We start from the raw sequence: 71,587 nt of genomic DNA on the forward strand, positions 1-71,587 counted from the left end.
CAGACCTGATGGATTCGAGATTGTTTTGACAAAAGTGGCCCATTTTGGATATATACCATCGACTAGATAATAGCCTTTGGTATATTCGTGGCCATTGATCTCATAGTTGCATGGTGGAACATGCCCTTCCACTAGTCTGCTGAACACCGGAGACTGCTGCAACACGTTGATGTCATTGTGTGATCCTGCCATGCCAAAGAAAGAATGCCAAATCCACAGGTCATAATCTGCCACAGCTTCAAGCACCACACTGCAATATCCATGACGCCCTTTGTATAAACCTTGCCAAGCAAACGGGCAGTTCTTCCATGCCCAGTGCATGCAATCGATGCTTCCAAGCATTCCAGGGAATCCTCTGGCAGCATTTTGTGCCATGATCCTTGCAGTCTCTTCCTCAGTTGGCCCTCTCAAATAGTATTTGCCAAACTTTCCCACCACAGCTCGGCAAAACTTGTACATGCACTCAATGGCAGTAGACTCACTCATGCGAAGGTAGTCGTCCTGTGTATCGGTAGGTGCTCCGTATGCAAGCATCCTCATGGCGGCGGTGCACTTCTGAATGGACGAGAACCCGACAACGCCTACAGCGTCGAGCTTGATCTTGAAGTAGGGGTCGAACTCTCGAACGCCGTGGAGGATATTCATGAACGGCCCCTTGCTCATCCTGTACCGGCGCCGAAAATTGTCGGCATGTGTTGCATCATCGGCGAAGTAGTCGTTGTGCAGCATGGCATGCCCCTCTATCCTCTGCCGGGGCTTCGACTTCCTTCTTCCCGGCCTTGATCCTCCGCGGCGCGGCCTCTTCCTCTTCTCCGCCTCAGTGTCAACCATGTCCTGGAGGGACGCGATGATCAGCAAATGCTCCCGCAGGTCATCGTCGAAGGCTTGCTCGTCCTCCAGCAGCAGGGCAAGCATCTCATCATCGCTGTCCATAGCTAAAGCAAAATCAATGGTTAAAATAGCGCCGAGGTAGACGACGCAACAAACAGCGGCCAATCGCGCCTACCTGGCAAGTCGTCGAGCACCTTCTGTGCGTGGAGGTGGGGCGGATTTGACGGCGCGTTCTGGGACGCGCTGGCGAAGCGGCGGCGGCGGCACGACCGGCGGGAGCCCCAGCCGCGACAACGGTGCCGACTCTCAGCAGAGATCAGACGCCCAAACGGCCGGGAAATCCAGCGGCGGCGGTGGGGTGGGAGGGGCGGGAATGAAGGAGCGACGAGAAAAGAGGCACGAACCAACGGTTTATGCAAATAGTCGCCGACATGTGGGAGCCCGTCTCGCTTTTCGGTGTGTCCGGCGTCCCCGGAGCGTCCCCTGTGGGACGGGGACGTGCTCGCGGCGCCGGACACCGTATGGGACCGCGCCGGACAAAAATGGACTTTGGGGGACGCGGCTGGACGGTTTTTTGGTCCGGCGCGCCCCAAATCCCTTTGGGGGACGCTTTGGGGGACGCGGCTGGAGATGCTCTAGGTTCGTATAGTAATCAAGACAAACATTGCTTGCTACAAGCCCACAAAGATTGTTTGCAGATTCAGATTCTTCATGAAGCGAAGTGCATTGGATGTTTTGAAGGCCATGAACTGTAACTCTTGAATATTCATTTTTTAATAAAAGATTGTGTGCATCAACCGATGCAGAGGCTGGAATACACTCATTTTGAAAAAATATGTACTAGTTAGAAGCTATTAAGTACTAACACATACTCCCTCCGTTCATGAAAGGATGTTACCTAAATTTGCATGTCTCTAGGCACTAAAAACATCTTAGATACATGCGGAAAATCAAATCTGATCCAAGGTGCCGTAAAAAATTGAGTAATTTTTTTAGCATGTAAAGTTTCACATAAAACTGACAGTTTTTGTACCCAGTGTAAAAAAGACAAATAATGCCTTGAGAAATAGACTATTTTAACACCAAATACTTGTCTTTTTTGCACAAGGCACAAAACATATCGGTTTTTGCTAAATCAACTTTGTGAGCATGTCATGTCAAGGTATACACGTAGCATTTTTATTTGTATTTTTTGACATTTATAAATATGTTTAATATGTATTTCAAATAAAGGATGCATAAACACCCTATCAGATACATGCATGTATATATTAAATAGGGTTGAGACGTGCTTTTGTCGACGGAGTGAGTACATTAAATTGATCCTAAACAAAGCAGCAACGTTAGTAGCTTGAAATACTTACGGATTACATACATTTTAGAATATGGATTTACTAAGTTTCAGTAGATTGAGAATTAGCTTAGGGCTCAGTAAATTCCTTAAACATTAAATTTACATCGTGATTCGTGCACTTGAGTTGCAAGTTGAGTTGCAACTAAAACGTTTACAAACAACTAAGAAAATGCATCCAAACTGTTAGATTTGCTTTGTGATCCGTGTTAATGATGAGTTGCAACTGAGATTTGATAACATCGTTCTAAGAACAAAGTTAGTTCTCAGAACTAGTCACACCCTTCAGAATATTGTCATGTGTAGACCAAACTATTACTAGCTAAATCCAACGGTTGACCGTGCATAATTTAACCCTGTGAGCTTGTGACCCTGGCCATGCATGCACGAAGAATTGACCGAAACGAAAATGCTTCTGGCATGATGGATTGAACGAGAACTCGAGAACGACGACTTGTCTTCAGGAAAAGAAAAATGAGAACAAAGACTAGGACCATATATCACGTCTTTTGTATTTATTTTCTTGGCAAGGCTAGCAATCAGTTGATCATCGTGAATAAAACGGCAAAATTCCAGTCATGAAAACAGTGTACCTGTACTTCGCTCTGTTCGAAATGTGGCAGATTCCTTTTCTTTTTTTGGGAAAAGGAATGGAGCAGAGCAGATTCTTAACCCGATCAAGGGACATCAAGCTGAGATCGAGACACGGTACAATCAGGTAGGCATCGATGCAAAGGCGCCTAAATAAAATTAACCACAGCACCAGCAGCAACAAGCTACCTGAAGGAAGTTGCTACGACACGCAATGCCAACAAAAGCCGACCCTCTCGATTCGTTGCTCAACCAAATCTCGAGAAATGACTGAAATTAAACGATCGAGAACGTACGCAAGCGGAGCATTTCTACGTCCTCAATCACAATGATCACGCATTCTATGCCCTTTTTCGTTCTTTTACTACTGTAGATGATAACAGTAGATCATAGCAAACGCTAAGCGATTCAACGATTCGTCAAGAGATTCTCATACAGACTACAGAGAGTTCAGATAGACGGAGGAACACATGTTTACGAGTACGAGCAACAACGCGTCAAAAGCTAGTGCCTCTAGTTTCTACGTCCTCAATCACAATGATCAAGCATCTCTATGCCCTTTCAGTTCGTTTACTACTGTAGTAGATTATAATCGGAGATTCATCAAGAGATTTAGTCATACAGACTACGGAGAGTTCAGATAGACAGAGGAACACATGTTTACAAGTACCAGCAACAACGCGTCAAAAGCTAGTGCCTCTAGTTTCTCAATCAAATCTACATGAACTTCTGAGAACGAAACAACTGGAAAATTAGGAAAAGGGAAAGGATACGTCGAAAGTACCCACCACGACTTACTATGTCCAAAAAGCATGGGTTCCTCGCCAGGACGGTCGCCTCGGGGGCCGTGCAGGCGTCACCGGCACGCACCCGGACGCGAATCGCCTACCTCGGGCAATGCGCGCCGCCGCCATCACTCCTTAATCCGGAGCCAGCGGCCGAGCTGCGTCGGGTTGACGACGCCGGGGACGCGGGGCCCTCCCGCCATCATCAGCAGCGTGGACGCCTCGGCGTACCTCCTCGCGGGGTCTGGCGCGGGCGCGGCGGAGTACCCCTTCCGGGCCGGCGCGGGCGGGCGCTCGCCGAGGAGCGTGCCGAACCTGAGGAACTCGTGCGCCAGGTACCCGGCGAGGAGCTTGCTGTTTGCGCCCTGGGGAGGCGGCGGCGGCGGCATGGTGGTGGGCTTGGTGGCGAACCGCGAGAGCTGAAGCGGCTTGTTGCGCTGCTCGGGCTTCCTAGGCAGCGGCGGGAGCGGCGCCTTCTGCTGCTCCGACGAAGGCGGCGGCGGCGGCGAGAAGTAGTCCCGCTCCTTCCGCTTCCCGAGCGCGCCGCCGCGTGGCGCGTCCATCCTGGCGCAGATCGACATCGCGAGAGAGAGAGCAGCGGCGGGGCGGGATCGCCGATAGCGGCAGGGGAAGGAGGAAATTATGAGGAGGAAAAGGAAACTGGTTTAAAAAGCTACAGCGGAGGGGAGTCGTGGGGTGCGGCGGGACCCACAGCACAGCAAATCCGTAGAATCGCAGAGAGAGAGACGAGGACGGAAGGAGCAGGGCATGAGAGAGAAGGTTCTCCCCGGAATGAAGTGGAGGTCGGGGAGGTGGGGTGGGTCGGGGCCTATTTATAGCGGTGCCGCTCGCTAATTGCCACCAGCTAAGCTGTAAATAACGAGAATGCCATCAGCTGGCTCGCTTCATGGAGCAGAGAATGAGGGCGTAATTTTTATTTAAAAAAATCAAGTGAGTGTGTAATTGCCATTATAGTATCTTGCAGCCTGTCAGCCCGTGTGACGAACGATGATTCACGCCTTGCAAAAACTTTCTCTTTTTTGCGAATAGGACGCTGGCATTAAAAGAAACAGCAAACAGTAGAAAACATCTCAAGAAAAATGAAAATTACAATGAAATCCTTGAAAAGCCCTTCATCTTCAACCTCCAGACCGTGTCGATGGCGCGCCGCCGCTGTCGCTCCTCCCTGAGTCGGCTTGACGTTGTTGATTGCGGATGGGAAGTCGCCGAACGAGTCAAGATGACCACATCCGTTCCGAAGACGAAGAAGAAGGATGAATTGTCGCTGAAGCTCCTTGACGATCCTAAGATCCCCACAGCCAGATGAAAACCTCGAAGACAACACCACTCCCACAAGCCTCTCGACGTTGCATCCGAGGTGGGATTGAAGCCGGGGAGACCTTATTGCACGAGACAGCGCCACCACCACCTGAGCGCCACCCCTACAAACTTTGACCCTAAAAACGTAGAACGAAGCCCACAAAACAGAGGGTGGAGCCCTCCCGCCGACGAGGGCCGTGATCCACCGCACCCCCATGGCCCGAAGGCCACAGAGGCGGGGCAGATCGGCGGCGGCGGCGGCAGGAGGCGAGAAGACCTAGATCGCTTGAGAGCCTCACGTACCCGTTCAGAACTTGCAAAAAAAGTATTTCCACTAATATGGCCACAAACGTTCTTATTGTATAAATAAAATCTTTATTAGAAGAAACCGCACATATTGCACACGATGTGTCACGGTATTTCCACTAATTGATCTGTGTTATGCTTTTTTCTTGTCTAATAAAGCTACAAGATGTATGCCTAACGCGAAGACAAATCAGACCAACTTCAGTGCTGGTTTTGAACTATTATGACAGGCACAATGGGATGATGTCACCTTTCGCTTAGAGATGTCACGTCAGATTTTTGTTTAGTTGGAGGAGAGAGAATGAAGAAAGAGAAGATTGTCTTTCTTTAGCAAATAGATCATCTCTTAGAAAATAAGGGAATGCTATTTTCTCCATTGTACGACATGTTTTTCCTTAGAAACATAATTTCTAACAAATTTAATTGATTATCATTAATTGCTAGGGATGGCTATAAGAGATAACGCATTGTAGAAATTATACCAATTATCTTCTCTAGATGATGTGGCGAGATAAGGAAAGGTATGCCTTCTCTACTATCGTACATGCTCTTAATGTTTTTCTATAAAGAGAATATATATTTCTTAACTGAAATAGAACTGAGAATAACTTTACTTGGTGCATTTAAGAGGGCATTTTAGTCTTTTTTCTCCCAAATCCATTTCTGATCTAGCAATGGTGGATTTGTTAACCGCCTTTCTTCGTAAACACCCGCGAGTGGTTGATTTCTCTCCGAAATTGCTCGGTCTAGCATGTTGGCTCCGTGTCAAATACAAAATCAAGTGGAGGAAGTAATCTAACACACCATGGGGGATTAGACGGCCTAAAATGTCAGGATGTAGGTGATGCTCATTGGTTTGCACAAAGTTTTCTTCGTAAACATCCGCGAGTGGTCGATTTCCAAAATTGCTCGGCTTAGCATGTTGTCTCCGTGTCAAACAGAAAATCAAGTGGAGGAAGTAATCTAACACACCATGGGGGATTAGGCTGCCCAAAATGCCAGGATGGAGGTGATGCTCATTGGTTTGCATAAAGTTTTCTTCGTAAACATCCGCGAGTGGTCGATTTCGCTCCGAAATTGCTCGGCTTAGCATGTTGGCTCCGTGTCAAACACAAAATCAAGTGGAGGAAGTAATCTAACACACCATTGGGGATTAGACTGCCCAAAATGTCAGGATCAAGGTGATGCTCGTTGGTTTGCACAAAGTTTCTTCGTAAACACAAGCGAGTGGTCGATTTCGCTCCGAAATTGCTCGGATTAGCATGTTGGCTCTGTGTCGAACACAAAATCAAGTGGAGGAAGTAATCTAACATACCATGGGGGATTAGACCGTCCAAAATATCAGGATGGAGGTGATGCTCATTTGTTTGCGTAAGTTTTCTTCGTAAACATCCGTGAGTGGTTGATTTTGCTCCGAAATTGCTCGTCTTAGCATGTTGGCTCCGTGTCAAACAAAAAATCAAGTAGAGGAAGTAATCTAACACACCATGGGGGATTAGACTGCCCAAAATGTCAGGATGGAGGTGATGCTCATTGGTTTGCACAAAGTTTTATTCGCAACTATCCGCGAGTGGTCGATTTCGCTCCAAAATTGCTCGGCTTAGCATGTTGGCTCCGTGTCAAACAAAAAATCAAGTGGAGGAAGTAATCTAACACACCATGGGGGATTAGACTGCCCAAAATGTCAGGATGGAGGTGATGCTCATTGGTTTGCACAAAGTTTTATTCGCAACTATCCGCGAGTGGTCGATTTCGCTCCAAAATTGCTCGGCTTAGCATGTTGGCTCCGTGTCAAACAAAAAATCAAGTGGAGGAAGTAATCTAACACACCATCGGGGATTAGACTGCCCAAAATGTCAGGATCGAGTGATGCTCATGCAGGTGATAAACCGGATGTCTTCCATGGATATCAAGGTCGATGGGCTTTAGGAGAAGCTCGCCTCCGACGCGAAGCGTGCTAATCTATAGTACGCGTGCATGGAGTACGTTGTGTCGCCACTCCACGCGGCGTGCAATGGGCCTTGGAGGATCCAGATCAGGCGTGGTCGACTGCACCACATTTTAACTTGAAGCCACCTCCATCTCGTGAAGTTGCGTTGGCGCACCCAACTGCATGTTGACTGGGCTTCGAATCATTCGACCACAGTGACACTCATCTACGCTGCGCACAGTCTCCTCAGGAACCCGCTGCGTCCATCGGGAGCATGCAAGTACCGCTAGTAGTTACCGCCCATTGATTCATGTTTCAGGTGACCCTAGGAGTCTGTTTGGAGTGGATGATTATCATCATCGATCTAGTTCGCTTGCTACATTAAAGATGGATTTCCCAAATATGGATTTCCCAAATTTGATGGAGAAAATCGTAAAGTTTGTCAACAGGAGTTTGAACATACTTTGATTTATACCATGTACTAGTGCTTACTCTTCGTCCACATTATGCCTTGATTAATTTCAAAAGCACTACAGCTATGTGGCTTCGTAATGTTGAAGCAAAAGGGAGGGTAGAAGAATGGGATGAGTTATGTAGGTTAGTTCATGATAAATTTGGTAAGAACAAACATGTGCAACATCGCTGTCAATCGTGTTAGTTAAAACAAGTAGGGATTGTCTCTAAATATGTGGAGCACTTTGAAGAGGTGGGAAACCAATTGCCTTTCTATAATCCAACTTTAGATGAGCAAATATTTGTGGATGAATTTGTTGAGGGTTCAGAAACAGAATAGCATACTACTATTGGATTACATTAGCCAAACAACCTCGATAGTGCTATTATATTTGTATTATTACAGGAAGAGGAGCTAGAATTCGTGCCCAAGACACTCTCCAAAACCACATACGAAGTGTATCATTGTTTTAATGCCTGTAAGTGGTGTCATGACATATCACATATGTAGCTAATTTCGAAAAGTAAGAGTATCGAAACGTGGTGGACTTGTTTGGTAACGGTTTTATTGCCCTTGTTACTTTCACAGATGCGTCTGCTAGTTACTCTCGGGATGTTTGGTTCACAATCACATTTTGCCAAGACAAAATTTGGCAGCCACAGTTTAGTTGGCATGTGATTGGTTTTTACCACACCTTGGCCTGCCACACCTTATTGCATTTGTCATAGAGTTATTTTTTTGTCAACTTTTTCCAAATTTTGGTTCAATATTTTAAGTCACACTTTTGTGGCTAACCATACGTTAGCTTAGCAAATTGTGTCTAGGAATCAAACATGCCCTAAATCCAAAGCAAATTGTGTCTAGCTATTTTTCGAGCCCAATAGAATCGCCGGCAACTCCGTGCCGGCCCCTTCGCCAAGGGCGCGAATCGGGCGCGCCGGCGCCTCGCGGAACGACGGTTTTCGCGGGTGGGGGCGCCTTGTTAGCGAGGGGACGCGGCGGTTCGCATCGGAAACGACGCGGGGAGGTTGGTCATCGGCGGTAATAGGCTCCCGTGCGGAAACCCAAACGGCGAGGGCGGCGACTGGCCACGCGACGTCCGCCTACCTTACCCACGCGCCTTCAATGCGCGTCCGCTGCCTCCCTTAAAACCCCACCGGCGCGCACTTCTCGCTTTTCCCCGCCGTCCAACCCTAGCCGCCGTCGTCCAACCTCCGTGCGAACCTCCCACGCACCCCGCCGACGATGGCGCACAACGACCAGGCCGGCGGCAGCGGCGGTGGCGTGCTCCGCTCGACGCAGCTGACCTTCGACGAGGCCGATGTAATGTACTGGCACCACATCCCCGTGCCAGTACAGTAGAAGTTGCCGCATGGCTGGCACGTCTCCAACAGCGGCTTCGCCGTGCTGCCGCCGCCACCGCCAGGACCATAGACGCGGGCCCTCGCCAGGGAACGGTGGGGCCAGATGACGCCGGAGGAGAGGAGCCTGCCGAGCAACGCCCTTGACATCCCTACCTGGGCACAGCGTTTCGAAGATGAGCGCGCCGTCGAGCTCGCGCGGACGAACAATCGCTCGAGCGGCCGCTTCAACAACGTCGGCCGCCATGCCTGGTGGTACGACCGCGACGTCGACGACACGCTCCGCCAGTACGGCTTGCGTCCGCGCGTCCGCGGGCAACGGGAGCCGGTGTACTTCCCGCAGGCGGCGAACATGGCGCCGGCGCGACCCTGCAAAGGGTGCCGGAAAGGACCGCGGCGTCCGGAAGCTCGCGCACCGGATCGTCGTCTGCTGTCGCGCGCACGCGCATGCGCTCGGCCGCGCCCCCGCCTCCTTCCAGAGGCGTCATCATCCGCGACGAGGCGAGGCGCGCGTCCTCTACTCCGGCTCGTCGGACGACGGGGTCGGGCCGCCGCTCCCGCGTCAAGGAGGAGGACTCCTCGCCACCACTTCCGTCGGCGAAGAAGCAATGGTGGGAGAAGGAGCCGAGGCGTAGGCGGCCCTCCGTGGCGACGGCGACGAGGAGGAGTTCCCCGCCCTACAGTACATTGTTGGCCGCTCCGTCGACGAAGACTACCGGCATATCGCGATCGACCCGCGGCAGGTGACGGTGTGGTCCGCTAGGGACCACGACGCCAACTACGTCGACCTCGCCCGACCATCCGAGCTGCCGACGCCAAAGGAGGAGAAGGTCGACGAGGAGGAGGCCGACGACGTCGACAGCTGGTCCTTCGGGTCATCCAGCGGCGACGACCTCAGTGCCTTCAATTCCCAGCGCCGCTAGATGTTTTTTTTAGTTTTTTAGTTTAAATTTGCATTAAATTTGTATAAATTTCATTTGAACTTTGTATGAATATCATTTTCAAAATTTTAATTTAATTTTCTAAATCTATCGGGGTCGCCGGTTTGGAGCCGTCGGTGTGGGAGCAGCATCCCCAAATAGAGAATGTTGTGTCGGCGTCCCCGTGCTGGCGCCTATTTGAGAACTGCCGATGTAGATGATCTTACCACTGCTGTAATCCCTACTGAAATTTTTTGCCGACTGTGCCGTCCGACACCTGCCCTGTGTCTGGCGACCTCTCACGACACCAAACGCCACAGGGAAAATTAGTTTCGTACCATTAAAAGATCCTGACTTTAGAAAACTACCACCCAAACATTGGGCTTTAGAAAAATACCACTCAAACCTCTGTTATTGATCTCTAGCATCACCGTGAAGGCTTCCTCTCCCCCTGCTACAGTAACCGCAAGCGATTCTGAGAAGACCGGCCCGATCCCGAGCCCCTCCGGCGGCGATGCCGGCCGGAGGTGCCGGAGGTGAGGTGCCGGAGTAGTTAGCCTAGGTTAGGCGTAGTTCCCGGCGGTTTGCCGGTTAGGTTTTGGAGCTGAAGCCTGGTTTCTCGGCCAGATCCAGTGCAAGCCGTGGCTGGTGGTGCTCCTCGCTGCTCCGGCGGTCGGAGCTCAAGGCGCCTCCACCTCGACGAGTCTCCGTAATAAGGCCTTCGTCGTCTCCATCAAGCTCCTCCTGCCGCCTCTTCTCCTGCTCCTGGCCAGCCTTGGTGGCGAGGGGGATTGGTTGAAGATGCTGGCAAGAGCTTGATCTGGAGGTGGCAAGAGCAGTTTGCCGACCTGGTGTTGTGGCGCGACATCAGGCGGCTGGTCGCCGGCAGCCTCCCTCCAGATCCATGGAGGATCTTGGACTGGAGCTTGTTGGCGTCCTTGCTCTTCGATAAGGCGCCTAGGAGTCTTCAGCAGGGGAAAAGGTTGTCTCCTTGCTTCCTTGGCCGGCCATGGTGGCGGGGGAGGCGTGCAAGGAGGTAAACTGTTTGGTTCTCTTCTGGCCTGGCCGGCCGTGGAGGTGAGGGGGCCGGAGATGCTTTGCAGTTGTTCTTCTCCCTTTTGTTGCTGACGCTGTTCTCCTCGCCGACGACTCTTGTTCTTGCTGTCACAAGCCCCGTGGTGGTGGTTGAGTAGCGGGAGCTGATTGTTGCCGGCGGCGGTTTTCGTTCTGGAGCTCCTCTCCGATGTGCTCTTCGCGCGTCGGACCAAACGGCAGTAGGGTTGTCGCTCTGATGCTGCTTTGCTCCACCAATGGTTCTTCCTGCGCTACGTCGCCAAGTGGCTAGTTCCCCGGCGGCGAAGTTGCAGTCTGCTGGCCGGAGCTTGATCTGGAGGAGGATGCTGGAGGACTGGATTGCGTTTCTTAGTTTCCTCTAGGGTCCTCTTTGTAATTTTCTTGGACTTATCTGTAATTGTCTCCAGATTATTAATAGCAGCTTGTGTCGGGTGTTCTCACCCGACGATCCTTGTTAAAAAAAAAAAGCATCACCGTGAAGTCCACGTGAGTTGGGCCAAATTGACTGAACCAGATCCACGCATCCAACTCAGGCAGCATCATCTGAAGAAAAAAAAACAACTCAGGTAACAGAGCTAGGACGGGATTTCGAAGACCACCTGCACTTGCGGGGTACCTCCCGGCGGCCCGCTTCCCCGGAGGCGGCTCCTCCGGCAGTCCGGCCTCTCCTCCATGCACCCTCTCTTTCTCTCGTTCCCTCTTGTTTTTCTTGTTGTTCCATCTTTCAGGGCCGTACCTGAGAAAATGGAGGCCCTGTGCCAAAAAAAAGATATCGGGGCCCCTTACATAACCATTGACAACCAGATTTTTTTTTATCAGAATATACATATATCATATTGGGAGGTCAAGCATCGAAGCTCCAATTTTCAGAAGAAAAGTTTGATTCCTTCGCTCAAAACTTATCAAGAGCATCTTTTTGAGATTGAGTAAATTCTTGTCTTTTGCTTTTATTTACGTTTTCAGATCCTGGCGCATATTTCCTAATTCTAGAAGACATTGCAGAAAATAAAACTAGGAGGCAAAATATCATGTATTAAAATCTGAACATGGAGACAATATGGGATGAAACTACCTTTGATTGACTTTGGAAGCAGACCACTGGGGCGGCCGTGCATATGGCTCTGGCAGTCCATTTCCTCGACGATTTACACAAAAATAACCTAAAAGTGAAAGAAAAGCACAGAATGACCCTCCGGCGAAACTATTTCACCAATCTAACCCTTTTGTGTGGCGCCCCCCACACGGGCGCCACACATGCCCATGTGGCTCCCCTCCTGCCGGCGCCACTGACCCAGCCGACGTGGCCCCCCGCCGCTGAGCTGGTGCGCCCGTCCGACGTGGCAGCATGTGTGGCGCCCGTCCCAACGGCGCCACACATGCACTTGTAATCCCCCAAAACATACTGTGAGACAATTCCTCTGGGACTTAGCCGTTTTGCGAGGCTCGATGTGTGGCGCCGATGCCACGGGCGCCACACTAGCCTGTGTGGCGCCGTTGGATGTGTGGCGCCCGCGCCCGCGCCCAGCCCGACCCTCTCTTTCTTCTTTCTCTTCTCTCTGCTTCTCCCCCAACCGCCGCCGCCGCCCGCCTCCCCTTCGGCCCCCCCACCAAATCGACCAAGGAATCGTCAGATCCGGCCGGCCAAGTCCTTCCTCCTCCATTCCTCAAGGTATTCCCCTTCGATTCCCTCTGATTCGTCCACTATTGTTGGTGGATTTGGTAGATTTGGGTATGAACCCTAGACATGGAAATTGATGTTGGTGGATTTAGATATGAACCATTGATATGTTAGTGCAAGATTTGGATATGTTGGTGGATTTGGATATGAACCCTAGATTTGGTGGAACCCTAGATATGAAATTTTACATGTATGTGTTGAAATGGCTATGTATGTGTTGAAATGGCTATGTAAGTGTTGAATGTGTATGTGTAGGAACCCTAGATATGTTAGTGGATTTGGATATGAACCCTAGATTTGGATATGTTGGTGGATTTGGATATGAACCCTAGATTTGGCTATGTAGATATAAAATGGTTATGTATGTGTTCAAATTATATGTATGTATGTATTGAAATGTCTATTATTTGTGATGGAATAACTCATATTTGAACCAAATATTTGTTGGAACCCTAGATATGAATGTATGTGTGTATGTATGGAACTCTCATGGATTTGGATCAGGACTAACTTTGCACAATGCCCGGACGGGGCCAGCAAATCCAAAGGAGAGAGTTCCCGCCGGCGCGTCTTTCTCTTGGATCAGGACTAACTTTGCACAATGCCCGGACGGGGCCAACGAGGACACTCGGAGGACGTACGCCCGCGTGTACTTATGGTACATGATTTCGAGGACTCTCTTTCCTGACAGTGGGGGGAAGCTGGCCCATTGGTGTTGGCTGAAGGCGCTTACTGTGTTGGACAACCGGTGGAGTTGGGGAACAGCGGCACTTGCCTACCTCTACCGGCAGGTGATGACTTGTTCTATGTACTATATTTTCCTATAGTAGTGTGCTAGACAAAGTAGTAACCAAATGTCTTATGTACGCAGTTGGACGAAGCTTGTCGTAGGACTGGGAGCAGGACTGGGAGCGGCGGTATTGGTGGATGCTTGCTCCTACTTTCCGTATGGAGCTGGGACCGCCTATCAGTTGGGCGGCCTAGGACACTCACCGAGAGGCAATGGCCTCATCACCCTCACAACCCTGATCGGGAGCCCACTTGGGCATACCTTTGGGACAATGTCTCGGAGATGACGAGCGATCCAATGGTCATGTACAGGCAGTACACTGCGGAGTTGGACACTCTTACCGCTGAGCAGGTAACCGATCACTCTTTTGCAATCCTAATTTTCATTGATTCTACGGTCATGTTCTAAATTCTGAGATATTTGTATGCTGCAGGTGGAATGGGAGCCATATGGTAGCTACTACCATATTGGCTCGGGGATGGCTGACCTCAACCACAAGTGCACGGAGGAGGCGCGGTTCTGGCGTATGTGCTGCCCACTCATATGCATGTGGCTTGTTGAACACCACCAGCCGCAAAGAGTGATGAGACAGTTTGGGCTGTATCAGGAGTGCCCACCTCAGTGGCAAGACACGGACAAGGCGCTTCATAGGTAAACTTCTGGAATCATGCGATGGAAGATTCTTCATAGAAGAGGTACACACTAACTTGTTGATTCTTGCAGGCTTGATAGGCAGCGGCAGAGGAAGATCACAAATTGGCCAGTTCATCATAGTGGCCACGTCGCAGCGTTCCTACACTGTTTGGAAGCGACACGGAATGCTGGCCCTGAGCAGATTGTGCCTCACGACTTCGCCGCTTTCAACAACTACCTCGAGTGGTTCCATGAGAACACGCGTATCGAGTTAGTGAAGCACGCGTATGCTGAGGACATCTTGGACGACCCCATCCAGTTCGATGAGGTTGGGCAAAGCCAGCACGACACCTTTGCTCGCAGAGGGAGATCGACTTCTATTGCTTCCGAGCTGAACTTCGTGGTAATGGATTCTCTCACTAACTAGTACATCATCTAGATTGCCATGTGCTCGCTTCAATTGTGTATGCTATGTTTGTCACAGCGGGAGGAGATCCAAAAAATAGCTCACGAGTGCGAGATTATGTGGGAGCAGAGCCATAGAGATGAAAAGCCTGTCGGACCGTTGCGGTATTTCATTAAGGTATGATCACCAACTTTGAATGTATGCTATTATGTTGTGCTGGATTTGTAACCATGAGTTTCATGACGCAGAACACTGCAAGAAAGATGCGGCGGTTAACCAGCTTGCTAGGTTGCCGCGAAGGCGAAATCGCTACATCTTCCTCTTCAGAAGAGCGGGAGGTATGGACTATTTTGTTGCTATCAAACATGTTCTTACTAATTTCAACTTTTGTAATCTCATGTGTTCATGTTTGTGAAGATTCCTGAGGACGAGCTAATTCTGAGTCAAGGCATACTTCCAAAGCGTACCTCCAAGCAAGCCCCACGGTCAGCTTACCAGTTGAAGCCAAGGGGCAAGGGTCCAAACCGGTACACTCCGGAAGATTATGTCAACCGAGGAAAGAAGGTTGTCACTGAGGAGGATGAGGGGCCGCCGCGGAGATCAGCTTTGTCGAGGATGAGGAACGACGAGCTGTTCTCTTCAGAGGAGGAGGAGCAGGAGGAGCAGGAGGAGCAGCAGGAGCAGCAGCAGGAGCAGCCACGGCAGCGGACGAAGAGGATGGCCATCCGGAAGCAGCCCGCGAGGACGGCACGTCGAGGACGATACTAGGATGTGCTACGTGTTGTTCTGAACTCTATCTTCATAAGTATCGATTTGTGAACCCTATGTCATTTCGAACCATGGTCTGTAATGCTACTTGTTGTTTCAATCTACGTGCTACAATGTGACCTATGAAGTGTTATATGTGTACGTCATGAAATTGCTACTTGTTGTGTCCAATGTTGTACTCATAACTGTTGGAGTTTGGTAGGATTTTTCATGTTTTTAACACAAGTCAAAGTGTGGCGCCCTTCACACTGGCGCCACACTGCACTGTGTGGCGCCCGCGGCATCGGCGCCACACATGTCAACTTATATAAACTTCTGGGTCGAAAACATCCAGGGGCTCCGGACGATAAGTCCTTAGCCGTTTTCGCGAGCCTCTATGTGTGGCGCCCGTGGCATCGGCGCCACACATGCTAGTGTGGCGCCCGTGGCGTCGGCGCCACACATCGAGCCTCGCAAAACGGCTAAGTCCCAGACGAATTGTCTCACAGTATGTTTGGGGCAATTACAAGTGCATGTGTGGCGCCGTTGGGAGGGGCGCCATACATGCTGCCACGTCGGATCGGCAGACCAGCTTAGCGGCGAGGGGGCCACGTCGGCTGGGCCAGTGGCGCCGGCAGGAGGGGCGCCACATAGGCATGTGTGGCGCCCGTGGGAGGGACGCCACACAAAAGGGTTAGATTGGTGAAATAGTTTCGCCAGAGGGTCAGTCTGTGCTTTTCTTTCACTTTTGGGTTATTTTTGTGCAAATCGTCCAATTCCTCCTCCAATCCTTTTGATCAATCAACGACTAAACAATTCAGGCAATCGAGATACGCCAGATCGCAGGGGCAACAACAAGCAACAAGGGGTTCGGAAGAACCTGATGAGAGAGTGGGAGAGATGAGAAATTTGGAGAAAAATATCATACAAATAGATGGAGTTTGAGACATGTTCACTGCAAAAATCGGATATATTCTGGGGGAAATCACCAAGGATATTTTCTTTTGAAGGAAAATCACCACGGAGCTAATCGCGACTGGAAGATAAACAGACCCGGCCACTCGTCGCTGGAAGAGAAAATCAAGATAGAGAGAAGAAAGAGGCGTGGGAGACTTGTGGAGGCCTTTGGATTAATGCGGTGGTAGATTTCCTCATCATACTAGTACTGCCTTTTTTTGGAATCAGTGGCATGGCTCAGTGAATCGAAGGCCCGACTACTAAACTTCCCGTTGATTAACACTAGATTTGGAGGCCCCATGAATTGGGAGGCCCTGTGCGGTCGCAGAGATGGCATCTTCCATAGTGTAAATTTAGTCTTGGAGATTCTGTAGTTCATACGGGCAGAGATTCCATGAGCAGAGATTTGAAAGGGGGTGAATGTTGTTGAAGTTTCATACGGGCAATCTCCACTAATTCTCTTATATTCTTCCGGTTCGAATGAATTTTTCTTCCCTTTATGCGTGGATAGAACTCTTATATTTTCCCTTAATAATCCCCTAATACTCTCCCTGATTCATTTGTTTTTAGCTCCAATTCACGTGGAGTTAACGGTGATGGTACAAATCAATAACGGAGTAAGCTTTTAGTGGTATTTTTCTGCAGCCCAATCTTTCGGTGGTACTTTTCTAAAGTCGGGATACAAAACTATTTTTTTCCCAACACCAAACGTAGGTGCCCAGCATCCGGCAACGTCCCTAGGCAGGCATGTGAAGTTCAAAGAAAAATTGGTTCAGCTCACTCCATCCTCCCAGTCCAACAGTCTGCCGTACAATCGAGTTGACCCCACCAGCCAGTTGAAGAATCAGCCCCGATGCAGCCCGCCGCCTCCCATGTGACCTCGAGTCTCCGCCGTCGCCTCCTCTCCGCGTCCCGGCGAGCGCCGACCTCCCAGGCCGTCTCTTCCTTCCCCACCTCCGGTGGAGTCGTGAGGGAGAGGGAGCCATGGGGCTCACCGGCGACGCGCTCGACGCCGTCGAGCTGCTTCCCCACCGCCCCGCCACCGGCTACTCCTGTCCCCTGCCCCCTCCCCCGTTCATCCTCGTTTTTGCCTCGTCCACAGCTGCTGCTACCACAAGTTCGCGGCCTCTCCTCTGCTCGCCCCCTCCGCTTCGCCGGCGAGGTGCTTCGCCGAGGTCTAATTGGGGACAGCTTTCGTTCTCCGGTGAGCAATTCCGAGTTCATCATAGCTTTTCTTCTTTTGTACTAACATCTTACTAGCATGTAGTAGTATTGTTCGGGATTTAATACTAACGGTTGTTGGAGTATTGGTTGCAATAGCTAGTATGTAGCAAATTCATTCTGTATCCCGGCACAGAACTCGTACTGAGATTAGCTTTTCTTTAACAGCGACGCAGTGTAGCAGCTTTTGGATATGATTTTTCAATTTTCTCTTTCTATATCAGTTTTTGTGTGCCCATATAACAGTTCACCATATTTTGCAGTTTGATACCATGAGCGTAGGACTGCAAAGTTTGACCAGGACTCCCTCTTCAACTTATAGCCGTGGTTGCTCCAGTACATATGCGACTTCTTGTGCTACCAAGCCAGAGGCTCTACCAGTGGAAATACCGACGTCAGATATGCTTATCGATTCATTTGGGAGGTTTCACAATTACTTAAGAATCTCCTTGACTGAGCGCTGTAACCTGAGATGTCAATACTGTATGCCCGCTGAAGGAGTCGAGCTCACTCCGAAGTCAGACCTTCTGTCACATGATGAGCTAATTCGAGTTGCCAGTCTTTTTGTTACTTCTGGTGTGGACAAGATCCGATTAACTGGTGGAGAACCAACAGTTAGAAAAGATCTCGAAGACATTTGTTTACATCTTTCTGGCCTGAAGGGACTGAAAACTCTTGCAATTACCACAAACGGGATCGTTCTCTCCAAGAAGCTTCCAAGACTGAAAGAATGTGGTCTTAATGCTTTAAATATTAGCTTGGACACATTGGTCCCTGCAAAGTTTGAATTCATGACGAGGCGTAAAGGGCACTCAAAGGTCATGGAATCAATAGATACTGCCATAGAACTTGGATATAACCCTGTGAAGGTATGCAGTTTTGCATGCTAATTTTTCCCAGTCCTTTCTTTTCGAATATTATTTACAAAGTAGAGATATATATTCAGTTAGTACAGTACATAGTTTGTTGAGATATTTGACGTTGTCCTTTTTTCTGTTGCCAGATTAATTGCGTTGTCATGCGTGGAATGAATGATGATGAAATCTGTGATTTTGTTGAATTGACCAGACACAAACCTATTAATGTTAGATTTATCGAGTTCATGCCATTTGATGGTAATGTTTGGAATGTCAAGAAGCTGGTCCCTTATGCGGAAATAATGGATAAAGTGGTAAGTACCACATCTGAAGTTAACTTTGTTTGACACCATTGTATTCATCCTCCCAACATGTAGCTTTGACATATTTCTGTTGTATATTTATTATGTAAGCTAAAAATAATTTACTTACGTGCTCTTTAATATCAGCGTCAACATTTTGAAGGCGTAGAGAGACTTAAAGACCACCCTTCAGACACTGCAAAGAATTTCAAGATTGATGGGCATGTTGGAACAATTTCATTTATTACATCAATGACAGAGCATTTTTGTGCTGGCTGCAATAGATTGCGACTACTGGCGGATGGCAACTTCAAAGTATGCTTATTTGGGCCCTCAGAGGTATGTTGATCTGCTTGCTTTGTCAATGTTTTGATTTTTATTGTCATGTGCATGTTCTCCATGGATGTGTTTTTCTTATAATTTTCACTCTAGAAATTTGCTAATAGCACTACTGTGTCAGGGTTTAATGAACAAACTCAGTAATTAATTAAGAGGTCAGTAAACCAAATAGTTCCTGGTCCCAGTAATTTTCCTGAATTGTACTGGTTTCTGCATCAAATGGAAGTAATATTAATGCCATCCAAATGTACAGTTGCGATGAAAATTTGCCTTCCTTTTTCTGAGCCATCTGCATATTAGAAAATAACATGTTCAGTTCAGATGTTAAAATTTCTGGTGTACTGTATTTCTTATTCTGTAAGCAGTCAACATTTAACTACTGATTTTGGGTCAAAATATGCATAAGCTAATCACTGTCAATATGTGAGCATCCAATTTCATATAGGTACTACAGTTTTCCTTTTTATGTAAATAAAACAGAAATGAATGCAAGTGTCATGACTTCTACAGGTGAGCCTGAGAGAGCCTATTCATTCTGGTATTGATGATGCTGGACTGAAGGAAATAATTAGTGCTGCGGTACGTGGAGAGATACTTGGTTGCCATCTCTTATATGAAAGAGTTATACATTTTGTTGTTCTGTTTGTCAAATATTGAACTTGCATTGACAATTTTCACCACTCATTTCATTGAAGTAGAATACCAAAAGTTCTTTTTAGTACTGTTTCTTTGTTACATGTACCATTCCTTTGCACATAAAGATAATTGAGTCCCCCACCCCTCCCCAACCTACCACATGCGCAAAAGCAGACAGTAAAATGTTCACTTTGACTTCCATTTCATGTTCCAAACATCGCATATGTTCGTTGGCATTATGTTCTTTGTTCGGGAAATCCTCATATGTTTCTTTACTAACCGAATGATCTGAATCTCAATAGCCACCTCCATTTGGCAGGTTAAAAGGAAAAAAGCTAAACATGCTGGGATGTTTGATATTGCCAAGACAGCAAATAGACCAATGATACATATTGGTGGCTAAGGTATCCTCTAGGAACTTTCTCTACCCTTGATGAAAGGATTAGCGGTAACTTTAACTGTTCTTTTTCTTGGAGTTCAAACAAAAATAATTCACGGCTGCTTCTTAGACTATCTAGGACTAGCAAAAATACCCGTGCGTTGCTAGGGCTGACCTAAATAGAACTTCATCTCGCGCACATCAAATGGTTCTGAACCTGCTCACATAAGAACATGTAAATTTCATGTGGAAATTTGTGTACTCATAATATTGTAAGTTGGCATATTTAAAAGGCTTCTAAACCTTCTCACATAAGAACATTTAAATTTCGTGTTGAAAATTTTCTACTCATAATACTGTAACTTGGTATATTTAAAATTATAACAATGTTGAAAATGACCGACTTTGCATGATGCCTATACAATGGAAGAAACAAAAAAAAAAGTGCATGGCTGGCTATGCATAAAAAACCCATATATAGCGCTTTTAAATAAAATATAAGTCACTGCATTATGAGAAATATTTTAATGCCCATGCGTTGCTATGGCATAAATATACACAAATACCATAAACTGTAAGATTAGAATAATTAAATTCAAAGATATAGATATGTTTTATAAACTGAACAATACATTGAGAATGAATTTTGCACACACACATAGGTGTGGGTGTTTCCGCCACCGTTGATTTTTATCGAGATTCACGCTCGCCTTGGTTGATGGAAAAGTAGCTTTCTCTTTTCTCGTTTTATTCAAATCTCAACGCAAAATGAATGGTGTCAAAAACACTCATGCGTGTGTGTATGCACGCATAAGACGCATGGGTGTGTGTGTTTCCGTCACCGTTGATTTTAATAAATTGATAACTTTTTTAAGAAATGAACTAAAGCACGTACATGCAGCTTGTTGCCCGCTAGAATGCCTAGTTTCTTCCTTGACAAATGGTAGCTCCCAATTGATGCCCATCCTAACATACGCAATTGCAAATTCTGGTTGAGGAATAAGGTTCAGCTACGCCAGAACTGAAAAACACGACGCCGCACACATTGGTACTAACAATAAGTGACAAACAAGAATTTTACTGCCTGATGATACTCCGATCAGGAGACGCTGCTAAGTTGTGAACTTGGTGAAGGTTTCGCCAACGGTCAAATCAATAAAGCAATTAAAACCATGCTGAACACTTACCTAAATACATGCCGTAATTTGCAAAACTCAAAGGCTGCTGAGGGTTGATCTCACGAACCCTTCCGACCGTTGCAAGGGCACAAGAATGATCATCGTGGGTTCCGGCGCTTGGTTCTACACGGTTGAACTAACTTTCTCTGATAACAGCGATGCCGAGATTCGATCCAGTCCTTATACTACACGGACAGCTGGGCCACGATCGATCCGACTTTCACGGGAGCGTTTGCCAGGATCGCCTGAAGCCCACAGCTAGCACGACTTGGTAAGAATAGATTAACGTGCTGGACTCCAACACGGGCACATATCCTTTGACGTACGATAACCGGTTTTTTAGCGATAAGTGCTACTGGTTTTTTTAGCGATTATGGTCTTTTTGACGTACGATGGTTTTATCACGTACGACCACAACCGATCCAAAACTAATAGTAAAGATATTCTAAATTCTATTCTGTTTCTTTAACTTGTGGTACAGAACTGGAGCTGCATTTCTTTTTACTCCAACACCACCAAAATGCTACTTCCCTGTTAATCATGAACTAGAGTTGTTGTGATTTTTTCTTCTTTATTAGGAACCTAGGGAAGCCCGCAAGTGAATCATTTTGACTCATGGTCTTGTAGTATTGCTAGCTCACGAAGGAACATACCATGAATTCTTCCCAGTGCTTTTATAAAAGTATGGTTTCAAAACCTTGCTATTACTTATTTGGCACTTATTGCTCACAAAGGTTATTAGATGCAGTATGCAAAACTGAAACTGGCAATATTGTATGACTGTATAGAGACCCATCGGTACTCGCCCTTACCTTTCCCTTTCTCTTACCAGGATCAGCGCCCGAGTTCCTTCTCACCTGCGTGCGACTAAGAAAAAATGTTATTGCTGTTGTTTCCGGACAAATGTTACACATTTAGCTCCGGAAACAGGAAACCCAGAAGTCAGCATTTAAATACTTAGAAAATGCAGTCCCTTACTTGCGAAACAGCATTTCGGAACCTCACACCGATCAGTCTTGACATGTTTGTACTTTTGACAACACATACCACAGACTGAACTGTTTATGTTGTACAATGTATCCTTCTCAAATTCAGCTGTTGCTAAGTTGTATAATATTCATGTTGTAATGTATTAGTATTATGGAATGAAGAAATTGATTGTATGCCACCATAGACCAGTGTTTTTTGAGCTGCCACTTCCCAGAACGTAGGCAACTATTTGTCACTCAGTTTCATGCATGAATGAAAGGGAGAGCAATAGACAGAGAGCAAGAAAATATCTATCAGCTGAGACCAGATTAACCTTTTTTTTTTTCAGTGTGGATTAGCTCAAGCAAGCAGTCAACTAAAGAATCTGTACTTTGTAACTCCTAAAACTTTGAGAATCCGAACATGCGACAAATCCTGAAACGCAAGAGGAAAATTACCGAAATTTCCTTTTGACATTTTTAAGCAGAAGAGAAAAGCTGACTCCTGCTTATATGACAGAAAAATTATGGCGGTCAGACTTTGTGGATTGCATTCTCCTGGTAGAAAATCAACTTGTTTAACATGCATGCCTGCCAAGTAGAAATGGCAATGGTTTCCAGTATACATTTTGATGCGCAAGTAATCAACATGTTTACTGTATCTATCTTTTCAGGGGATGTATGTATGTCTTTTGCCCCTTGTTTGCACATTGATCTCCCGTAAGAACAACGGGGATGATAGAACAATTCCCTCATGGATTCCCCCCCTGAAGAAAGAATCGTACAATATTCACACGTAAACGTTTCCCTCATACAGTGAAGCGTACTAAAACAAACATGAAGTCCTTTTCTGGTAACGAACACCACGGAGTCCTTTTTGTTTTTTGACAACTACTAAAAGATGAAGTCGTTGACGAGTTGAGCTAGTCTGATTTAAGTCTGAAGATTAATGTTTTTCTAGACTAGATAGATGCTGAAGATTAAAGTTGGGAACACATGAAGAATTGGGGATGGGCGATGACCAGACATCTTATTTCGCCGGCCCATGGTACATACTGCCCGACGAACTGGGCTGGTTGGCCCATTCAACAGTCGAAACAGAGCAACGCCTTTTCATTTTCACCCTAGAAAAAGCACACTAATTTTGTCCCAGGCAAATGACATGTGAGCCCCACAAACCCTGGACCCACACGTCAGTCAACCATCCGCGATCCTAAATCAGCGCTCCGTCCTACGCGAACTAGTCCATCTGCCCGGCGCAGCCGCACCCTTCCGCAAGAAAGAAAAGAAAAGCCTAAAAATCGAAACCGAACCGCAAAGAGGAAGAGCGAAAAGAGCGTCCGTGCCTTCCTCCCCCACGCACGCCTGTAGGGTTTCCGGATCGGAGCCGCCCAATCCGCCGCCGCAGCAGCCATGGTTCGCGGATCGCTCGGGAGGCTGGCGTCCCGCGCCCTCTCCGTCGGCGGCAAATGGCAGCACCAGCAGCTCCGCCGCCTCAACATCCACGAGTACCAGGTGCAGATCCCGCCCCCTCCATTTTCGCATCTGTTGCGGATTCGCTTGATTCTCGACCGGTCTGACACGAGCTAGGGTTCCTCTGCGCGTGTGTGTCGCAGGGCGCGGACTTGATGGGGAAGTTCGGGATCAACGTGCCCAAGGGCGCGGTGGTGGGGTCCGTGCAGGAGGTCAAGGAGGTTCTGAAGAACGTCTTCCCCAGTGAGAAGGAGGTGATGCTACCTTTTAGGCTACTAATCTGTTTTTTTTCTGTGCCTTTTGTTATGTTTCACCTGTGCAAATGCGAGGCTTGTGCCGTGACACGCGTATCATGTTATTGAAACGTGTTAGCGAATCTAGTCTACCGCGAATTCCTGTTGAATCAGGATTGGGTTGGTAGAAATGTAGGTTTGTTAATGACGCTGTAATGTGGGATATATTGTAAAGGGGAGGCTATTGGTTCCCATAGTGTCTGTGCGTTCCGATTGCTTCATTCGGGCAATTCATGCTATGATCGTATTATATTCTCTGTTGCCAAAAATTCTATAACGTACGGGAGTAAAGCCACTTCACGGCCCTGAAAATAGAGCCACGAGTCGTGTCACGGGCTCCCAGCTATATTTCCTCATGTAATTATAACGCTGTTTGGACACTCGAATTCTTGCAACCTTTATGACTTCTAATAATAACCTCTATTTTCTTCAAGAACTGTGTTATTAGCTGAGACAAGGGCGCACTTTCTTCTCAGTATTTAAATGCTTGCGTAGCTTTGTTTAATATCGTGTCAGCAGATGGTTTAGTCCGTGCAGTGCTCTCCAAATATTAAATATAGCGGATTCTCGTCCCCAATATATTTCGGGCGCTGTATGTATCGTAGCTTGTCCGTAGTTCAGCCGTCTCTAAAAGATGGCATTGTTGCAGATCGTTGTGAAAAGCCAAATCCTTGCTGGTGGCCGTGGATTGGGAACTTTCAAAAGTGGACTGCAGGGCGGCGTTCATATTGTTAAGGCTGAGGAGGCTGAAAGCCTAGCAGGTTAGTCTTTGAGAGAGATGGTTTACATTATACTAGATGCAGGTTCATGTTGCCAGTTTTTGAAGCTATTGTGTTCCAAGTATCTATTACTCTTGCCTGGACTAAACTAGAAATTTGACCCACCAGGCCAATTTTATGGTACACAACACATGAAAAAATTGAAAATACGTTCATTTTGTTGGTTGTGTCTAACTGTTGGCATCAAATTTATCAGTTGCCACAGCGAAAATTGCAACTTAAACTCACTACTGGTATGAGGTGACATGATAATCACATTCAGATTTAGTTAAACTGATCTGTTGTAGGCGTTTTTTCTTGGATAGATAGGTTCTGTCCACACCTTTGTTGGCAGCTCCGAGTGGTTCGTTATTTAATGTTCTGGTTCAGAATGAATGTGCTTTTCCAATTGAACTTGCATCCATTGGATTTCTAGTGGCATGTAGTGCTGTCATTTATGATGCATCCATTGGATTTGTAGTGGCATATAGTCCTGTCATTTAACATTTTCTTCAGAGTCAGTTAACTAAATTGTAGCTACGTCGAGTTGGTTGTGCATGTTCTTTCACTATGGAGTGTTTGTACTGACTCCTCTGCAGCTAAAATGCTTAACCAGGTTCTGGTAACAAAACAAACTGGTCCACAGGGGAAGGTTGTGGGCAAGGTTAGTTTTTGCCAATCTTCCCTATTTCTTTATTTACTGTGATTGGTTTGCTGTTCTTTATTCTTTTACACGACTATGTTATTCTGTCCACGGTTTCAGCTGCCATGTGTAGCTTTGCAAGAATTAGGGCTGTAGATATTTTTTTTACTCTTTAGCAATCAAGTTGTAGCTTCCAATCTTCCATAGGCTCCATACGCACCTAAGTAGTTTCTAGATGTATGCTGTATGCACAATAACCTCAGATACACTGCTTTTTGGTCTACATACTCTCATATGAAGTAAGAAATATTAATAAAACACAGTTGACGGGCCATAGCACTGTACCTAGTCTATTTATGGCGACGTGCAATTACAATAGTTCTCCCCACTCCCCTTGTTAATTTAAAACATATGTTATTGAGTTGTTTTTAGTAACATAGTACATATGCAGTTCAACTTTCTCAGGTAATATATTTGAATTACATTTTCGTCATGTGGTTATGTTGTCTGCTTGTGTCACTGAAATATTTGTAACTACTGATATTTTTTCTGCTCTCTTTGACAGGTCTACTTATGTGAGAAAATGTCACTTGTTAATGAGATGTACTTTGCCATCACCCTTGATAGGCAGACTGCTGGTCCAGTATGTCACTGTCCACTTACCAGCTTTTTCTTTTTGTCATTTTCATTGCCCAGCCGTTTTTTTATAAATCAGTGCAGTCTATATTACAAACTTTGTCATGTATAAGTGCCAAAGTTGACAGCTCTTAGAGGTCGTTTGGAAGCCAGGCTTTCGTTTCATTTGTAGCATTGTGAAATGAATACATGTATTCATTTCATTTACATTGTAATTCTAGAAATGGACACTTGTTTGGTTGCCACAGGAATTGCAAATGACAGCAGAATTTAATATTGAATTTGTAAGTGGCTTCCATACAGAAATGCAAATGACAGGTCTCAGCTCGGAATCGTGTTTACCCATGGCATCATTTTGCTGGATTTCATAAATGAAATGACGGTCCAATTCTGTGGTAACCAAACAGCCTACCTATGGAATTCCAAAATGAATTCCAGGATTTCAGGCCCAAATGATGGATACCAAATGACTTCTTAGTGCTTGCTACATTGTTTTCTGGATTGTTTTCATTCCAAATTTGTTTAGGATGCTGATCCTGAATTCCTTTTCCATGATAATTTTATAAGATTCTATACATGAATATGCATACAATCAAAATGCGGATAATATTTTAATGAGAATAATGAATTGCTCTTTGCTCTTTACCTGATGTAGCAAGTTAACCCAATCATTTTAAATTGATTAATGTATTTATTTTTGTGGATCATTTTTCCATTTCCATAAATACCATGATCTAATAAACCTTCACATTAATCTTTACTCATGTAATAACGGTCTGTCGCATTAGTAACTCACTATGCATTAAGTTGTACAATTAGTGGATGTAGCATTAAACAAGTTTCTGGTAAGGATACGTTCTTGGCTATGCAACGGTATGAACAAAACATTTGGGGTGATGCAACCAAGTCCTTGGGTGTTATTAGTTGTTATGGACACTTATTAATATTTTTCTAGCCTGTGTGGCCAATACTTAAACTTTTCTAAACCATGTAAAATTTATCAATTAAACTAGTAGTTTATATGCATTCTGCCCTGTTCTAATGAGAGAGATTCGTGATGTTAGATTTTTTCTCATGGTGATTGCTAATGTTCAATTCTTTTCAGCTCATTATAGCCTGCGGCAAGGGAGGAACGAGCATTGAAGATCTTGCAGAGAAGTACCCTGATATGATCATTAAGGTTATCTACTTCTTCTGTCTTCAACTTCTTTTTGAGATCAATGTGTACCTAACTACCTATCTTGAGTAGCAGATTCACTTGTCATATCAGAGTTTTTAGCGTTATAATCTGCTACTTTACATATACATTTAAATTCAATTTGTTGTATTACCAGGTTCCTGTTGACGTATTCAAGGGAATCACTGATGAGGATGCAGGAAAAGTTGTTGATGGTCTGGCACCAAAGACAGCAGACAGACAATCTTCTATAGAACAGATTAAGAAGCTATATGAACTTTTCTGCAAGAGTGACTGCACAATGCTCGAGGTACTGCAGTTGGAAGTGGTTCCTTGTTTGCGATGATCCATCCTGCCTTTGGCATTCTTATGACTAATTTTGACATCTTATGTGGGTAGATCAATCCTCTTGCTGAGACAGCTGACAAAAAGCTAGTTGCTGCTGATGCAAAGTTGAACTTTGATGATAATGCTGCATTTAGGCAGAAAGAAATATTTGCACTGCGTGATACAACACAGGAAGACCCCAGAGAGGTAAACGATGTGTTGCCATTTCCATTAGTACTTATTCTCCTGTTCAGCTCTCTGTGAAACTGTTCTCCTTCCTTTTTTTGAAACCTCTAACCCTTCTTTTGGAGGAAGACTTTTGTTGATTATATTGTTCTTACAAATGTAAGAGCAATCACAACTGATGAAGATATTCATCTTCACTAACTTGACAGGTGGCCGCTGCTAAAGCAGATTTGAACTATATCGGGCTTGATGGAGAGATTGGTTGCATGGTGAATGGTGCAGGATTGGCAATGGCTACGATGGATATTATCAAGTTGCATGGTGGTACACCTGCCAATTTTCTTGATGTTGGTGGGAGTGCGTCAGAGGGACAGGTATAAATGAAGTGCAATTCATAGTCTGTTTCTAATTAAGGTCTTGGGTGAAATGCATAAATTCTGTTAAATCCATGTGAAATTTTGGTTTTGCACATTATGTTGTCAGCAAATGCTTAAGTGTAACCATTTTTCTGAAACTTCTGTTCAGGTTGTGGAAGCTTTTAAGATATTGACTTCAGATGACAGAGTGAAGGCAATTCTAGTGAACATTTTTGGAGGTATCATGAAATGTGACGTGATAGCAAGTGGAATAGTAAATGCAGCTAAGCAGGTAACCATCAAGTTATTTTTATTGAAGGAATGCACCATATTGTAGTTCCACTTCCTCACAGCCCATTTTAGTAAAATCAAAATTATTGTTTACCCATTCTACGGGGAACCTTTTGCCAAACTCATTTATATACAATTGAATATTTGCATCACATTTCACGACTTAACTCCTTTAGATAAATTTTCGTTTCAATCTTCTGCTCTGCTTTAGGATTATGTTGTATGATAAGTATTGTGCATACACTGTAGGTTGGTCTTGTTTTTTTTTTTTTTGAAACGGTAGGTTGGTCTTGTTATCATATTTTGGTGCGACCTGCTATATTTTTGGAAAATATTTTTTCCTTGTTATTTTAAGTATCGGTGACTTTTCATCAAAAAAGTACTCCCCTGTATTTGGTTGTGGTCCTGTAGCATGTTATTGTTCCATAGGAATGTGACGATAATACATTGCATGCTATTTGACTCAATGTTCCTTTAGCTTGTTATTTTCTAGCTGATTAACGCATCATTATATACTTTGCCTGTTGCATATTCTTACATTTTTTTACTTTGGTTATCAGGTTGATCTTAAGGTCCCTGTTGTTGTCCGGCTAGAAGGCACCAACGTTGACCAAGGGAAGAGGATTCTTAAGGTAAGAGCTTTGGTGATCAGAGTTACCTGAGTCATGTTTCCTTTGCCTTGAATCTTCCATGTGCGAGTCTTGACTGGTTGCTCTGGTTGCAGGAAAGTGGATTGACATTGATCACTGCAGAGGATCTTGATGACGCAGCTGAGAAAGCCGTAAAAGCATATGCCAAATGATTAATGATATGTAGCATATCAGTCTAAAGTTCCTCTTCCTAAAGTGGTGCTCTTACTGATTTCGCAGGCCGAAATCTTGAAATGCATTTTTTTGAAGTGGAGTGATTCCGCTTTTGAGTTTTCCTTTGAACTTGTGACCTGTGTTAATAAATCTATGTGGGCACAAATATGAGCAGCCATTGTTTTCTCAAGTTCAAGTAGGGTTTACTTGTTTTGCCCTGATCAACATAGTATGTATTATGCTTCGAATGCCCGGTCAATCTTGAACTTGCATATTAACTAGGCAGCCTAAGCTGCTCTAATTATATAACCTGGGATTTTGCTTGGCGACTATAGATTGTTATTGAACTGCAACATATTTCCACGGCTCTTGGTCGATTGAGGGATCTATCTTTTGATCTAGGTAAATCCTGAAATTCTGCCTGTTCGTGGCTTGCGCAGCGGGTTAATGCCTAAATGGTCTGGCCTTCACATGAGCTTGTGCAGATTATGATCCGTACGTGGTCCAGCAGCGGCAACACATGGGTGTGGTCTCGTTCTGGTGGTTATGGCATGATGGCGTCTACATGAATGGGCTTACGATATGCTAGTATGCTACCAGAACGAGACCAACAAGAAAAGCGAGCACGCGAGTATCGCCACTCCAAGAATGCCCGCCCACTATTCTTCTCTTCTGTTTAACATGAAGCATGCCTAACATGCTTAGACCAATCTGAGTTGATAACACTTCGCAATTTTACCTTATATACACAGTACACTGATAAAACAATTGAGCAATTTCATGGAAATTCAGGAGAACCATACCGACGAGTATAACAAACACTACCAGAACTTATTATTCGGCGTACATGCTGCAACAATTCATCTGTACTAGTTCTTCCCGGAGTACAGATCGCATTTCAGTTGCTCCGCGATGCCGGTGGCGAGGCAGTATGCCACGGACTGTATGGTGATCATGGGGTTGACGCCCACCGCGCTCGGCAGGACGCTGCCGTCGCACACGTAGAGCCGCTCCGCCTCCCAGCTCTCGCCACACGCGTCGACGGCGCCGTCCTCGGCCGTGGCGCCCATCCTGCAGCTGCCCATCTGGTGCGCCGTGCAGCACAGGCTCCACGTCTCGCTCTTGGACTGCGGCCCGCGCACCACCGTCACGCCGTCCAGGAACTCCTCGAGCGCCTTCTCGGAGGCCCCCTCGCATCTCAGCCTCTGCCCGTCGCTCCGGTGCGTGCCGACCTCCGTCGCGCCGGCCGCCACCAGGACGCGCAGCGCGCGCCGCAGGCCCTCCCGCTGGTTCTCCCTGTCCGCCGGGTCCATGTGGTACGCGATCCGCCGCTCGCCGTGCACCGTCCCCGACCCGCGGTCCCTGACCAGCGAGAAGATGTGCACCGTCCGGCCGTACTTGAGCATCCGCTCCTTCATGTCCCGCCCGGACACCCAGGGGAACTGCGTCCCCGCGGCCGCCACGCCCATCAGCGGCGTCTCGAGGATGGCCCGGTGCGGCAGCCCGTCGCCGGCCTCCACCTTGTGCAGCGACGTGATGATGCCGCCCTCGTACATCTTGCCCTTCTGAAGCTCCGGGACCGGCGTGTCCGGCGGGAAGTAGCCCCACGCCATGGCGATCGGGTGGAGGTGCAGGTTCTTGCCGATGTGCGGGTTCTTGAGCCCGCTCCCGCGCAGCAGCACCGGCGTGAGCAGCGAGCCGCACGCCGAGACGGTCACCTTGGCGCGCACCTCCAGCTTCCTCGCGATCTTCGGGTTGGAGCTCGCAGCCACCACGCCGACGCACCTCTTCTTGCTCCCCCTCGCGGCGACCGCGTCGCTGAACAGAAGTTTCTCGGCCTTGCACCCGGTCAAGATCACCGCGCCGCGGGCCACGGCGTCGACCAGCCACGTCGTGTCCGTGCCGCGCTTGTCCCCGGTGCGGCAGCCGTACCCGCAGCTGCCGCAGAAGTGGCCCTCAGACGAGTTCCTGGCCACCGGCTCCACCTTGTACCCCAGCTTCTCGCACCCCATGCGCAGCACCTTGTTCTGGAGCCCTTCCTCCTCGCAGCCCGACGTGACGCCGAGCCGCTTGAACACCGCGTCCATCGCCGCGGTGTACTCCGCGCTGGCGAAGAGCGGGAGCCCGTGCTCGCCCGCCCACTCCCCGCGCACGCTGTCGGGCGTCTTGATGCAGGCCGACCAGTTCACGGCCGAGCCGCCGCCGACGGTGGAGCCGGCCAGGAGCAGCCCGCTGCCGCTGAGCGTGCTCACGAACCCGCCGCGCTCGTACAGCTGGCTCATCGACGGGCCCTCGAGGGACGTGTAGTCCCGCGCCGTGAAGTAGCTCCCCTTCTCCACGACCACCACCTTGTGCCCTGCCGCCGCGAGCACCGCGGCGGCCACGCCCCCGCCGCAGCCCGAGCCGACGATGGCCACGTCGCAGTCGACCCTGCACACGTCCGGCGCCGTGTCATCGGTGACCGTGAGGCCCTTGTCGGCGAGGGCAACCGCGAGGGACGCGTCCGTGTGGTGGACGGTCTCGATCACGCCGTCGTCCAGTGGCCGCTTGGTTGACTTTGCTTCTTCTTCTTCTTCCGTGAAGGCGTCGTCGTCGGTGGGCGGGCTGTATCCGATTGCTTGCCAGTGCGGATTCTCCGAGTTCTCGTCGGTCTGCGGGAATGAAACACCACTGTCAGAGCTGGTTGCTGACGTTTTCAGCTTAAAATCTAGTACTGCTATCGTGCCTCCTAGTACGGGCCAGATTGGAATTATCATAGTTAGTGAACAATTATTGGAGAGAAAGTCGCGATCAAGACTTTTGGTGGTGAAATAGGGGAAACCCAACAAGAAATTAAGTGGCGTGTCTCGGAAACTTCCCCCTGTTCTTCCCTCTTTTGATGGAATGTTTTCAGTGTGTTGTGCTTCAAGTTTTCGATCACTACAGTCTATTGTGGAGCATTAATGAATCGACTGATATGGTGCAAGTTTGACGAGGCCACTGTGATGATCCGACAAAGGAACCTATATGCATGTGGTGAGTGGTGTTTCGTCAGACTATCATCAACAACCCGTGGCTGATGTTGCAAGTTTGACAGTACACTACCGCTACGCCCGCAGGCCCTAGCCCCTCCGGCTTGTGCGGCGGCCATTATTGTTGCATTTGCCGCGCGAGTGCAGAGGCGCCATGGCTAGTACACCAGAATCGTACACTACAGTACTGCAACCACATGGGTTTACATGAGTAGGAGTACTATGAACTAGTACGCTGTCTTGTCATGCAAAGATAAACTAATCTTCCGACTTTGGAACGTAATTGACCTGCAGCTGATGAGCGAGACACGCGTACAGTACCAGTTCTTGGTGAGTAGCCGGCCTGGTTTTGCTTACCAAGGAGTAGAAGACGTAGAGGCAGAAGACCTTGAGGAGGAGGAAGAAGAGGCGCAGCGGCGGGAACACCGTCTCCCGGCTCCACCGCCGCAGCGCGTCCTCCCGCCGCTCCACGGGCATCTCCGCGAACCTCCGCACGAACGGGAACCGGGGTGACAGGCACCGCGCGCCGCACAGCGCCAGCGTGCCCAGCCGCGTGCTCAGCAGCCACAGCAGCGTCCGCACCAGCGCCTGCGCCTCCCGGAGGCACATTGCCGACATCAGCTGCGCTACCTGACACCGCGCATGTACAGAGTGAATTTGCCGATTCTGTGCCATTCACAGGTCTACTAGGACACGTGGTCGTAGGTAAGCTAACCTCGTCGGGGATGGGCGGGTCGGCGGCGGAGGCGAGGAAGAAGTCCCGGACGGCCTTGCTGTGGCCGCTGTCGGGCGGCAGCGACGGCACCAGCGCACCGCAGGCCGCCGTGAGCGACAGCATCTGGGTGGCGGAGAAGCCGTGCGTGTAGGGCTCCGTCCTCGCGCCTCCTCCCCGCAGGAGAGGGTGGCCCCGCCTCCTCTGCTCCTTGTCCTCTCCCATGGCGTCTCTCTGGTTTCTTCCTCACTGGAGAGTAGCTGCGAGGCTGTGGTAATGGACAAGCGCAGTGTGGAGCGTACTGAGGCTTTAAACTACTGTAGGATGGACGGGATGGATGGTGACTGATGGGCGGCCAGCCGGCCACTGATTACATTGTTGCACGGAAGGGATGAGGGATTTCAGAGCCATCCCGGTATAACTTTTTTTCTTTTACCGTCCTATGTTAACTGAATCAGAGATGCAGAGCACCAAACTGAACTGAATCTAGAATGGTGGAGGCAGCAAACATCGTCGGCTGGCCGGCGCGCGGCGGCCGTGGAGAGGGTGCCGTGCCGCCGCACGGCAGGACGCGGTGTCGCTCGTGCGCTGGACATGCACGCGCACGGATGGATGCTCCACGGACGTTGCAACAGGAAAACGGAGAGTTCTCATCCTGCTTCCTGCCGAGCTTACCTTCTGGTATCGCCGTTGCGACTCGCCAGTCTTGTCGATTCGCCAAGGACGGAGCTTAGCCTCAACGTCTACGCTGCTGAATATTGCACAGACGACTACACTTTGTTGTTTCGTTTTTTTTCTTTACTGAAAACAATGCTTTATTGATTAAACCACATCAATACAACGAATTCCGTCTTGGATGATGCAACCTGGAACATTTTCTTAAAAAAAAAAAGACTCGCTAGAGGCTGCATTAACATGCGATTTCGCTGACATATGCCTCCTTCATTCAGGCTTCCCTTCACATGAACAAACCAAACCGAGACAAAAACCCATCACCTAGGTTTCAAAAAAAAAAAAAAAACATCACCAAGGTTTTGATCTCCTCAGCCCCCACGCCAACAGGAGATCCATCCATGGTTGGCGAATTTTGACGCCGCATGAGGGAGAGGCAGTCCGTCGTGAAGATGATCTTGTCCAACCCTTCCCCTTGAGCAATAGAAACTACTCGACCAAGGGCCCCAGCTTCAGCAAACTCCGGCAACTGAATACATGTGAACTGCTGCAAGCCACCGGACAATTTCCCATAATGTTTCAAATGATGACACCTGCTAAGATCGTTGCATCCGAGTTTACCAGTACAGAACCCGACGGCGGTGGAGTCCACATTGGAGCTAGATTGAGAGACTCGGGCCTAGTAACCGAGCTTTGCTTGAAAAATGTGATTTGATTATGCCCACATAGGTTAGTAATCTTACCACATGTATGAGTAGGGTTTGGCTTTTACGCCGTATGTTACGAGCTTGATTTCGTGCCTCCAAAATATGCCAATTGCCAAAAGCCCAAGAACCCACCGTCAGTGTAGTAGCTTGAAGCTCATCGGATTTCTCGAGGTGCAAGTGTACATGTGGAAGCAGCTAATTCCAAAATGATAGGTATCGAATCCATAAAGAGCTGAATTGCTATGATTTTAATGTCTTTTTGTACATTTGCTTGTTTGTACCTGCAAGTTCTCTTTTGTCCAAAGCAAGAGTGTGTAGAGTGATCGCTTGTTTGTGTGAACAAAATAATAATAAAATAAAAGCGAAAGTGAGCAGAGCGATTGATGATTAAGTATTTGAATATGCAATAAGCGTAAAGAGTTCTTAGTAAGTTGCGGATTCACTACTAGCATTGTTGTAAAACATGATTAGGATTTATAATGTCTTTGTAGTACGTATGCGCGGGCGGAATCAGATAAAGGTTCACCACATGTGTGGTGTGATGTGCACCTCGCGTAACCACCACCGGTCCTCCTATATTAGCATGTCGTCAGAGCCCAGATTTCACCAGTGATTAAGGATCTCCTCATGTTTACGTATATAATTCTAGGATCGGGTATTCCTTCTTTCACAGTAGTTGATGGGATGGAATGGAACTCTCTCACTTTCACCCCGAAACACCAACTACCTACAATGATGATTTCATCCAACGTTCCCCAAGGGGGAAACTAATGTGTGGTCGACTTCACACAATATCATTCAAGGAAACGACTACATACATGTTGCAAATGAAGACACCACAGTCTTTATTTCAGTTCATGATATATATAACTAGGGTTCCTCCATCTCCCAAAGAATAGATGGGACTACTCAGACATGTGGGCAAATAACATCATCATGATTATATGAATGGAGAAAAAGGGATCAAACAACTACACGTGTAAAGCCTCATTAGAGTTCGAGACGAGATGAAAGCGAATGGTGATGGTGATGATGATGATGATGAACCCTCTGAGATCTAAGCAACATCGACGATGGATTCCTTCTGCGAGTTCCTGAAAGTGCATGTCTCTCCTAAGTGGGTTTTGGTATTGATGAAAATGTTTTTGTTGAACTAATTATTTTCCTAAGATTTGTAGGTTTAAAATGATGACAACATTTGTTGAAATGTTGACCAAAAAGATTGAAGAGCTTTATCCATGTCCCACGATTTTTCTCTCCGATGTTCTATCAAAGAAATACTTTATTGGAGAAGATTTTGGGTATTTATATTATTTATTTGAAGATATTGAAGATGGGTTATTTATTGACATTCAAAGAAATCTTTAAAAAAAGGGAGAAGCAAAGAAACATGTACGTATGAGCGTGTGGGTGTTGGGCATGTGTCGCGCTGTGCCGACCGGTGGTACCGCTAGGCGTTGGCCGGTACCACCGCCGCAGTACCGCCCCGCACGCAACCTCCCAGTTGCCCCGGCCACCGAATTTGTCGAAGACAAGTAGCGTGCCGGTAGTGCGCCGGTGGTACCGGGCCAACCTGGACGGTGGTATCGGGCCTCCACCGTGCGGCACATTCGGCCAGGCCAGGTCGGTGCCTCCGGGCCATCTCCTTGGCCACTAATCTGCTTTCATGTGCGCGCGTGTGTGACCATTGGCGTCGATGGCGGTGGTACCGCCCTATCTTTGGCGGTACTACCGGCCCATGCAGGTTGCCAACGGATGGAATCCCTGCATGAGTATAAAAGGAGGGATTGTTCCACGAAGCGGCTATGACTTGAAAAAATCTTCTTTGACCTCCATTGTTGTGAGCTTCATTTGCCTAGACCTCTCTACTCCCCCACTCAAATCTCCTAACACTTGAGTATTTGGTAGAGAAGACCTATCCCCATATCTCCACCAAAGGAATTTGTATTTCCCTTTGTGGTTCTTTGTGATTCTTCATGAGGTGACCTCGAAGCGAGTCTTTCTATCGTGGTTACATCTTGGGAGCCTCCAATTCAGTTGTGGATTTTTGTCCCAAGCTTTGTGTAAAGGTGTCGGTTGCCACCTTGAAGGCTAACGCTTAGTGGAGCGTGAGTTAACCTTTGTGGTTTGCTCACCGGAGAATTGGGTGAGGCCTTTGTGGCGTTGGTAGGCCTTTGTGGCACCACATCCCTCCAACGTAGATGTATTTCCCCTAAAAAGGAATGAACTACGGGAATAATACTCTTGTGTCTCTGCGTGCTTCACCTCGGTTACTTCTATCCTTTACCGCACTTTACTACTTGTATCTTGTATCTTGTGTAGTTAGCTTGTACCTTGTCATATAGGTAAATTCACATAATTGCATATCGAGAGAACTTACCTTTTGTGCCAAGCCTAAATTCGAACAGAATTAAAATTTGATTAGCACCTATTCACATGCCCCCTCTAGGTGCCCATACGGTCCTTTCAATTGGTATCAGAGCCTCGACTCTTATTTATGGCTTTACCGCCTAAGAGAGTATGGACGAAGAGGGGGGTCCTAGTAAGGTTGCGGCCTCTATGAAGGACATCAAGGATTTGGAGCCATCCATTTCCTTGATGAACTCCTCCATAGATGGTCAAATGAAAGAATTGCAAGATATGATGATGCACCTCATGCAACCCATTAAATCCCCTATTCCTCCTATCACCACTACTGAGAATGGCACTTTCATTGTGCAAGATCCTTCCATCGGTGCTCCTTCGGTAGTCAATACCATGGAATAAGTGGTTGGTGGTAGTGAGACCGCTCCCAAGATAGATGTTAATGCCAAGGAAAGTGTTGATAGCAAGTTGTACTAGGAGGTTCCTCTTATGTACTCTCTGAACCCTCCCATCCCTCACCCTCGTATAAATCAACAAGGTGATCCCCCTAAGCTTACACCTAAAGCTTTTTATTTGCGGCAAACTAAAATGAAGTCGTATCTATGTTGTTCCTCCATTTAATTATGGAGAATTGCTGAAGAAGGTTATAAGGCTAACAATCCTCTCAATTTGACTCGTAGGGAAGTGGTTGATTGCCAACTCAACGCCACCTCCTTATACATGATCCGAGAAGCCGTGGGTAAAGATGATAGACCTTACATCGATAAAGACACCACCGCCAAGTCATCTTGGAATACTCTCTCTAAAGTGTTTCTTGGAAGTTCAAGTATGAGGCGCAAAAAGTTCCAAGAAGTTAGCAATCTTACCGAAGGGTTCTACATAGAGGATGGTGAAGATCACCAAGACATGTACCGCCGTCTCAAGTCCCTTGCTATCACTTTTCGCAACCTTGGTGTTACTCACGTTGATGATTGGATCAAAAGGAAGTATGTCAATGCTCTTTTTCCTTTTGAAGTGGCCGATCTAAAGACCCTCAAGAGCATGCATAACTTTAATAAAATGTCCTCCAATGACTTTATGCAAGAGATGGATGCTTTCAAGGTTGAGTCAAAGATTGCGAAGGATTCTCGTGCTCGTGCCCTAGGTATGCGGAATGGAGGAAATCTTGTTTTGAACGCCAGGGCAACGGAAGAAGTGGGAGAAGATAGTGGAGATGCACGTCTTGAGTGGTGTCCCGAGGACATCAAATATGGTCTCCATGAACATATTGCTCTTGCTACAAGAACCTTTTGTAGAGACATGTTGATGTGGGCATTACCCTTCGGATAAGCAACATTAGACTACCTCCTCCGGCCCAACCAGGGGCCCATGAAGATTTCCCAACGACCAAGGTGGGCCTATATGTCGGTTCTAGTAAAGGAGACTCACCCGAAGAAGGATTCTTGACGAACAAGGCAAGAAGACGCTATACAAGGAAAGATTAGAATAGATCTCTTTGTAACTTAGTCGAATCCGGACAGAACTGTTGAGACCTGGCCTGCTATATAAAGGCTAGGAGAGGGTCTACCGAGACACAACTTCAACACATAGATTCACCGCAAGTCAAGAGCCAGAACCCTAGAATCTTAGCCTCTCGACGAGACAAGAACCATAGCCTATCGGCTACCCCCTTGTAACCTGGTATATTCGATAATCAAGATCAGACAAGCAGGAACCTGCAGGATTCCGTCAACCCTAAGCCCCTCATGGTGGGCATTGTCGGGGTGCACCCTCGTCAATTGGCGCCGTTTGTGGGAACCCTGTCGGCACAAGGCGCGTCATCGGCTGCTTCGATCATGTCATCTACGACTCCACCAACATCGTCGACGCCATCGTCGGATCCTTCATCACCAAGCTTGGGGAACTCGATTCGTTTCGGGTCCTTCGAGTTTACTCCGCATGACGACTCGTCTCGTTCGGTCTTCTCATGCCTACGGGCCGGGTTGGATATGATGTTCGGGATCGTCCACTACTGCGTCGACGTCGAGGGCATCCTTTGGCTACCTGATCCGTTCGCCCCTAGCACGTCAAGGACTTTTGCTTCATCAGTTGCAGGATCGACCGCATCGACTCCGGTCTCGGTCAATCTATCGACTACGTTATTAGCATCAACGCCAACATCTTCGTCGTCATCATCTCCGTGCAGTTCGACATCATCTATGTCGTTGGATCCGACGATTCTGCATCGTCCGATCTGACATCGTATTATTGCCTCAAATGCGACACCAGGCACGGGCTAGGTTCGGATGACACGCCGTTCGTCTGCAGCACCAACATCAACGCCAACATCTTCGCCGTCATCGTCTCCGCGCAGTTCGACATCATCTATGTCGTTGGATTCGACGATTCTGCATCGTCCGATCTGACGTCGTATTATTGCCTCAACTGCGACACCAGGCACGGGCTAGGTTCGGATGACACGTCGTTCGTCTGCAGCACCAAGTATTCCTCTGATGAAGAAAGTATCGATAGTCTCGCTAGGACAGCCACCTGGAGTGTGGCACATCATCAAATCTACGCTATCCTCAACTCAGTCAACGGAGAAGGACCTTCTGAAAGTGAACATACCCCATGCGTCAATCGAGGAGGACGCCGCAACATTGAAAATAGCGCCAGCAACGATAATAGTGATTTCACCATCACTGAGGAAGAGTGGGAAATTGCCCGTAGTGCTATAGCCAATAACACTCGAGTCCCTTCTAGAGTTTCAGCAGGGACCCTCAACGCGTATCATACTATCTTGGAAAGGAATCAGGTTCGATTAGCGAATGAGCAAGCTGACCTCGATCGACACCGGCATGCAGCCGACCAGTCCAGCGAGCGACGTAGAGCATCACACGGAAGCGCGTCCCGCAGCAACCAAGGTTCGGGAAGATATCGGCCACGAATTCCTCGCCTTTCGGAAGATGATGCGAGGGAGATCACTTCGAATCTCTCCAATTCTTTTATGACTATGGACACCGCAGGCATGCTCAGGCCAAAAACTGTCGAAGGGGCAACGGCTAACCTCACGGCTTACTTGATTAATCACCAGCCGACACCCAATGGTCCCATGTGAAAGGACACGGATGTCGCCTAGAGGGGGGGTGAATAGGCGATTTAAAACTTTTACGAGATGGGCTTAACAAATGCGGAATAAAACTAGTGTTTACTTTGTCAAGCCCAAAGCCTACATACTATGGTTCACCTATGTGCACCAACAACTTATTATAAGCAATACAAGCAACTATGTGATAGCAAGATATATAAACTTATGCCAAGCAATACAAGCAACTATGTGATAGCAAGATATATAACTTCAAGCACGATGACTATCACAAGGTAAGGTGCATAAGTAAAGAGCTCGGGTATAGAGATAACCGAGGCACGCGGGAGACGATGATTTATCCCGAAGTTCACACTCTTGCGAGTGCTAATCTCCGGTGGAGAGGTGCGGTGGCTTAGTGCTCCCGAACGCCACAAGAGGCTCACCTTGAGGTGTGGTTGCTCGATGCACACCAACGCCACAAAGGCCTCACCCCAAGATGCGGTACTCACACCACACACCGAACGCCACGAAGGCGCCTCACCTAAATCTCCGGTGACCCTCGCCACAAAGGCCTAGGTCACGGTTCCACTAAGGGATTTCCTTCGAGGCGGAAACCGGGCCTTACACAAAGATTGGGGCACACATCCACAACTTAATTGGAGGCTCCCAACAAATCGCCACAAAGGCGTAGAATCCGTCTAGGGTTCCAAGAACCCAAGAGTAACAACCTTCTAGCTTTCACCACCACAAATCACCGTGGAGAACTCAAACCGATGCACCAAATGCAATGGCAAGAACACCACAAAGATGCTCAAGTCCTTCTCTCTCAAATTCCAACAAAGCTACAAAAGCTATTGGGGGAATAAGAGAGGAAGAACAAAGGAATTCACAAAGAACACCAAGATCAAGATCTAGAGAGTTCCACTCACAAAGAGATGGATTTGATTGGTAGAAATGTAGATCTAAATCTCCTCTTCCTTTTCCCTCAAATGGATTCAAGAAATATTGGAGGAGGGGAGGGATGTGGCAAGCTCTCAAAGTCAACAATGGTGGAGAGCCAAAGGAGGAAGAAGAAGTGCCAAGAGAGAGAGAGAAAGAGAAGCATAAAAAGGGGGCACAATTTCTGCCCGTTGGGGCTGCCTCCATTTGGGGCCGGTAGTACCGGCCAGCTAGGGGTGGTACTACCGCCCGTGAGTGCTGCGCGCGAGAGGGAGAGCGAGGCATTGGAGGTGCGGGCCGGGAGGGGGAGGCCGGAGCCTCCGGCCGAGGTACCGGCCGGGGTACCGCCGAGCGCTCCAACCTCACTGGAAACCATCTGTGAGGCTCAGCCTCTTTTCCGGTACCGCGGGCGGTACCTCGGGCGGTAGTACCGGCCGTGCATGGGCGGTACTACCGGCCGTGCTCGGGCGGTACTACCGGCCAGCCCAACTCCTCTCTATGGGCAAACTTAGAAAAAGCATAACTTGAATATCCGGACTCCGATTTTGATGATCTTGGACTCGTTTCGAAGCTAGTAACAAGCTCTACAAGATCATGCAGGGAACCATCATAGTCCAGCAAAGGAGTATAGAAACAAATGATGAAAGGTTTAACCTATCTAAGAAAGACGTACCGGTAAAACCTCCAACCTCGAAAATGCAACAAGTTGCCCAAACAAAAACCATTCTTGATGAACTAGAGCTTGTCATGAGAATAAGCACAAGCTCTAAAACATCACATGGATAAGATCCAGATAACAACCAAGAAAGATGATGCAAGGATGCAAAGGTTTGAGCTCTCCGAAGGATACGATCGAGTTACTCACTCGAGAGCCCCCTTGATAGTACGGCAACTAAACTATAAACCGGTCTCCAACTACACCATGAGACCGGTGAGAAAGAAACCCTATCAAGAGCAAACCTTAACCTTGTGCATTCCACTTGAGCTTGATGATGACGGTCTTGACCGCAACAAGATGGAACGCCTTTCTTGATTGTGCTTGCTTGATGAAGTCATGCGAAATGCTCCCCCATACTCCACTATGGGAGAGCTACTTCTTCGGTGCATCTTCACATATCCATGAACACCATATGGATGGCAAGCTTCAAGCATATGATCTCTTCGAGTTGGCTCATCTTGAACTTGCACTTCATTTCTTCATTCTTCATCATGTTGATGTCTTGAGATAACTTGAGGGCTCACTTCATCTTCATCTTCAAGACATACTTGACACTTGATATCCTTCATCAATTTCTTCTTATTGCAACCTTGAAGCCAACATATGGTTCAAGCATTGCCTATGGACAACTCCTACAAATATAACTCAAAGCAAACATTAGTCCATAGGGATTGTCATTAATTACCAAAACCACACATGGGGGCTCCATGCACTTTCAATCTCCCCCATTTTGGTAATTGATGACAATCTCTTTGAGAGGGTTTATATAAGGAATTTAAGTAACAAATAAGTTGAATATATAGAGCAAACTCCCCCATAATATATGCATGTGTGAATGATCTTGACTTTCATTGCATATATTGGCATTCAAAGCCTAGTGGAGTTTCCTCTAAATATTCAAGTATGCAGAGCAACAAGATGCAATGCAATAAAGGCACATGCTTAAGCACAAAGCAAAGACATAACCAAATTCCCTTAAACCCTCCAAACTTCTCCCCCATTGGCACCAATTGCCGAAATGGGTGAAAAATTTAGAAGGCCAATATAGTGAGAGTTCCTCCATAGCGTGTGCATTTCTCATAATTTGAGTGGAATCAAATGCACGTATCCAATGACGAATATTTGGAAGGAATCACACTATAGATAGGATCAAAGATCGCAAAAAGATAACGAAGTCAAGAAGCTTCAACAAATGAAGCAAGCAACCAAATGAACCACAAAGAAGATACCAAAAGAAAGATAGATATTATGATAAGATCAAGATGATTGCTCTAAATAATATGAGGAAGCTCCCCAAGGTTTGTGCACAAAACTAGACAATTTGCATTGGAGTATAAAGTGCACAAACATGGAATCATCACTCCCATAATATCATTCAAAAACAAAAAAAAATACCAAGTGAATCAAACTCTAATGATCACCACAAAATAGTGCCTTAAATAAAATGAGAAAGCTCCCCAAGGTACATGCATAAATTAAAATGTTGCATTTGAATACAATATGCATAACATGGAATCCTCACTCCCTCATTACCATTTAAAACACAAACATTTGCAATAGATCATAGATAGAAAATTAAGCTTAACACTTGCAATAAACAAATGGTTGAGCAACAAGTAACATGCACCATAATAATAGGCTCAACCAAGAGAATATGTGAAAGGCATGACAAATCATATTATAAGACTATTATATGGATGAGCAAAAAGCATCATCATAGTCTTCAATGAATTATATTGCTTAGCATGACCAATCAAAATGCAACAAATAAATAAGATATCAAATGGAGATGTATCATCTCTTATGTGTATAAGTTTCTCTATGTGGACAAAATCACTAAGATATTTATCCACAAAGAAACATGCACACACAAAATAGACACGCAAGACATATAGCATGATATCCAAGACGAAGTCATGCAATATATCAATAAGAATTTTTGCTTAATAGCATGGCCAAAGGCTCAATTTTATCTTATTGTACATTCATGAACTTCAATCACAAACATCTAAAATACATCACAAATATCAACCAGGGATAGAAGATAGTTGGGATGCATTTGAGAAAGGCAACAAGTATCACAAACGAGGATACCAAAAGAAATAACTAAATTTGCACTTTCTTCTATATTGCACACGTGAGAGCCTTGAGGAATTGATATGCAATAAAATTGCTAGATAGGCATAGTTGGGATGGATGAATCATGAGCATGATTTAAAATACTTCCCAACAAATGCACTCATCTCAAATTACTCACATTCACAATAAAGAGGTTTCATAGAAACTTTTTCAAGAAGCACAATATTTGCAAATCAAGAGATTCATGCCAAGATGCAACCATAAGGTTGGATACAAGAAAAGTATGCATGAGAAGATACTTGTTACCGAGATAGCATTGGTGTGGATGTAGTAGATATGTGTTCGTTGACCATCCTAGCTTGCCTCAAGTTACCATTGAGTCACCACTTCTTTCCAAGAGTGAGACAAGCATCAAATGCATATCCATTGTACCTAACACAAAGGTAAGTACAAAAATGGTCCCCAAACTAATTGGGTCCGAAGTAGTTAGACTCACTACAACATATAGGACAAACTCCACAATACTATGTGCATATAGATATGAAATTGAATTTCATGCACATCTTAACCAAATTAGGATTTGATGGAGTTTTACCCTATATATTGGATCACAGAAAGTAACACATGCCATAAGATATACATATATTAAATATGCATGCACAATACTTTCAAGAACCAAAGGAAGATACAATTTGGACAAAACACCGAATAAATCAAGAGACAATGGTTGTCCAAATTATATCAAAGAATCAAATCAACACAAGATTGACTCCAAAGACTTATCTCATTATAAGAAGCTAATTAAGCCTAAGCACAAAGGAATGAGATAACCAACTCCCAAGAGAGCAAGGTTCCAACAAATAAACCAAACCCTCGACACTTCTAGATCTAGAGAGTTCCACTCACAAAGAGATGGATTTGATTGGTAGAAATGTAGATCTAAATCTCCTCTTCCTTTTCCCTCAAATGGATTCAAGAAATATTGGAGGAGGGGAGGGATGTGGCAAGCTCTCAAAGTCAACAATGGTGGAGAGCCAAAGGAGGAAGAAGAAGTGCCAAGAGAGAGAGAAAGAGAAGCTTAAAAAGGGGGCACAATTTCTGCCCGTTGGGGCTGCCTCCATTTGGGGCCGGTAGTACCGGCCAGCTAGGGGCGGTACTACCGCCCGTGAGTGCTGCGCGCGAGAGGGAGAGCGAGGCATTGGAGGTGCGGGCCGGGAGGGGGAGGCCGGAGCATCCGGCCGAGGTACCGGCCGGGGTACCGCCGAGCGCTCCAACCTCACTGGAAACCATCTGTGAGGCTCAGCCTCTTTTCCGGTACCGCGGGCGGTACCTCGGGCGGTAGTACCGGCCGTGCACGGGCGGTACTACCGGCCGTGCTCGGGCGGTACTACCGGCCAGCCCAACTCCTCTCTATGGGCAAACTTAGAAAAAGCATAACTTGAGTATCCGGACTCCGATTTTGATGATCTTGGACTCGTTTCGAAGCTAGTAACAAGCTCTACAAGATCATGCAGGGAACCATCATAGTCCAGCAAAGGAGTATAGAAACAAATGATGAAAGGTTTAACCTATCTAAGAAAGACATACCGGTAAAACCTCCAACCTCGAAAATGCAACAAGTTGCCCAAACAAAAACCATTCTTGATGAACTAGAGCTTGTCATGAGAATAAGCACAAGCTCTAAAACATCACATGGATAAGATCCAGATAACAACCAAGAAAGATGATGCAAGGATGCAAAGGTTTGAGCTCTCCGAAGGATACGATCGAGTTACTCACTCGAGAGCCCCCTTGATAGTACGGCAACTAAACTATAAACCGGTCTCCAACTACACCATGAGACCGGTGAGAAAGAAACCCTATCAAGAGAAAACCTTAACCTTGTGCATTCCACTTGAGCTTGATGATGACGGTCTTGACCGCAACAAGATGGAACGCCTTTCTTGATTGTGCTTGCTTGATGAAGTCATGCGAAATGCTCCCCCATACTCCACTATGGGAGAGCTACTTCTTCGGTGCATCTTCACATATCCATGAACACCATATGGATGGCAAGCTTCAAGCATATGATCTCTTCGAGTTGGCTCATCTTGAACTTGCACTTCATTTCTTCATTCTTCATCATGTTGATGTCTTGAGATAACTTGAGGGCTCACTTCATCTTCATCTTCAAGACATACTTGACACTTGATATCCTTCATCAATTTCTTCTTATTGCAACCTTGAAGCCAACATATGGTTCAAGCATTGCCTATGGACAACTCCTACAAATATAACTCAAAGCAAACATTAGTCCATAGGGATTGTCATTAATTACCAAAACCACACATGGGGGCTCCATGCACTTTCACCATGGCGCAAGCTTTGGAGAGCCTCGCGATCCTTGGAGACAAACTCACCCCCAGGAAGGATAAAACTACGCATCAGGGCAGTGGATCTAAGCATTGTTTGAAAGATTCTTGTGATGATATTACACAGAGAAAACTCGACAAAGCTCGTCGTCGGCATGCTGCAAGGGAAGGATACGATAGCGATGATTCTGAGGAAACCCAGGAGTATGACGGCGAACATAGAGGAGCCGATTGCTTAAGCTACAAGATTCGGGAGACGATGCCACCGAAGAGATTCAAGCCTACTCCCACTGATGCTGCTAAGTATGATGGGCAGCAGGAGCCAAGGTCTTGGATAGATGATTGTATGCAAACCGTGATCTTGCACGAGAGAAATCAAATAGCTGCAATGCAGTGCCTACAACTTTACCTGAAGGATTCGGCACGAGCGTGGTTGAGGGGCCTGCCGAAAGGATCTGTCAAGTCTTGGGAAGATTTAGTTCATACTTTCGTCAAGAATTTCTAGGCCACATACAAAAGGCCCGTTGGAATCGAAGAATTGTGTCATTGCCAGCAGAAGCCGAAGGAATCAATGCGAGCGTACATTGGGCATTTCACCAAACTCCTAAACGCTACCAAAGAACTCATCGACTGGTCTGCACAGAGCATCCTGTTTAGTAGGGCCGATCACCCGTTGTCTATCCCGAGACCAGGTCATGCATCTTTGGTAGTCGAAGCACGAATAGGAGGATTCAGCATGAGAAAAGTATTCATGGATGGTGGAAGCGGATTGAATCTGATATTCGCAAGCACAATCACAAATATGGGCATCACAACTAATATGTTGTAGGAGTCCGATACATGTTTCCATGGCATTGTTCCTAACTTGCCAGCGTATCCTCTCGGCAGAATTTCCTTGAATGTTGTCTTCGGGAAACCCGACAATTTTAGGAAAGAAAGGATCGAGTTCAAGGCAGTAACAGGGAATCACTGTACCATGCTATCCTCGGGAGGCCAGCTTACGCTAAGTTCATGGTTGTAATTCATTATGCATACCTAAAGCTTAAGATGCCAGGCAACAATGGAACCAAATTACGGTTCATGGAAGTTTCTCTCGTTCAGATAACTATGATCGAGAGTTCCAGACGATTGCTGCTAAATTTGGGATAAAGCAAAAAGTTACAACTATCGACTTCCCCTCCAAGCAGTTGGCTCTTCAAGATAAAGACTATAAGCTTAAGGAGGATGACAGCGGCAAGAAGACGAAGAAGCAATTGGACGATCCTGCAACGGCAGTACCAATTGTCACACCTTCGGCAGCAGATGATAAAGCCTCAGTCGAAGGTGCTAACTCTTTGGCAGTAATCGCGAGTGCTTCTAAGGAAACTATCGGCACCATCCCGGAAATCATCGGCACCTCAGGCGTGGACCAAGAGAAGAAGGACCCTCCTCTTACTTAAGAAGACGAGCGGTGGCATACATATTTATCTTCATAGAATTTTATTTTCAATAAGGCTTTCTTAAGCCATAGCAGTATTAGCTTATCTTATCATCATAGACTTATTAATAAAGGTTCAAGTTTCGTTTATACGTGCATTCGATTGATTCGGGACACCCACTACAAGAAAAGTTGACATAGCCGATGAAGTTGAAGTTGCGCCGTGGTTGCTGATGCACCATGGTCGACGATTTTTGCTCTCTCCGTGGTGCATGTCAAAACTTTTTTTTTCTCGTTTTTGAGGCCACCTAGCCCGACGAAAACGTCCAAAACATCGCGTATGGTGGCCGGGACGTGGTGCACATTGAATTCTCAGGTTCGCCGGCCGAGTCAACGCAAACCGCACCGCCCAGGGATGTATGGCCCAGATGGCAGCCTCTCTAGCATTTTTTTTTCTCGATCGCGCCATCTCGTTCAACGCTCTCTGATCAAGCCGTTTACGATGCAGGATCATGGGTCCCGCATGTCATCCTCTATGAACAAAAATTCTTTCTTTTCTTGAATTTTTTTGACCCCCTGATTTCTGGCTACTTCCTTTTTCTTTCGATCGCGTGCCGCCTTGGAAACGTTGAGACCGCTGCTGCAAAATGGGATCCACATGTCATCCTCTATGTGCAATCAAGTTTCTTTTCTTGGAGTTATTTTTGGCACCTGATATTTGGTCACTTGCCTTTTTCTTTCGATCCCGTGCCGCCTCTCAAACGGTGAAACCACTGCTGCAAAATGGGACCCGCATGTCATCATCTATGTACAATCAAGTTTCTTTTCTTGGAGTTATTTTTGGCACCTGATATTTGGTCACTTGCCTTTTTCTTTCGATCCCGTGCCGCCTCTCAAATGGTGATACCGCTGCTGCTAAATAGGACCCGCATGTCATCCTCTATGTGCAATCAAATTTCTTTTCTTGGAGTTATTTTGGAACCTGATATTTGGTCACTTGCCTTTTTTTTGATCCAGTGCCACCGCTCAAACAGTGATACCGCTGCTGCTTAATGGGACCCGCATGTCATCCTCTATATACAATCAAGTTTCTTTTCTTGGAGATATTTTTGGCACCTGATATTTGGTCACTTGCCTTTTTCTTTCGATCTCATGCCGCCTCTCAAACGGTGAGACCGCTGCTGCAAAATGGGACCCGCATATCATCCTCTATGTGCAATCAAGTTTTTTTTCTTGGAGTTATTTTTGGCACCTGATATTTGGTCACTTGCCTTTTTCTTTCGATCCCGTGCCGCCTCTCAAACGGTGATACCGCTGCTGCTAAATGGGACCCGCATGTCATCCTCTATATACAATCAAGTTTCTTTTCTTGGAGTTATTTTTGGCACCTAATATTTGGTCACTTGCCATTTTCTTTCGATCCCGTGCCGCCTCTCAAACGGTGAGACCGCTGCTGCAAAATGGGACCCGCATGTCACCCTCTATGTGCAATCAAGTTTCTTTTCTTGGAGTTATTTTTGGCACCTGATATTTGGTCACTTGCCTTTTTCTTTCGATCCCGTGCTGCCTCTTAAACGGTGATACCGCTGCTGCTAAATGGGATCTGCATGTCATCCTCTATGTGCAATCAAATTTCTTTTCTTGGAGTTATTTTTGGCACCTGATATTTGGTCACTTGCCTTTTTCTTTCGATCCCGTGCCGCCTCTGAAACGTTGAGACCGCTGCTGGCTCATGGGACCCGCATGCCATCCTCTATGTACAATCAAGTTTCTTTTTTTGGATTATTTTTGGCTCCTGATATTTTGTCACTTACCTTTTTCTTTCGATCTCATGCCGCCTCTGAAACGTTCAGACCGCTGCTGCAAAATGGGACCCATATGTCATCCTCTATGTATAATAAAAGTTTCTTTTCTTGGATTATTTTTGGCTCCCGATATTTGGTCACTTGCCTTTTTATTTCGATCTCATGCCACCTTTGAAACGTTGAGGAACCTGCTGGCTCATGGGATCCACATGTCATCCTCTATGTACTATAAAAGTTTCTTTTCTTGGATTATTTTTGGCTCCTGATATTTGGTCACTTGCCTTTTTCTTTCTATCTCATGCCTGATACGTCTCAAATGTATCTATAATTTCTTATGTTCCATGCTACTTTTATGATGATACTCACATGTTTTATACACATTATATGTCATTATTATGCATTTTCCGGCACTAACCTATTGACGAGATGCCGAAGAGCCGATTCTTTGTTTTTCTTGTTTTTGGTTTCAGAAATCCTACAAAGGAAATATTCTCGGAATTGGACGAAATCAACGCCCAGGGTCTTATTTTTCCATGAAGCTTCCAGAAGACCGAAAGGATCACGAAGTGGGGCGACGAGGCACCACCACACTATGGTCGCGCGGCCTAAGGGGGGCCCGCGCCGCCCTAGCGTGTGGGGCCCCTGCCAGCCCTCCGACTCCGCCCTTCCGCCTACTTAAAGCCTTCGTCGCGAAACCCCCAGTACCGAGAGCCACGATACGGAAAACCTTCCAGAGACGCCGCCGCCGCCAATCCCATCTCGGGGGATTCAGGGATTGCCTCCGGCACCCTGCCGGAGAGGGGAATCATCTCCCGGAGGGCTCTTCATCGCCATGATCGCCTCCGGATCGATGTGTGAGTAGTTCACTCCTGGACTATGGGTCCATATCAGTAGCTAGATGGTTGTCTTCTCCTCATTGTACTATCATGTTAGATCTTGTGAGCTGCCTATCATGATCAAGATCATCTATTTGTAATGCTACATGTTGTGTTTGTTGGGATCCGATGAATATTGAATACTATGTCAAGTTGATTATCAATCTATCATATATATGTTGTTTATGTTCTTGCATGCTCTCCGTTGCTAGTAGAGGCTCTGGCCAAGTTGATACTTGTAACTCCAAGAGGGAGTATTTATGCTCGATAGTGGGTTCATGCCTCCATTGAATCTGGGACAGTGAGAGAAAGTTCTAAGGTTGTGGATGTGTTGTTGCCACTAGGGATAAAACATCGATGCTTTGTCTAAGGATATTTGTGTTGATTACATTACGCACCATACTTAATGCAATTGTCTGTTGTTTGCAACTTAATACCGGAAGGGGTTCGGATGATAACCTGAAAGTGGACTTTTTAGGCATAGATGCATGCTGGATAGCGGTCTATGTACTTTGTCGTAATGCCCTGATTAAATCTCATAGTACTCATCATGATATATGTATGTGCATTGTTATGCCTTCTTTATTTGTCAATTGCCCAACTGTAATTCGTTCACCCAACATGCTATTTATCTTATGGGAGAGACACCACTAGTGAACTGTGGACCCCGGTCCATTCTTTACATCTGAAATACAATCTGCTGCAATTGTTCTTTACTGTTCTTCGCAAACAAACATCATCATCCACACTATACATCTAATCATTTGTTTACAGCAAGCCGGTGAGATTGACAACCTCACTGTTATGTTGGGGCAAAGTACTTTGATTGTGTTGTGCAGGTTCCACGTTGGCGCTGGAATCCCTGGTGTTGCGCCGCACTACACTCCGTCACCAACAACCTTCACGTGTTCCTTGACTCCTACTGGTTCAATAACCTTGGTTTCTTACTGAGGGAAAACTTGCTACTGTACGCATCACACCTTCCTCTTGGGGTTCCCAACGGACGTGTGTTAACTACACACATCAAGCACTTTTTCTGGCGCCGTTGCCGGGGAGATCAAGACACGCTGCAAGGGGAGTCTCCCACTTCCAATCTCATTACTTTGTTTTTGTCTTGCTTTACTTTACTTTATTTACTGCTTTGTTTGTTCTCTATATCAAAAATACAAAAAAAATTAGTTGCTAGTTTTACTTTATTTACTGTCTTGTTTGCGTTCTCCATATTAAAAACACAAAAAAATTAGTTATTTGCATTTACTTTATTTAATTTTCTTTATTTACTACTGCTAAAATGGATACTCCTGAGAATACTAAGTTGTGTGACTTCACTAGCACAAATAATAATGATTTCCTATGCACACCTATTGCTCCACCTGCTACTACAGCAGAATTCTTTGAAATTAAACCTGCTTTACTAAATCTTGTTATGAGAGAGCAATTTTCTGGTGTTAGTTCTGATGATGCTGCTGCCCACCTTAATAATTTTGTTGAACTTTGTGAAATGCAAAAGTATAAGGATGTAGATGGTGACATTATAAAATTAAAATTGTTTCCTTTCTCCTTAAGAGGAAGAGCTAAAGATTGGTTGCTATCTCTTCCTAGAAATAGTATTGATTCATGGACTAAATGTAAGGATGCTTTTATTGGTAGATATTATCCTCCCGCTAAAATTATATCTTTGAGAAGTAGCATAATGAATTTTAAGCAATTAGATAATGAACATGTTGCTCAAGCATGGGAGAGAATGAAATCTTTGGTGAAGAATTACCCTACCCATGGACTAACTACTTGGATGATCATCCAAACCTTCTATGCAGGATTAAATTTTTCTTCGCGGAACCTATTGGATTCAGCTGCTGGAGGTACCTTTATGTCCATCACTTTGGGGGCGGCAACAAAGCTTCTTGATAATATGATGATCAATTACTCTGAATGGCACACGGAAAGAGCTCCACAAGGTAAGAAGGTAAATTCTGTTGAAGAAACCTCCTCCTTGAGTGATAAGATTGATGCTATTATGTCTATGCTTGTGAATGGTAGATCTAATGTTGATCCAAATAATGTTCCTTTAGCTTCATTGGTTGCCCAAGAAGAACATATTGATGTGAACTTCATTAAAAATAATAATTTCAACAACAATGCTTATAGGAATAATTCTGGTAACAACTATAGGCCATATCCTTCTAATAATGGTAATGGTTATGGTAATTCTTATGGTAATTCTTTCAACAATAATAGGAGTGTACCCCCTGGTCTTGAAGCCATGCTTAAAGAATTTATTAGTACACAAACTGCTTTTAACAAATCTGTTGAGGAAAAGCTTGATAAAATTAATATTCTTGCTTCTAAGGTTGATAGACTTGCCTCTGATGTTGATCTTTTAAAATTGAAAGTTATGCCTAATAAGGATAATGATAATAAGATTGTTACTACAGCAAATGCCATCCAAGTTCGAATTAATGAGAATATTAGATTGATGGCTGAATTGCATGTTAGGTGGGAAAGAGAAGAAAACGAAAAACTTGCTAAAGAGAATAATGTAGCTAAAGTTTAGACTATTACCACCACTAGTAATGATAATGATTCACATGTTGCTAAACCTCCTACTATCAATGGTAAAATAATTGGTGTTGGCAATGTTTCTACTCCTAGTGCAAAGCGTGCAAAATTGCCTGAAACTGCTGAAATTGTTTGTGATAAAACTGCTGAAATTTTTCGAAATATTGGGGACAATGATCCCATTGCTGTAGATCATAATGGTTTAGATTTTGATGATTGTCACATCTCTGAAGTTATAAAGTTCTTACAAAAACTTGCTAAAAGTCCCAATGCTAGTGCTATAAATTTGGCCTTTACAAAACATATTACAAATGCTCTCATAAAAGCTAGAGAAGATAAACTAAAACTTGAAACTTCTATTCCTAGGAAGTTAGAAGATGGTTGGGAGCCCATCATTAAGATGAGGGTCAATGATTTTGATTGTAATGCTTTATGTGATCTTGGTGCAAGTATTTCTGTTATGCCTAAGAAAATCTACGATATGCTTGACTTGCCACCATTGAAAAATTGTTATTTGGATGTTAATCTTGCTGATAATGCTATAAAGAAACCTTTGCGGAGGATTGATAATGTTCGTATTATGGTTAACAATAATCTTGTCCCCGTTGATTTTGTTGTCTTGGATATTGAATGCAATGCATCTTGTCCCATTATATTGGGAAGACCTTTTCTTCGAACGGTTGGTGCTACCATTGATATGAAGGAAGGTAATATTAAATATCAATTTCCTCTCAAGAAAGGTATGGAACACTTCCCTAGAAAGAGAATGAAGTTACCTTATGATTCTATTATTAGAACAAATTATGATGTCGATGCTTCATCTCTTGATGTTACTTGATTCACACTTTCTGCGCCTAGCTGAAAGGCGTTAAAAAAAGCGCTTATGGGAGACAACCCATTATTTTACTACAGCACTTTTGTTTTATATTTGAGTCTTGGAAGTTGTTACTACTGTAGAAACCTCTCCTTATCTTTATTTTATTGCATTGTTGTGCCAAGTAAAGTCTTTGATAGTAATGTTGATACTAGATTTGGATTACTGCGCAGAAACAGATTTCTTGCTGTCACGAATTTGAGTAGAATTCTCTGTAGGTAACTCAGAAAAATCTGCCAATTTACGTGCGTGATCCTCAGATATGTACGCCACTTTCATTCAATTTGAGCATTTTCATCTGAGCAAGTTAAGTGCCCCAGAAAAATTCGTCTTTACGGACTGTTCTGTTTTGACAGATTCTGCCTTTTATTTCGCATTGCATGTTTCGCTATGTTTGATGGATTTCTTTGCTCCATTAACTTTCAGTAGCTTTGTGCAATGTCCAGAAGTGTTAAGAATGATTATGTCACCTCTGAATATATGAAATTTCAAATATGCACTAACCCTCTAATGAGTTTGTTTTGAGTTTGGTGTGGAGGAAGTTTTCAAGGGTCAAGAGAGGAGGATGATACAATATGATCAAGAAGAGTGAAAAGTCTAAGCTTGGGGATGCCCCCGTGGTTCATCCCTGCATATTTCAAGAAGACTCAAGCATCTAAGCTTGGGGATGCCCAAGGCATCCCCTTCTTCATCGACAACTTATCAGGTCACCTCTAGTGAAACTATATTTTTATTCAGTCACATCTTATGTGCTTTACTTGGAGCGTCTGTTTGCTTTTATTTTTGTTTTGTTTGAATAAAATCGGATCCTAGCATTCTTTGTGTGGGAGAGAGACACGCTCTGCTGTTTCGTATGAACACATATGTTCTTAGCTTTATTCTTAATGTTCATTGCGAAGGTTGAACTACTTCGTTCATTGTTATATGGTTGGAAACGGAAAATGCTTCATGTGGTAATTGGTATAATGTCTTGAATAATTTGATACTTGGCAATTTTTGTGCTCATATAGATCATGTTTAAGCTCTTTCATCATGTACTTTGCATCCATTAATGAAGAACTACATAGAGCTTGTTAAAATTTGGTTTGCATGATTGGTCTCTAGAGTCTAGATATTTTCTGGTTAAGGTGTTTGAACAACAAGGAGACGATGTAAAGTCTTATAATGCTTACAATGTGTTCATATGTGAGTCTTGCTGCACCGTTTTATACTTGTGTTTGCTTCAAACAACCTTGCTAGCCTAGCCTTGTATTGAGAGGGAATTCTTCTCGTGCATCCAAATCCTTGAGCCAAAAACTATGCCATTTGTGTCCACCATACCTATCTACTACATGGTATTTCTCTGCCATTCCAAAGTAAATTACTTGAGTGCTACCTTTAAAATTCTATCCTTTGTCTTTGCAATATATAGTTCATGGGAAAATAGCCTTAAAAACTATTGTGGTGAAGAATATGTACTTATGTATCTTATTTCTTAATAAGTTGCTTGTTGAGCGGTAACCATGTTTCTGGGGACGCCATCAACTTTTACCTTTGTTGAATATCATGTGAGTTGCTATGCATGTTCGTCTTGTCTGAAGTAAGGGCGATTTTCATGATCAAATGGTTTGAGTATGCATATTGTTAGAGAAGAACATTGAGCCGCTAACTAAAGCCATGAATCATGGTGGAAGTTTCAGTTTGGACACAAATCCTCAATCTCTCATGAGAATATTATCTGTTGTTGAATGCTTAAGCATTAAAAGAGGAGTCCATTATCTGTTGTCTATGTTGTCCCGGTATGGATGTCTAAGTTGAGAATAATCAAAAGCGAGAAATCCAATGCGAACTTTCTCCTTAGACCTCTGTACAGGCGGCATAGAGGTACCCCTTTGTGACACTTGGTTGAAACATATGTTATGCAATGATAATCCGTGTTAATCCAAGCTAATTAGGACAAGGTGCGGGCACTATTAGTATACTATGCATGAGGCTTGCAACTTATAGGATATCTTATACATAACACATATGATTTATTACTACCGTTGACAAAATTATTTCTATGTTTTCAAAATGAAAAGCTCTAGCACAAAAATAGTAATCCATACTTCCCTCTGCGAAGGGCCATTCTTCTACTTTATTGTTGAGTCAGTTTACCTACTTCTTTCTATCTCAGAAGCAAACACTTGTGTAAACTGTGTGCATTGATTCTTACAAGTTTACCTATTGCACTTGTTATATTAATTTGTGTTGACAATTATCCATGAGATAAACATGGTGAAGTTGAAAGCAACTGCTGAAACTTATATCTTCCTTTGTGTTGTTTCAAAGCTTTCTACTAAGAATTTATTGCTTTATGAGTAACTCTTATGCAAGTCTTATTGATGCTTGTCTTGAAAGTATTATTCATGAAAAGTCTTTGCTATATGATTCAGTTGTTTACTCATTGTCTTCATCATTGCTTCGAATCGCTGCATTCATCTCATGTGCTTTACAATAGTATTGATCAAGATTATGATAGCATGTCACTTCAGAAATTATCCTTGTTATCGTTTACCTACTCGAGGGCGAGTAGGAACTAAGCTTGGGGATGCTTGATACGTCTCAAACGTATCTATAATTTCTTATGTTCCATGCTAGTTTTATGACAATACCTACATGTTTTGTTCACACTTTATATCGTTTTGATGCGTTTTCCGGAACTAACCTATTGACGAGATGCCGAAGTGCCAGTTGTTGTTTTCTGCTGTTTTTGGTTTCAGAAATCCTAGTAAGGAAATATTCTCGGAATCGGACGAAATCAACGCCCATTATCTTAGAATTCCACGAAGCTTCCAGAACACCCGAGAGCCACCACAGGAGAGCCACAGGGGGCCCACACATGGGGCTGGCACGGCCCAAGGGGGGCGCGCCCCCCTATTGTGTGGCGGCTCCGTACCCCCTCCGACTCCGCCTCTTCGCCTATTTAAAGCTCCCTGACCTAAATCTTCGATACGGAAAAGCCACGGTACGAGAAACCTTCCAGAGCCGCCGCCATCACGAAGCCAAGATCTGGGGGACAGGAGTCTCTGTTCCGGCACGCCGCCGGGATGGGGAAGTGCCCCCGAAAGGCTTCTCCATCAACACCACCGCCATCTTCATCACCGCTGCTGTCTCCCATGAGGAGGGAGTAGTTCTCCATCGAGGCTAAGGGCTGTACCGGTAGCTATGTGGTTAATCTCTCTCCTATGTACTTCAATACAATGATCTCATGAGCTGCCTTACATGATTGAGATTCATATGAGCTTTGTATCACTATTAGTCTATGTGCTACTCTTGTGATGTTATTAAAGTAGTCTATTCCTCCTTCACGGTGTAATGGTGACAGTGTGTGCATCGTGTAGTACTTGGCGTAGGCTATGATCATAATCTCTTGTAGGTTATGGAGTTAATTATTACTATGATAGTATTGATGTGATTCATTCCCCCTTCATAGTGTAAAGGTGACAGTGTGTATGCTATGTTAGTACTCGGTTTAAATTGCAAAGATCTATTATGCTCTAAAGGTTACTTAAATATGAATGCTGAATGTTCTGGAGCTTGTTAACTTCGGCATTGAGGTGCTCTTGTAGCCCTACACAACGAATGGTGTTCATTATCAAACAAGAGTATATGTAGCACAAAGGAAGAGAACTTATTTATTTATGTGATCAATGTTGAGAGTGTCCACTAGTGAAAGTATGATCCCTAGGCCTTGTTTCCAAATACTGCAATCATCGCTTGTTTCTTTGTTTCTTGCATCTTTACTTCCTACAATATTACTACCATCAACTGCACGCCAGCAAGCACTTTTATGGCGCCGTTACTACTGCTCATATTCATTCATACCACTTGTATTTCACTATCTCTTCGCCGAACTAGTGCACCTATACATTTGACAAGTGTATTAGGTGTGTTGGGGACACAAGAGACTTCTTGTATCGTGATTGCAGGGTTGCTTGAGAGGAATATCTTTGACCTCTTCCTCCCTGAGTTCGATAAACCTTGGGTGATCCACTTAAGGGAAACTTGCTGCTGTTCTACAAACCTCTGCTCTTGGAGGCCCAACACTGTCTACAAGAATAGAAGCACCCGTAGACATCAATGCTTGATACGTCTCAAACGTATCTATAATTTCTTATGTTCCATGCTACTTTTATGATGATACTCACATGTTTTATACACATTATATGTCATTATTATGCATTTTCCGGCACTAACCTATTGACGAGATGCCGAAGAGCCAGTTGCTGTTTTCTGCTGTTTTTGGTTTCAAAAATCCTACAAAGGAAATATTCTCGGAATTGGATGAAATCAACGCCCAGGGTCTTATTTTTCCACGAAGCTTCCAGAAGACCGAAAGGATCACGAAGTGGGGCGACGAGGCACCGCCACACTAGGGCCGCACGGCCTAAGGGGGGGCCGCGCCGCCCTAGTGTGTGGGGCCCCTGTCAGCCCTCCGACTCCGCCCTTCCGCCTACTTAAAGCCTTCGTCGCGAAACCCCCAGTACCGAGAGCCACGATACGGAAAACCTTCCAGAGACGCTGATGCGGTTCGTAGCATAGAAAACAAAAAATTTCCTACCGCAAGACGAATAAAACCAACAGATCTAATCTATGGAACACCCAAGATCTAATCTACAAGATCGAAGCAACAAGATGGAGATGAGACTAACCCTCGAAGATTCCAAAGTCTACGAGATTAATCTTGTTGTTGATGTAGACGATCGTCCCCGGTGCTGCAATCCGGCAGCACTTCCGTACTCGGTCGCGCGTACGGTGTCGATGAAGCTCCTTCCTCTCCCCGTTCCAGCGGGTAGCGGAGGTGTGGTAGATCTCCACGGAAGCCCAGCAGCACGACGGCGTGGTGGTGGTGGTGGAGAAGAATTCCTGCAGGACTTCGCCCAAGCCGGAGCAGGAGAAACTGGGAGGGAGGAGAGGTGGCAAATTAGGGTTGCGTACGGAGCAGCTTTGGCCGGCCAAACCATCCCTCTATATATAGTCGGGAGGTAGGGTTAGGGTTTCACGAAACCCATCTAGGGCCGGCGCCTGGTGGGCCCACACAATACCCTGGCGCGGCCTGGGTGGGACCCGCGCCGAGGTGTTGTGTGGCCCACCCCTGGCCTTTCTCCGTCTCCCCTTTGGACTCTGTCTCCGTGAGAAAAAATAAGAACTTCTGTTTTTATTTCGTCCAATTTTGAGAATATTTCCAGAACAACTTTTCTTGAAATACAAAACAGCAGAATTCTTCCAGAACAATTCCGGTCCTCCTCGTGATGTCTTGGATCCCATCCGAGACTCCGAACAACATTCGGTCTCCATCTCATATTCCGAATCTACTTATGCGACATCGAACCTTAAGCGCGTCACCCTACGGTTCGTGAACTATGCAGACATGGTCGAGACTCCTCTCCGAATCTGGAGATCCATAATGGCTCCCACATATTCAACGATGACTTAGTGATCGATTGAACCATTTACATACGATGCCAATTCCCTTTGTCACACGATATTCTACTTGTCCGAGGTTTGATCATCAGTATCTCCATACCTTGTTCAACCTCGTTACCGACAAGTACTCTTTACTCGTACCGCGGTATGTCATCTCTCATGATCTAATCATGTGCTTGCAAGCTAATCAGACGACATTCCACCGAGAGGGCCCAGAGTATATCTATCCGTCATCAGGATGGACAAATCCCACTATTGATCCATATGCCTCAACTCACATTTTCCAAATACTTAATCCCATCTTTATAACCACCCATTTACGCAATGGCGTTTGATGTAATCAAAGTACCCTTCCGGTGTAAGTGATTTACATGATCTCATGGTCAAAGGACTAAGACAACTATGTATCGAAAGCTTATAGCATTTTGAACTTAATGATTTGATCTTATGCTACGCTCATATGGGTGTGTGTCCATTATATCATTCAACTAATGACATAACCTTGTTATTAATAACATCCAATGTTCATGATCACAAAACCATGATCATCCATTAATCAACAAGCTAGTTATACAAGAGGCTTACTAGGGACTCCGTGTTGTTTACATAACACACATGTATCAATGTTTCGGTTAATACAATTATAGCATGGTATGTAAACATTTATCATAAACACAAAGATATTATAATAACCACTTTATTATTGCCTCTTGGGCATATCTCCAACAGTCTCCCACTTGCACTAGAGTCAATAATCTAGATTACATTGTAAGGTACCTAACACCCATGGCATTCTGGTGTTTGTCATGCTTTGCCCTAGGGAGAGCTTTAGTCAACGGATCTGCAACATTCAGATCTGTGTGTACTTTGCAAATCTCTACTTCACCATCTTCGATGTACTCGCGAATCGAATGAAAACGCAGCTTGATATGCTTCAGCTTCTTGTGTGACCTTGGTTCCTTTGCATTGGCGATGGCACCCGTGTTGTCACAATAAATGACTAACGGGTCCAATGCGCTAGGAACCACACCAAGCTCAACAATGAACCTCTTCATCCATACCGCTTCCGATGAAGCCTCTGAAGCCGCTATATATTCAGATTCTGTTGAAGATTTCGCCACCGTGCACTGTTTGGAACTGCTCCAGCTTACTGCCGCACCATTCAATATAAACACGTACCCAGACTGGGACTTAGAGTCATCAGGATCGGTGTTCCAACTTGCATCGGTGTAACTGGTTACAACGAGCTCTTGGTCACCGCCATAACAAAGAAACATATCCTTAGTCCTTTTCAAGTACTTCAGGATATTCTTGACCGCTGTCCAGTGTTCCATTCCTGGACACTTTGATATCTGCTGGTCAAACTAACAGCATGTGCGATATCCGGTCTGGTACACAGCATGGCATACATGAGAGAGCCTACTGCCGAAGCATAGGGGATCTTGCTCATCCTCTCTCTTTCATCTGCCGTAGCCGGGCCTTGAGTCTTACGCAAGACCTTACCTGGCAACATTGGCAAGAACCCTTTCTTGCTTTCATCCAGTCTAAACTTCTTTAGAATCTTGTCCAGGTATGTACTCTGTGAAAGGCCTATTAGGCGTCTTGATCTATCTCTATAAATCTTGATGCCTAAAATGTATGCTGCTTCACCAAGGTCTTTCACTGAAAAACACTTATTCAAATAACCTTTAACGCTGCTTAATAGTTCTATATCATTTCCAATCAATAATATGTCATCTACATATAATATCAGGAACGCTACAGAGCTCCCACTCACTTTCTTGTAAATACAGGCCTCACCATGAGTCCGTATAAAACCGAAGTCTTTGATCACTCTATCAAAGCGTAGATTCCAACTCCGGGATGCTTGCTTCAGTCCATAAATGGAACGCTGAAGTTTGCATACCTTGTCAGCATTTTCAGGATCGACAAAACCTTTGGGTTGTACCATATACAACTCTTCCTCAATATCACCATTGAGGAACGCTGTTTTGACATCCATCTGCCAAATCTCATAATCGAAAAATGCAACTATTGCTAACAAAATCCTCACAGACTTTAGCTTCGCTACAGGTGAGAAAGTCTCATCGTAGTCAACTCCTTGAATTTGTCGGAAACCCTTTGCGACAAGCCGAGCTTTATAGACAGTAATATTACCATCAGCATCTGTTTTTCTCTTGAAGATCCATTTATTCTCGACAGCCTTGCGGCTATCAGGTAAGTCTACCAAAGTCCATACTTTGTTATCATACATGGATCCCATTTCGGATTTCATGGCTTCTTGCCATTTGTTGGAATCTGGGCTCATCATCGCTTCTTCATACGTCGCAGGGTCCTCATCATTGTTGTCCACAATCATGACATTTAGACAGGGATCATACCAATCAGGAGTGGTACGTTCCCTCGTCGATCTGCGAGGTTCAGTAGCTTCCTCGTTCGAAGCTTCATGATCATCATCATTTGCTTCCTCTCCTATCGGCGTAGGCTGCGCAGAAACTTCTTCCGGCACTGCGCTACTCTGATCAATGAGAGAAGGTTCATCAACCTCGTCGAGCTCTACTTTCCTTCCAGTCACTTCTTTAGTGAGAAACTCCTTCTCAAGAAAGGATCCGTTCTTGGCAACAAAGATTTTGCCTTCGGATCTGTGATAGAAGGTGTACCCAATTGTTTCTTTAGGGTATCCTATGAAGACGCATTTCTCCGCTTTGGGTTCTAGCTTGTCAGGTTGTAACTTCTTTACATAAGCTTCACAACCCCAAACTTTAAGGAACGACAGCTTAGGTTTCTTCCCGAACCATAATTCATACGGTGTCGTTTCAACGGATTTAGATGGTGCCCTATTTAAAGTGAATGCGGCTGTCTCTAATGCATAACCCCAAAACGACAATGGCAAATCGGTAAGAGACATCATAGACCGAACCATATCTAAGAGAGTTCGATTATGACGTTCGGACACACCATTGCGATGTGGTGTTCCCGGCGGTGTCAACTGTGAAAGTATTCTGCATTTCTTTAAATGCATGCCAAACACATAACTCAGATATTCGCCTCCGCGATCAGAACGCAGAAACTTAATCTTTTTGTTACGCTGATTTTCTACTTCACTTTGGAATTCCTTGAACTTCTCAAAAGTCTCGGACTAGGTATGATTTCCAATAAGTCTGTAGCTCGCTCCATTGTACCAGAAAATGGAGTCTTAGTCATTTTTCCCATTATACATGCCTTGCATCTGTCAAGTGACTCAAAGTCAAGTGACTCAAGAAGTCCATCGGAATGGAGTTTCTTCATGCGCTTCACTCCAATATGACCAAGACGACAGTGCCACATATAAGTAGAATTATCATTCAATTTAATTCGCTTGGCATCTATGTTATGAACATGTGTATCACTACTATCGAGATTTAACAAGAATAAACCATTCATCTCAGGTGTATGGCCATAAAACACATTACTCATATAAATCGAACAACCATTATTCTCAGACTTAAACGAATAACCGTCTTGCATTAAACAAGATCCAGATATAATGTTCATGCTCAACGCATGTACCAAATAACAATTATTGAGGTTTAAAACTAATCCCGAAGGTAGATGTAGAGGGAGTGTGCCGATGGAGATCACATCGACTTTGGATCCATTTCCAACGCGCATCGTCACCTCGTCTCTTGCCAGGCTTCGTCTATTCCGCAGTTCCTGTTTCGAGTTACAAATGTGAGCAACCGAACCAGTATCAAATACCCAGGCACTACTACGAGAACCAGTAAGATAGACATCAATAACATGTATATCAAATATACCTTTCTTTTTGACGTGGCCGCTCTTCAGATCGGCCAAGTATTTGGAGCAATTACGCTTCCAGTGCCCCTTCCCCTGGTAGTAGTAGCACACAGTCTCAGGTTTAGGACCAGCCTTAGGCTTCTCAGGATGCGCTGCAACTTTCTTGCCGCCCTTCTTGAAGTTACCCTTGTTAGGCTTGCCCTGCTTTTTGAAACCGGTGGTCTTGTTGACCATCAACACTTGGTTCTCCTTTTTAATCTCAACTTCAGCAGACTTCAGCATGGAAAAGAGTTCAGGTAAATCTTTATTCATGTTCTGCATGTTGTAGTTCATCACGAAGTTCTTGTAACTTGGTGGCAGTGATTGAAGGACACGGTGAATACCCAGCTGGTTAGGGATCATCATCCCCATGTCACTGAGCTTCTTGGCATGTCCGGACATGGCGAACATGTGCTCACTAACGGAGCTGCCCTCTTCCATCATGCAGCTAAAGAACTGTTTCGAGGCCTCATAGCTCTCCACGGCCGCATGAGTTTCAAAGATAAGTTTGAGCTCACGCATCATCTCACATGGGTCGTGGTGCTCAAAACGCTTTTGGAGCTCTGCCTCTAAGCTGCACAAGATGGCACACTGAACTTCGGAGTACCGAACAGCCCGAGTCTCATAAACATTCTTTATGTCCTCGGATACTGCAGGAGGTGGTGGGGGACCTAGCGGTGCTTCGAGCACATATTGCAGGCTTCCACCAGTGAGGAAAATCCTCACATGACGGAACCAGTCAGTGAAGTTGCTACCATTGCCCTTAAGCTTTTCTTTCTCTAGGAACTGGTTAAAATTGATGGAGGGGGCGCCATGATCTACAACATATTTGCAAAGAGTTTAGACTAAGTTTATGATAAATTGAGTTCAAATTTTAATTCTTAAATTAACTAGGTGAACTCCCACTTAAAACAACATCCATCGCATTGTCTTAGTGATTACACGAACCAAATCCAGTACACCAAATCCGATCTTCACGAGAAAAGATGTAGCTTCAAAGGCGAACACTCAAAGTGTTCATCATATCATTCATATGACTCATGCTCTACCTTTCGGTATCCCGTGTTCCGAGACCATGTCTGTACATGCTAGGCTCGTCAAGGCAACCTTGGTATTCGCGTGTGCAAATCTGGCTTGCACCCGTTGTATGCACATGTAGAGTCTATCACACCCGATCATCACGAGATGCTTCGAAACGACAAGTCTTAGCAACGGTGCATACTAAGGATGAACACTTTATTATCTTGATATTTAGTGAGAGGGATCATCTTATAATGTTACCGTCGCGATCTAAGCAAAATAAGATGCATAAAAAGGATTAACATCACATGCAATTCATAATGTGTGATATCATATGGCCTTTCTTCTTGTGCTTTTGATCTCCATCTCCAAAGCACGAACATGATCTCCATCATCACCAACATGGCGTCAAGGTCAGTGGCGCCGCTTCATGGTTGTCCATCACTTATAGCTACTATAACAACTACTTGAAATAAAGCTATTACATGATGAATAGACACGCAGATCTTTAACAAAAATTAAAGACAACCATTAGGCTCCTGCTGACATGGGTATACCCTTCGGGTACCCATTATTGATATACCTGGATCGGCTCGGCCCAATATAGAGACGGCCCAACAAGGCAACCCGAAGAAGTAGTCGACTAGGACTCTTGTAAAACCCTAGGCTGGTTGCATATATAAAGCTAGCTAGGGCGCCCGAAATAGAGAGGCCAAGACATAGACAGCATAGCTCCGCCTACGGCGGCACCTTGTAAAGATACTTATGATCATATACTAGATTGCTAGCAGCACGTAGGGATCCTCCACCGAGGGGACCCGAAGCTGGGTACATCGTGTGCCTAATCTCGCTCCCGGAATCTCCATCGTCGCTCTCTCCCGAAACCCAAGTCTACAATACGTAGGCATTGCCGAGGTGATCCCTCGTCAATTGGCACCGTCTGTGGGAATTGCGGCGACTGGATTTTGTTATCCGGGCGGGATGCTTCTTCTTCAACAGCTTCATCCAAATCGCATCTACCAGCCTATTAGCTTCAACATGTTCAAGTTCATCATTGTCACGGAAGTTTCATTACAGCACAACAACTGAGTCATCAGCTTTGCGGCGTTTTGTCAGCAACCTCAGCGCGCCGGGATCAGATCTAGCTATCTCACAATAAGTCGTTTCGGCTGAATTTACCGTCCAAGATTTTCCACGGCCGGTTCCGTCTCCGTCGTGGTTTGCCCGCGAAGCTGCGTGATCAACTTTACGCATACGTACACAGACACGCGACAACAGGAATTTTACTCACAAATCCATGGTAGCGTCACGGGAAGCGAATATCGGCATGAATCAATCATAGGGAATCATCACGTGGCCTTGTCCTTTGACTGATCTCAAGGGAATCGCGTCTCGGCGAATACACGCGTTGGCCGGACTTTCCAGCAGAGAAAAGGAAATCCAATGCAAACGTAACCAAGTACTACTTGTTTTCTCATGGTTAAAATTCAATTGGAGGAAGCAGGAACGACAAATAAGGAAGAAAAAACAATTCTGCGCAAACCTGAAGCAGGAGTATTGGTTTGTTTCACGACCGGCCAAGAAATAAAAGGTTGCTGAATATTGACTAGCTCAAATACGAGTGACTACAGCCTATCTTCAACCGAAGACAGCGAGTATACTACATCAACTGCGTCCATTTTATCGACTATTACTCGTCTACATCCGATACAACAATAATCAGGTGCTATATTTCCAATTTATTTCTACTTATAAAAATTTATTTCGCCAAATATTTTTTTTGGCTCGTACTATTATTTGCGCGTAGGCTTTTTGCGCCGTAAAATAATTGCAGATCGGAGACAAACCTCGACTACTTTGCCGTGTTGACCTCGTTCGCCATCACACGTCCGCCGTCGTGCACCCGACATCGTGCCCTTGTCACGCTCGGGGGCTCACCCGCCGTTAACCCGACAACACGCACTCGCCTCGCCCGGGGTTTCACTCGCTGCGAACTCGATGATTCTCTCCTCCATGCCGACTACTTCCACCATGTCAAATATTTTCGGCTAAACGCCGCACGGCTCCGCTGCTCAAGCATATCCGCTTCATCGACTTCAGCTTCCGGACGGCCTACTTCCACCTCGACATTGCCGCATCCAACAATAAAGCTAAGTGTTCCTTTCCCAAGAGTCAATTATTATTCATTTTCGCCACACCCGAATACTCGGGGGCTGCAACATTGCATCTTTACAGCAAAATTACCTGACATCCGGGGCTGCGCCATTAATTCGTTACCGCAAATATACTCGGTTACGTGGAGAATTTCTTTTCGTCGGCTCGGTGGAATTAGCTTTTCCGGCTCAGTGGAATTATTTTCTTCGGCTTAGTGGATTTTTTTCGGCTCAGTGGATTCATCATCTTCGGCTTACTGGATTTTGTCTTCGACGGATTCATCTTATATGGTGATCATTGATTTCTTATATAATACTACCCGATGCACTTCCGGGTCAATGGATTTATCATCTATGATTATTACTGGATTTAATTTCTTCGGGTCAGTGAATTTATCTTTTTTCGGATTCATCTATATGGATACTACTAAGTTTACTCTTATACAATACTACCCGATGAGCTTCCGGGTCAATGGATTCATCTTCTATGGCTATTACTGGATTTATTTTCTTCGGGTCAATGGATTCATCTTCTATGATATCAGCGGATTCATCTTCTATGATTATTACTGGATTCTTCGGGCCAATGAATTCATCCTCTATGATATCGACGGATTTACCTTCAATATATGCTCTATATTTAATGGCATCTACAATATGGATTCATCTAAAATACTTCATCTGGATTCATCTTCGTATATTATTGTCTATGGCTTCATCTTAAATGGCTTCACCAAATATGACGGCGCGACTCCATCAACTTATTTCGACGTCACGCCTAACGCTCGGGGGCTCGGCTATTTCTTCATCAATAATTTTGCGGCCTCCACTTTTGCTATTTGGTGGTTTCTACTTTGGCTAGATTTTTTATCTACACTCGAAGACTGCATCATGCATCGACTTCGTTGTGTCCAAAAAGCTAAGTGTTCTTTTATTTTGCACAAAGTTGATTATCGTTTATTTTCACCGCACCCGACATTGGGGGCTGCGCGGCATATATTCACTTTACATATCATCGAATCTGAGCATCTGACACCGCATGCAAAAAAGAGAGTCAAGGAAAAGATAGAAAAAGTTTGTTTATTTGTGCAGGAGAAAGCAAATTATACAAGTTCTTGAGCCTATGTCCAGATGCGCGGACCCGACCATAGCCTCGGGGGCTCTACTCCCATCGGGAGCGCTGACCGCGCACCCGACAAAATCTTCTTCAGGGAGGAACCCGACGAAATCAAAAGTGCACCCGACAAAATCTTCTTCAGGGAGGAACCCGACGAAATCAAAAGTGCACCCGACGAAATCTTCTTCAGGGAGGAACCCGACGAAATCAAAAGTGCACCCGACAAAATCTTCTTCAGGGAGGAACCCGATAAAATCGTGAGAGAACCCGATGATATTTTATTCAAGGAGGACCCGAAAAATTATCTTCAAGGAGGTTGAATGTACTAGGACGTCGCCTAGAGGGGGGGTGAATAGGCGGTGTATAAAAACTTCTACTTGAGAGCTAAACTAGGCGGAATAAAACTACACATGTGTTTACTAGTTTAGCTCAAGGCCTATCAACTAGGGGTTTGCCTAAGTGCTCCAACACCTATGCTAGCATGATGAGCAACAAGGTGATAACAAGATAGGCATATCATCAAGCATGATAGATATCACAATGTAAAGCGCATAGGTAAAGGAGCTCGGGTTGAGAAGTAACCGGTGCACGAGGAGACGACGATGTATCCCGAAGTTCACACCACAAAAGGTGCTACGTCTCCGTTGGAGCGGTGTGGAGGCACGAGGCACTCCAAGAAGCCAACTAGGGCCACCGTATTCTCCTCGAGCCTTTCACCAAAGGAAAGCCTCGATCCACTAAGGGACACTTGAGGGTGGTCACCGAACCCGTACAAGCTTGGGCAAACGCCAAGTATCAAGCTTGAGGCAACTCCACAACAAGGAGGCTCTCAAGTAGGCCACAATAGGCAACACACACCACCAAGGAAACACACTCCACCAAGGATGCTCATGCGCCACAAGAGGCTAACACACTCCACCAAGGAAACACACTCCACCAAGGATGCTCGTGCGCCACAAGAGGCTAACACACTCCACCAAGGAAACACACCCCACTAAGGCAAGAACACCACTAAAGTAACATGCCCTCTATGAGATCGAAACCCCGGAGAGAATCCAAACCGATGCACCTAATGCAATGGCTAAGAACACCACTAAGATGCCCAAGTTCTTCTCTCCCAAATTCCAACAAAGCTACACAAGCTATTGGGGGAATAAGGGAGGAAGAACAAAGAGTGGAGAAACACCAAGAAACTCCAAGATCTAGATCTAGCAAGATCCCCTCACTTGGAGAGGGATTCAATTGGTGAAGCTCTAGATCTAGATCTCCTCTCTCCTTTCCCCCAAAAATATGCAACAAGTAGTGGGGGGATCAAGAGGAGGAAGAAAGAACCCAAGGTCAACAATGGAGGAGAGAGAATGGAGGGGAAGGGTTATTTGGGTCGGAGGTGGAAGAGAGGTATGTATAGGGGGGCAGAAATATAGCTGTTGGGCTGGAAAAATGGTCAGATTCGCCCCAAAGCGGTACTACCGCTGTGCAAAGCGGTACTACCGTTTTTTCCAAAAACAAGATCTGAAAATCGGCCCAAAACCGGTAGTACCGCTGCACACAGCGGTACTACTGCTTGTGCCATAAACAGCAAATCAAATCAGAGAGAACAGCGCTGCAGAGTGGGGCCAGAGCGTGGAGGAGCAGCGCAGCATGCAGTGTGCGGGAGGTGGGGCCAGAGGCAGCAGTGCGCAGCGTGGCATGCGGCAGCGTGGGCGGGAGCCGTACGCTGCGTTGACCGCAGCGGTTCTCCGCACTGGAGATCGAGCGCAGCGAGTAGGGATGTAAATGGTACGGATAATTTCCGCTCCGAATCCGCATCCGTATCCGGTTTTGAGGATATGGTATGCATTTTTAGAAATCCGCCGGATATGGATACGGATGCGGATAGTGATCAAGCGGATATCCGGTGGATATGGTAGAGGATATGGTATTGGTACTATCCGACGGATACGGATTATCCGCCATTTTTTGCGGATTATCCGAGGTCGCACAAAGAGGATAATCCGAGAAAACTAGCCCAACCCTAAATATTTAGACAATATAGTTAATTCATCAGCCAAAATATGTATTCTATTAGCACGCAATTTGCTTTGTTGTACGAACAAGTGTGTACATTTAGCTATAGTCTATAATTACAAACATATTTTACATAAAAAAGCCTACATCAATTTTTATATGTATATTTTCTTAATAATCCGCTTCCGATCTGAGTCCGATCCGAATCCGCTCCATATCCGTAATCCGATATAATCCGCATCCGAGCATTATCCGCTCCGATCCGAATCCGTTATAAAAATATGGTAAAGGATACGGTAAGAGCAATATCCGATCCGATCCGATCCGTTTACAACGGCGAGCGGGGCAGCGTGGCGGCTAGCGACAGCTGCGCGGTGGTGGGCTGGTGCGGCCCAGCGCGGGGGCGAGCTGGCCGCGGGGCTAGGCTGGCAAGGCCGCGGCGGCCCACTGCGGGTGTGGGGCTGGTGCATGGCTGCGGGGCAAGCTGGGCCAGATCAGGGTGCGGCCCAAGTGGCGTGGGAGGCTGTTGAGAAGAAAGGAAAAAAGAAAAAAAATAGTGGGCCGGTAGTACCGGGCCCGGTACCGGCCTGGTACCGTAATAGTTACGGTACTACCGGCCTGGTACCGGCCCGGTACCGCTTTGGGTCCAGTAAGCCTGGAAGGGCAGTCCGGTACTGGGCCGGAAGCCCAAGCGGTACTACCGCCCTTTTTTTCTTTTTCTTTTTCTGCGAAACGGAAAATGCGATAACTCGGTCTAGGAAACTCGGAATGGCATGAAACCAGTTTTGTTGGAAAGAGGGCGACAAGAGCTACCTTCTCACATGATGAAATCATGGAAAAGAGTGAGTGATGATTTTCTCATGGTCATAGAGGTGTAACCTCTCAATACGGTATATCGGGAAAATCATCACTCTCGCATATGCAACATGCGATGCAACCGAAATCCGTTTCATGCATAAGAACCAAGAAGAACCAAGAACACGATGCGATGCATGCAAGGTTTGAGCTCTCTCCGATGATACGACTCACTATCCTATCGAGCACAAACCTAGTCCTTGTGTGTTCTTCTCGAGTCGGCAAGCTCCATCTTCATACTCTTCATGATTGTACATGCCACCGTCTTCCTTCAACATACACGCCACCGTCTTCATCCATCTTCAACGCCATCTTCTCTATTCATCTTGTACGCCGTCTTCTCTCTTCATCTTCAACACCGTCTTCGTCTCTCTTCGACACCGTCTTCGTCATTGTACTCCGTCTTCTCCATCTTACAACCTTGAGTCCAACATGTCTATGGACTTGACCTAAGATATATTCTCAAAGCAACCGTTAATCCATAGGGATTGTCATCAATTACCAAAACCACACATGGGGTAATGGACATGTTCTTTCAATCTCCCCCATTTTGGTAATTGATGACAATCTCTTTGAGAGGGTTTAGATATGGAATTTAGCGAACAACCCAAGTTGAATATTTAGAACAAACTCCCCCATAATATATGCATGTGTGAATGAACTTGAATTTCATTGCATATACCGACAATTAAAGCCTAGCGGAGTATCCTCTAAATATTCAACCATGCAAAGCAACAAATGCAAGGCATGAAAGGCAAATGCTTAAGAACCAACAAAAGCAATTCCCTTAAACCCTCCAAACTTCTCCCCCATTGGCATCGATTGCCAAAATGGACGAAAGGTTTGGAAGGCCAATATAGTGAGCGTTCCTCCATAAGTTGTGCATTTCTCATGCACATATTCAATGACGAATATTCGGAGGAAATCAAACTATATTGAGGATCAAAGATTGTAAGAGAATAAGAAGGTGAGAAAAGCTCCAACAAATGAAGCAAGCAATCAATGAACCAACAATATACTCTAAGTAATATGTGGAAGCTCGCCAAAGTTTGTGCACAAGATAGACAATTTGCATTGAAGAATAAGGTGCACAAGCATGGCATCATCGCTTCCACAAGATCACTCAAAGCTTGTGCCAAAATCAACTATGAGAGCTTGAAGATACAAATAGGATAAAACGAGCACTCATAGCCAAGTTCTTTGTGGAGTCATCAAGAGTCAAATAAGAATAAAGGAATGGACTCCAACAAAGAGGGATATCAAAAGATATGTACCATCTCTCATGTATACAAGTTTCTCTAAGTGGATAACATCACAAAGACATTTATCCACAAATAAACATGCACACACAAGATATGTACAAGAGAAAAAGAGCAAGATATCCAAAACAAGCATGCTCAAGGACTTATCTCATTATAGGAAAGTAACACCAAATATCAAGTAATGAGATAGCCAACTCCCAAAGAAAGCAAGGTTCCAAATAAACCAAACCCTCAACGCTTTTCATGATGGCACAAAGTACTGAAAAGAAAAGGTTTGTCTTCCAAGTCAAATTCTTGAAACAAGAGAGTGTTCTAGCAAACATAGGAGAGCTCCCCCAAGATTAGTGCACTATTTAGAATTTTGCATTTGAATACAAAATGCACAAATGCGGGATTATTGCTCAACCATGTTTATCAAAACACTAACAAGGTTCAAGTGAAATAAGGAGATCCAAAAGAAGCAAGGAAGACAAATGGGAGTCTAACCCACAAGGACAAACTCTTGGCAAGAAATGAAGCAATTGAGCACATGAGCCAAGTGTGAGGATGATGCGGAACAATACCACACAATTTATTACCAATTGTCCAAGGACAAGAGGTATTTAGGAAATATCCAAATGGTAGTTTGTGAGTATGTCCAAGATTATCTTCATATCAAAGAAATCATATGGTAAAGTGGGTTTTGTTTGAGCAAACATGTCACATAGGAACAAGATAATCTAAAATATCAATTCTATGTGACACAACCTCAAATGTTCACATTTTCTAGGCTTGTAAGATGCACAAATCATAATACTCCCCC

The 71,587-nt window shown here is 45.5% G+C and overlaps 4 protein-coding genes across 6 annotated transcripts; 2 read left to right on the plus strand and 2 right to left on the minus strand.

Moving 5' to 3' along the window:
- Nucleotides 1-3,361: 3,361 nt before the first annotated feature.
- LOC127307068 (uncharacterized) lies at nt 3,362-4,350 on the minus strand. Its single transcript, XM_051337765.1, has one exon. It carries the CDS (start codon nt 4,137-4,139, stop codon nt 3,687-3,689), a length of 453 nt encoding a protein of 150 aa, XP_051193725.1. The 5' UTR covers nt 4,140-4,350; the 3' UTR covers nt 3,362-3,686.
- A 12,519-nt stretch (nt 4,351-16,869) lies between these two features.
- On the plus strand, nt 16,870-22,217 carry LOC127307066 (GTP 3',8-cyclase, mitochondrial). Of its 3 annotated transcripts, XM_051337762.1 has the most exons (8): nt 16,870-17,338; nt 17,619-18,224; nt 18,359-18,526; nt 18,662-18,853; nt 19,364-19,432; nt 19,809-19,893; nt 21,203-21,317; nt 21,879-22,217. In XM_051337762.1, the coding sequence occupies exons 1-6, from the start codon at nt 16,988-16,990 to the stop codon at nt 19,890-19,892; spliced, it is 1,470 nt and encodes a 489-aa protein (XP_051193722.1). In that variant the 5' UTR covers nt 16,870-16,987; the 3' UTR covers nt 19,893; nt 21,203-21,317; nt 21,879-22,217. The 3 variants fall into 3 exon arrangements, with proteins under 3 accessions (XP_051193722.1, XP_051193723.1, XP_051193721.1); XM_051337763.2 differs by lacking the exons at nt 21,203-21,317; nt 21,879-22,217 and adding an exon at nt 21,625-21,840; XM_051337761.1 differs by lacking the exon at nt 21,203-21,317 and having other exon boundaries at nt 16,871-17,338.
- Nucleotides 22,218-23,306: 1,089 nt separating this feature from the next.
- On the plus strand, nt 23,307-29,147 carry LOC127307067 (succinate--CoA ligase [ADP-forming] subunit beta, mitochondrial). The gene is made up of 12 exons (XM_051337764.1): nt 23,307-23,529; nt 23,631-23,741; nt 24,430-24,541; nt 25,138-25,202; nt 25,747-25,824; nt 26,923-26,997; nt 27,152-27,304; nt 27,394-27,528; nt 27,717-27,881; nt 28,033-28,155; nt 28,715-28,786; nt 28,879-29,147. The coding sequence occupies exons 1-12, from the start codon at nt 23,428-23,430 to the stop codon at nt 28,954-28,956; spliced, it is 1,269 nt and encodes a 422-aa protein (XP_051193724.1). The 5' UTR covers nt 23,307-23,427; the 3' UTR covers nt 28,957-29,147.
- Nucleotides 29,148-29,669: 522 nt separating this feature from the next.
- Nucleotides 29,670-33,088, minus strand: LOC127307065 (long-chain-alcohol oxidase FAO2). The gene is made up of 3 exons (XM_051337760.2): nt 32,684-33,088; nt 32,326-32,598; nt 29,670-31,608 (listed from the first exon to the last, which is right to left on the minus strand). The coding sequence occupies exons 1-3, from the start codon at nt 32,903-32,905 to the stop codon at nt 29,827-29,829; spliced, it is 2,277 nt and encodes a 758-aa protein (XP_051193720.1). The 5' UTR covers nt 32,906-33,088; the 3' UTR covers nt 29,670-29,826.
- Between the last annotated feature and the right edge of the window lie 38,499 nt (nt 33,089-71,587).

Source organism: Lolium perenne, chromosome 6 (assembly GCF_019359855.2).
Source record: "Lolium perenne isolate Kyuss_39 chromosome 6, Kyuss_2.0, whole genome shotgun sequence".
Classification (NCBI taxonomy): domain Eukaryota; kingdom Viridiplantae; phylum Streptophyta; class Magnoliopsida; order Poales; family Poaceae; genus Lolium; species Lolium perenne.

Coding starts and splice junctions, on each gene's coding strand:
- LOC127307067 (XM_051337764.1), top strand. CDS start 23,428: ATGGTTCGCGGATCGCTCGGGAGGCTGGCGTCCCGCGCCCTCTCCGTC. Junction 25,203..25,746: donor AGGGGAAGGTTGTGGGCAAG/GTTAGTTTTTGC, acceptor TCTCTTTGACAG/GTCTACTTATGTGAGAAAAT. Junction 28,787..28,878: donor AAGGGAAGAGGATTCTTAAG/GTAAGAGCTTTG, acceptor CTCTGGTTGCAG/GAAAGTGGATTGACATTGAT.
- LOC127307065 (XM_051337760.2), bottom strand. CDS start 32,905: ATGGGAGAGGACAAGGAGCAGAGGAGGCGGGGCCACCCTCTCCTGCGG. Junction 32,599..32,683: donor ACCCGCCCATCCCCGACGAG/GTTAGCTTACCT, acceptor GCGCGGTGTCAG/GTAGCGCAGCTGATGTCGGC. Junction 31,609..32,325: donor TCTACGTCTTCTACTCCTTG/GTAAGCAAAACC, acceptor TCATTCCCGCAG/ACCGACGAGAACTCGGAGAA.
- LOC127307066 (XM_051337762.1), top strand. CDS start 16,988: ATGCAGCCCGCCGCCTCCCATGTGACCTCGAGTCTCCGCCGTCGCCTC. Junction 17,339..17,618: donor GGGACAGCTTTCGTTCTCCG/GTGAGCAATTCC, acceptor CATATTTTGCAG/TTTGATACCATGAGCGTAGG. Junction 18,225..18,358: donor TTGGATATAACCCTGTGAAG/GTATGCAGTTTT, acceptor TTCTGTTGCCAG/ATTAATTGCGTTGTCATGCG.
- LOC127307068 (XM_051337765.1), bottom strand. CDS start 4,139: ATGTCGATCTGCGCCAGGATGGACGCGCCACGCGGCGGCGCGCTCGGG.